Source organism: Hypomesus nipponensis, chromosome 19 (genome assembly GCF_054491055.1).
Source record: "Hypomesus nipponensis isolate SF chromosome 19, ASM5449105v1, whole genome shotgun sequence".
Classification (NCBI taxonomy): domain Eukaryota; kingdom Metazoa; phylum Chordata; class Actinopteri; order Osmeriformes; family Osmeridae; genus Hypomesus; species Hypomesus nipponensis.
In genome coordinates, this window is record NC_140379.1 from 8,764,666 (window position 1) to 8,825,613 (window position 60,948).

At 45.0% G+C, this 60,948-nt stretch overlaps 6 protein-coding genes across 9 annotated transcripts; 1 reads left to right on the forward strand and 5 right to left on the reverse strand.

The window, feature by feature from the left end:
- Positions 1-9,626: 9,626 nt before the first annotated feature.
- On the reverse strand, positions 9,627-14,330 carry nae1 (nedd8 activating enzyme E1 subunit 1). Of its 2 annotated transcripts, none has more exons than XM_084682972.1 (20): positions 14,196-14,330; positions 13,495-13,598; positions 13,215-13,275; positions 13,105-13,135; positions 12,856-12,927; positions 12,682-12,761; positions 12,400-12,509; positions 12,193-12,302; positions 12,038-12,100; positions 11,878-11,941; positions 11,695-11,786; positions 11,499-11,558; positions 11,238-11,371; positions 10,881-10,956; positions 10,763-10,802; positions 10,583-10,669; positions 10,417-10,509; positions 10,204-10,318; positions 10,035-10,084; positions 9,627-9,905 (listed from the first exon to the last, which is right to left on the reverse strand). In XM_084682972.1, exons 1-20 carry the CDS (start codon positions 14,243-14,245, stop codon positions 9,796-9,798), a joined length of 1,602 nt encoding a protein of 533 aa, XP_084539098.1. In that variant the 5' UTR covers positions 14,246-14,330; the 3' UTR covers positions 9,627-9,795. The 2 variants fall into 2 exon arrangements, with proteins under 2 accessions (XP_084539098.1, XP_084539099.1); XM_084682973.1 differs by having other exon boundaries at positions 13,495-13,661; positions 14,196-14,289.
- A 1,990-nt stretch (positions 14,331-16,320) lies between these two features.
- On the forward strand, positions 16,321-21,564 carry ca7 (carbonic anhydrase VII). 2 transcript variants are annotated; one of them, XM_084682983.1, is made up of 7 exons: positions 16,321-16,357; positions 17,359-17,556; positions 19,570-19,688; positions 19,873-19,974; positions 20,144-20,206; positions 20,316-20,471; positions 21,442-21,564. In XM_084682983.1, the coding sequence occupies exons 1-7, from the start codon at positions 16,321-16,323 to the stop codon at positions 21,562-21,564; spliced, it is 798 nt and encodes a 265-aa protein (XP_084539109.1). The 2 variants fall into 2 exon arrangements, with proteins under 2 accessions (XP_084539109.1, XP_084539110.1); XM_084682984.1 differs by having other exon boundaries at positions 19,873-19,968.
- A 9,620-nt stretch (positions 21,565-31,184) lies between these two features.
- Positions 31,185-48,204, reverse strand: cdh16 (cadherin 16, KSP-cadherin). The gene is given in 19 exon segments (XM_084682990.1): positions 31,185-31,681; positions 31,758-31,874; positions 32,205-32,237; positions 32,240-32,320; positions 33,617-33,856; positions 34,138-34,268; positions 34,380-34,621; positions 36,853-37,044; positions 38,102-38,178; positions 38,625-38,837; positions 39,329-39,479; positions 40,502-40,627; positions 42,714-42,910; positions 43,153-43,311; positions 43,553-43,682; positions 43,814-43,948; positions 47,160-47,258; positions 47,401-47,448; positions 48,103-48,204. Coding segments are annotated over 18 exon segments (2,457 nt in total). The 5' UTR covers positions 47,434-47,448; positions 48,103-48,204; the 3' UTR covers positions 31,185-31,580.
- Positions 48,205-48,511: 307 nt separating this feature from the next.
- On the reverse strand, positions 48,512-52,241 carry rrad (Ras-related associated with diabetes). The gene is made up of 5 exons (XM_084682978.1): positions 51,575-52,241; positions 50,898-51,278; positions 50,388-50,461; positions 49,863-50,067; positions 48,512-49,691 (listed from the first exon to the last, which is right to left on the reverse strand). The coding sequence occupies exons 2-5, from the start codon at positions 51,262-51,264 to the stop codon at positions 49,414-49,416; spliced, it is 924 nt and encodes a 307-aa protein (XP_084539104.1). The 5' UTR covers positions 51,265-51,278; positions 51,575-52,241; the 3' UTR covers positions 48,512-49,413.
- An 823-nt stretch (positions 52,242-53,064) lies between these two features.
- On the reverse strand, positions 53,065-55,291 carry LOC146246823 (tubulin beta-4B chain). The gene is made up of 4 exons (XM_084682976.1): positions 55,107-55,291; positions 54,687-54,795; positions 54,335-54,445; positions 53,065-54,243 (listed from the first exon to the last, which is right to left on the reverse strand). The coding sequence occupies exons 1-4, from the start codon at positions 55,161-55,163 to the stop codon at positions 53,183-53,185; spliced, it is 1,338 nt and encodes a 445-aa protein (XP_084539102.1). The 5' UTR covers positions 55,164-55,291; the 3' UTR covers positions 53,065-53,182.
- A 1,335-nt stretch (positions 55,292-56,626) lies between these two features.
- On the reverse strand, positions 56,627-58,197 carry ciao2b (cytosolic iron-sulfur assembly component 2B). Of its 2 annotated transcripts, none has more exons than XM_084682988.1 (5): positions 57,930-58,197; positions 57,736-57,801; positions 57,479-57,604; positions 57,287-57,332; positions 56,627-57,124 (listed from the first exon to the last, which is right to left on the reverse strand). In XM_084682988.1, exons 1-5 carry the CDS (start codon positions 58,056-58,058, stop codon positions 57,024-57,026), a joined length of 468 nt encoding a protein of 155 aa, XP_084539114.1. In that variant the 5' UTR covers positions 58,059-58,197; the 3' UTR covers positions 56,627-57,023. The 2 variants fall into 2 exon arrangements, with proteins under 2 accessions (XP_084539114.1, XP_084539113.1); XM_084682987.1 differs by having other exon boundaries at positions 57,724-57,801; positions 57,930-58,194.
- Positions 58,198-60,948: the final 2,751 nt, after the last annotated feature.

Here is a 60,948-nt window from a genome sequence, read left to right on the forward strand (position 1 = left end):
AGAGAGAGAGAGAGAGAGAGAGAGAGAGAGAGAGATAGATAGATAGATAGATAGACAAAAAGAGAGACAAAAACTGAGAAATAAACCAAAAGTAAGAGAGGAAAAAAGGAAGTTGAGTAAACCAACATCCTCAATGAAACCTAAAACCCTGCAGTCCCCCCACCCCATACCAATTGCTCCCCCTCCCACCCTGATATGTTGACCACCTTCTACAGAAAATCTGAAATATTTTGCTACTTAACAGCACACACTGTGTCTCTGTCTCCTCCCTGTCTCCGCCCCCTATCCCTACTTCTCCATCTGAACCTCTGTCCTCCTGCTGTGTCTGTGTGTGGAAAGCAGACCATTAGGAGGAGAGGTGAGGGTGGGTGGGTGGGGAGAAGGGGAGGAGTGTGGGTGAAAAAGAGGGTGAAGGGGTGAAGGAGGAGGGTGGGTGGACAAAGGGAGGAGAGGAGCGGAGAGGGGAGGAGTGGGGGTGGAGAAGGAAGGAGATGGGTGTGGGGTATTGATCCAAGAGGGTAGCCTAATGGCTACTGAGCGCACGAGATCCCCTCTCTTTAATCATGACTTCCTACACACAATCTCTTTCACTATCTCTCTATTTCTCTATCTGACTTTCTCTTTCCATCTCCCTTTATCTCTTTTCTTGTTGTAATACACACCTCTGCTGCTCTATCCTTTCTCTCCCTCACTCCTCTCCTCTCTTTTCCTTTATTCTCTCTAGACACCCCACCCCCACCCCTGACTGTGCTGCGCTGAGCATGCACTTTGAAGCAGACCAGACCAGTGTGTACAGGGAAGCAGGGTTGTGTGTGTGTGCATGTACATGCATGTATGTGTGTGTGTGTGTGTGTGTGTGGGTGTGTGGTGTGTGGGTGTGTGCATGTTTAAGTGTGTGGTTCCTCTTTAGAGTGCTGATCACAGGAGTCTGAATGGACAATGAGGATCCAGCCTTTGTCAGACTGCCCAACCCCCTCTCTCCTTCAGCACAGGAGAGAGAGAGGGAGAGAGAGAGGGATAGAGAGAGAGGGAGAGAGATAGTATTGCATGATCTGACACTCAATCATTCCAGGCCATTAAGTTAAGAAAGAACAGAAGCCACAGCTCTCTTGAAATGTGTTTAGTAGTAAATGCATTGTTTTAATCCTTTAATTCGGAGTAGGGTTAATTTTGAGTTACGTCTGAAGGCACTGCACAAATGAACAGGGACTGGAAAGCGTTTGTGCGTGTGTGTGTTTTTGATTAAAGATTAAAAATATGCAGTCACCTTCATCCTAGCAGGTGACCGTAGAGCTCCAAAACACCCAGCCACCAGGCTCTCAGTCTCCCAGCTTTTCAATAACTTGTTCCTTCCATCCTCTCTTTCACCCTCTTTCACTCTCTCTCTCTCTTTCACGGCCTCTCTCTCTCTTTTCACCCTCACCCTCTTTCTTTAACCCTCTCTGTCTCTCTCTTTCTCTCCCTCCCTGACTATGCGCCCATCAGCATTTCTTTCAGTTTTCAATGAACCACGAGAGATATCATTGGATCCAGCTATAACATGTGTCTCATCATAAGTTTGAGGTCCCAAAACAGCCATGCCAGACATGCCAACAGCATGATTAAACAGAAAGCATGTGGTCATACACAGTCATCAGGATTCATCAGAATGCAGCTCAGCTCCTAACCAATTTTATGAGGCTTGAGCTTAGTAAATGAACTCATTGACTGCTTGACAGGGTGCATTCTTGACTGGTTGACTGGTTGACTGATTGACCGGCTGAATGAATAGTTGGTTTGATATACTGTATGGTTGGCCTGGCTGGTTGACTGGTGGCTTGGTTGGATGGATGTTTGACTGTCTGGATGATTTGCTGGCTAGCTGGCCTGCTTGCTAGCTGAGTGACTCGCTGTCTAGATTTTGACTGACTGGCTGGTGACTTAGCAGAATCCCAGCTCCTGTGACTGTGAAGCCTGAGTGCCTGGTGAATTATTCATAATGGAGAAGACCACTACACCGAGGGGAAGGGGAGACAGAGAGAGACAGAAAAAGAGAGAGAGAGAGCGTGAGAGAGAGAGTGAGTGAGAGAGTGAGAACGTGAGAGAGAGAGAGAGAGAGAGAGAGAGGGAGAGAGAGAGAGAGAGGGAGAGAGGGAGAGAGGGAGAAAGAGAGTGAGAGAGGGAGAGAGAATAATATAAAGAGAGAGACTGCCCTCTCTGTCCTTGGGTAGGTAGGCTGTATATCAATTGTGTATCAAGGTCTTTCCTGTCAACTGCCTGGAGTCTTTTCTACAGTTATAGTGTGTGTGTGTGTGTTTGTGTGTGTGTGTTTGTGTGTGTGTAGATGGATGTGTGCGTGTGCCTGTGCGTGCACACACCCGTGTGTTGCAGTGTACATTAAAGAGGTAGAACAGGTCATTCCTGAGAACAAAACAACCTTTCACTTTGAGCAACAGCACAGCCCCTTCAGTTGCACAATACACACACACACACAGAAATCCACATTCAAATAGACAAACACACATACACACGGAAATACACACACCGAGTTCCCCAGCTCCTGCCTGACCCACCCCCACGCAGCAGACTGTGTGTAAATGGAAAGCTGATAACAGCCATGACAGCTTTCAGGGGAGACATTCCATGTCTTTATCATTCTCTCCATCACTCCTCCCCCTCCCTCTACTACCTTCCCTCCCTCCCTCCCTCCCTCCCTCCCTCCCTCCCTCCCTCCCTCCCTCCCTCCCTCCCTCCCTCCCTCCCTCCCTCCCTCCCTCCCTCCCTCCCTCCCTCCCTCCCTCCCTCCCATCCCTCCCTCCCTCCCTCCCTCCCTCCCTTCCCCAGCCTGGTTGAAAGAGAGACAGCAGACCCCTTCCCCCTCCATCCAGGTTTACTGCCAAGTCCTGGAGGAGAGTGGGGAGAGCTGGGGGAGGGAAATATAGGGGGAGAGTGGAAAAGACAGGCAGGGGGATAGAAAGGGATGAGGAGAAGCGGAAAGAAGGTGGAAGGAAGAGTTAGAAGGAATAGTGAGGGGGAAGGGAGTGACAGAGGGTCCAAGAAGAGAGGCTGGGTATAGAGGGTGTGTGAGTTCCATGAGACTACCCTGCAGTGATATGATGACTGGATTAGTGTTGATGATTACACAGCGATTCCTACACCATTGGTCATTTGACCAATCAACACCAGCAATTTTTTTTCTCGTAGCTTGTTCGTTGTTCACCACTGAATGATTTTCTGCTATAAGCTTAACAAAGAGAGTGAACCAAGGTTGTGGCCAGTAACAGATGCTCTAGGTGAGTGGCTGGACATGATCAAACTCCTCCCCTCCAGCCCTCCAGCCCTCCAGCCCTCCAGCCCTCCAGCCCTCCAGCCCTCCAGCCCTCCAGCCCTCCAGCCCTCCAGCCCTCCAGCCCTTCCTCCCCTGCCACAAGCTCCCATGAGATCAGTATTGTGGGACCCACCCCCAGGCGTCAGGCCCATCCCCTAGTTCACCACATCCTTCCTAGATCATCACTAATGGAGGACAAAGCCTCTGTCACACAGCCATGACTTCACTGACCAGACACTAGGTATGGATAAATATAATACAATTACATATTTCAGACACACATTCATACACTGCACATTTTTGCCTGGCAGCAGACGGTGGGTCTATGAACAGAATTCCATCTCTAACTTCTATGCTGATTAACGTATTAGTAACTGCATGAAATAAGACTGACAGCCTCTGTCCAGCCATCACCGCTGTCTTCACATGACACCAGGCATCTGGCGTTCTTGTCGGACACAATGAACCTGTTTACACATAAACATGGCATCAGGCTGAAAGAACAACATTCAGTGTTGTCTTTGCTACAGTTTCCAAGGGACAAGGAGCCTTCTCCTTTTTCTCTCTTGCTACTGCTCATATTGCACTTCTTACTCTGTTTTATTCTCTTTCACTCCCATTTCCCCCCTTTCAGTTTAACACTCATCCTCTCTTCTTCACTGTTTTTGATTAGGTGATTAAGCCCCTGGTGTGTGTGTGTGTGTTGAGGGGGGGGAGACTTTCCCCTCCAATTACTCCTCTGTGTGCTTGATTAAGTCCCATAACCCTGTCTCTGAAAACACACACACACAAACACAGTCAGACGCTCAAACACATGCACACAACACACAGTCACACAAACACACACACACTCTCCCAGCACCCTAGGCAGGACCATATGCCTGCCACACAGGGCCTGGCAGACACTCAGACTCCCAGCCACTAACCCTAACCCTCAGAATAGAATCCCTCACTTTGGTGTACTGTTGTATTGCAGGGAGCTGTGCAATCATTGAGTAAGTCTTGTATTGGTGTTGTGTGTTTAGCTGTGGTATGCTGTTCTGTGTGGGGTAGTTTTGTTACGTTGCTTCACGTCTTTTGCGTTGTTGTTTCTTTCAATGTCAGTTTTATGGCCTTATGGAGATCAATGGCATGGTGCCATGTTGCCATGGTGATAAGAATAAATTATCATGTCGACAACCATCTTGTCATTCTGTAGAGGTTAACATCATATCTCTTTTCTCTCTCTCTTTTTTTCTCTCTTACTTTCATTATCCCTCCCTCCCTCCCTCCCCCCTTTCTTTCTTTTCAATACAGTAAGTTCATGAGGGCCCAGAGTGTGTGTGTGTGTGTGTGTGTTTGTGGGGGGGGGGGGGGGGGGATAGTGAGATGGGGGGCCTGAGGAGAGGGTGGGGGGGGGCTGAAGGTGGGGGGTGCCTTGGGGGATAGTGAGAGGGAGGGCTGGAGGTAGGGGGTGGAGGGAGGGCTGGAGGTAGGGGGTGCATTGGGGGAGAGTGAGATGGGGGGCCTGAGGAGAGGGGGGGACAGGGGGCACTGGACGGTCAAAAGCCTAATAAAGTGTTTCACAACAATAACAGGACTGATCCCTTCCAAGCTCTGCAGACCAACAAGACCCCTGGACTGCCTGACTTGAGAGCAGAGCAGAGGAAAGGAGAGGAGATGAGAGGAGAGGAGAGGAGAGGAGAGGAGGGATGAGAGGAGAGGAGAGGAGGAGAGACATGAAGAGAGCAGAGCAGAGGAGAGGACAGATGAGAGGAGATACGGTAAAATGGCTTGTGTTCCTGTTCTAAACTCGACTCGACCACATTCTTCAGCTCTGTTTGGCGAACGCAGCCTGAGACATGGAATGCAACACACACAGCAGTGATGAGACATGCTGTGTTGTTCTTCAAAGGGCCCCCGAATGAGGGAGATGGAGGGGGAAGATGGAGGGATGGAGGGAGAGGGGGGGATGGAGAGAGAGAGAGAGAGAGAGAGAGAGAGAGAGAGAGAGCGCTGCTGCATAAACAGGGTAACTGTTGCATCAGCAAGTCACAGTGTCTGCTCTCTGTGTGTGTATGTGTACATGCCTTCATACATTTGGGTGTCTATGCTCATGATGGAGCAGAATGTTTTCCTGTCTGAGAATCTCTCTCAGGTGCATGAAATAGTGTGTGTGTGTGTCTGCGTGTGTGTGTGTGTGTAGATGTGTGTGTGTGTGTATTAGTATGGTCCAGGACAGTTCTCTCAATGCACCACACTCCCCCTGCTGGGCAGTTTAGATCAAGTCCTCAAACATGTTTTCTCTCTCCTCCTCTCCCCGTCTCTCTTATTACAACCTCTCTGAGGTTATATTTTATTCTGATAGAGGTTATATAGTTGTAGGGGGTTATCCGGTTCTGAGGGAGGTTATTTGGTTCTAATGGAGGTTATTTCTGGTTCTGTTGGAGGTCATCTCTAATTCTGTTGGGGGGTTTCTTATTCTCTTGGGAGGTTATCTGTTTCTGATGAATGATTATTTAGTTCTGATGGAGGTCATCAGGTCCTCATGGGGGTTATCTACAGTTCTGATGCACACTACTTTCCTCTTTGTCAGAGAAGTGCCGTGTTGATTTCGGCATGGCGGCATATTTCCAGTCAGGTATGAGAGGAATGCTGTGATCTGAGACCTACCTGATATTGCCTGTGAGTGTGTGTTTGTGTGTGTGCTTTCCAACCTCACTAGCCACATATCTGTGGAATTCATCAAGGCCCCTAGCACCCTCCTGTCCCCCCCTGACCAAACCTCTTTGTGGAGCAGGAAGGGCAGGGTTAGAAGGCGTTAATAAGAAGGGAGAGGTTGGATGATGGGGCTGGAGGGGTGAGGGTGGCCAGGTGTTTGTTAGGAGGGATGAGGTGGGCAGGGCCACCCTGATACCCACGTTCTGAGTGTCTTCCCTACCCAGACACATCCTCGTCCCCAATACATTTGTCATAAAAAATCTTGTTTCTTGTCCCAGTGTCAGCCAAAGCAAAGCTCCTCAGCTATGTCTCCTCTCCCCTCCCCTCCCATCCCCCCCCCCCCCCCCCCTGCCTTCAAACCCCTCCGGACATTCCACACATGGCTGACATTGGAGAGATATCTGTTGGTGTCCCTCTGCCCTGCTCCATGGCTTCTGTGTCTGAACGTACAGGTGACACATGACATGATGAAAGACCTGTTTGTGCTGTTTAAGGTAGAGGAAGAGAGGCAATGCACGAGGCAATGTTCATATTTGTGTGTGGGTGTGTATGTGTGACAGCAGACTGTAACACTTATAAGACTCTCTGTTCAGAAACACAGGGGGGAAGGTAGGGGAAGAGGAGGAAAAGGAGATGAGGGGGAGCACAGAAGAGGTGGTGGATAAAAAAGGTGTGGGAGGAGGAGCAAGGGACACCACACGCACACACACACAAGCAAACACCTCTGACAATGTACACATTTTTCATCCAACTGATTTGTCATGGGAGGAGGAGCCAGCGGAGGAAGAAGGAGAGGAGGAAGAGGAGGAGGAAGAGGAGGGAGAGGAGGAGGATAAAAAGAGGAAGATGGAGGAGGGAGAAGAGGAGGAAGAGGAGGAGGAAGGACAGAATGTGAGGGGGCTGGCAGCCGATCAGTGGTGTTAGAGGAAGACAATGTCAGAGATAAGACTGAACTCTGGAGAATGTGTAAGGAGCATGTCCCTACATTTTAACTGAGTTAATGATATACTAGGTATGGACAGCACACGTGCACATACATGTGCTGTATAGACAAACATACTTGTACACACACATACACTTACCTGAGGGCCTGCAGTCATATGTAGAGGGATGCATTTGTTTTCCAGCACCACGATTATGCACTCAGACATACAAAACATACACATACCATATGTCTACACTTAACAGGTGAGGCCAGAACTGTATGTGCTATGCTGTATTTGCTGTGCTTTGGGTTCCATAATGTGGCATGTATACATTACACCCTGAGGATCTGGGCCTGTTCCTGCATGTATACATGTACACACACACACACACACACACACACAGAGCAAACCAAAACAGGTCAGTTGACGAGACTGTTAGAAGCCTGTTCACAGGCAACATGGCCAGGGCGAGAAAGAAAAAGATAGAATGAGTTACCCTCAACCCTGTGGATCACTGACAGGCTGGGACAGGGAAACCATAGAAAGTGAATTGGAACAGTCTGGCTGTGTCTGAGAGCGTCTCTCTTCCTCCCAACATTGGTGCGTTGTTCAATGCAGCTCCATAAGCAAATTACATCTAACCAAAGTCATGTGGATTATCATCCTGTACCAGGACCTCAGTGTGAGTGAGTGTGTGTGTGTGTGTGTGTGTGGGAGAGAGAAAAAGAAAGACAGGAACAGCGTGTGTATTTGTGTGTGTGTGAGTGTGTGTGTACAGTAACATGACACCCTCCTCATGCCCTGTGGAGGTGACCCAGAGGTCTAAGGCCCAGAGCCTGTCTGGAGGCCCTTGGAGGGGGATGGATGAAGCAGAGACCTCCAGCTGGACACACACTCTCTCACAAGGGATTTGTATATTTACCAGGGAAATACACTAGAAGTGCATATCTAGTATTCTCCCCATGCAGTACCTAAGTATTCACCTCAGTAAACAGCCTTATGTCCAGTGTAAGGAACACACAGACCTGCTTCATGGCTGGATGAAGAATGCTGCATAGAGCCCCTCCCTTGACCCCCCTCACCAGTTCCCTCCCCCTCTCTCGGCTCACTCATTTCCCTCCCTCCCTCAGCCAACCCCCCTTCCTGCCTCACCCCACTCTCCCCCCTCCCTCCCTCAATCTGTCAATAGTTGCAAATGATTCATCATGTTATGACCACGCAGTCATTTTGCAGCCTCTGGGGTTCTTATGCATTTTTGCAGTAATGCTCTTAACAATAATTATACTCTACACACACACACACACACACAAACACGAGCACACACTCAGTAAACATGAAAGTGACCCAACATGTTCTACAACATATCATATGTGACATAGTCTCACAAGAAAAGTGTGTGTTGTGTGTTGTCACCCTTATCAGCAGTGTGTGTTGTAGCGACAGAGAGACTGGCAGGCCCTGATAGAAGCGGACAAAGGCAGCATCCATGAGTAAAAGCCATGTTTGAGGGTTTAAAACGTCTCGACATGCAGGCGTGTTGACACAGCTGAACATAGAACACACACACTACAGATGGGGATGGTGAAATCAGGTAATGTGTAGCTGTCTGTCTTTCTATCCCAACATTTCTATAGTTCTGTGCAGGATCTATATTAAGTTGACACACACACCAGGTCAGGTTTAAGACCAGGGAGACAAGTAGATCAGAACCCAGCAAATCAGAACCCAGCTCAGTAAATCTGTCAGTCAAGACAATATGGTGCTTTTGAGTCGAAATGTTAACAAGGCCATCCTTCTGCTCTGGTCCCAGCATGCTAGTCTCTGTGTGTGTATACACGTGTGAGATGGAAGTGGGGGTCTGAAAAGGGGAAAACTGAGCTCAGGGCGTGTTTCAACCCCTAACTCACCAACAGAGCTGAAAGCTTTCCACGACACTCAACACTCACTGCTCACATTCACAACCTAACCATAATTACGCAACAACAGCCTTCAGTTCACATTCAAGAAACATGCCTGTCACACAATACACATTAGATTTGTGTAACTAGCCTGGGTGCTTAGGTGTGTATTTTGTGCGTTCCTAAGTGGTGCTGGTTTGTGTGCGTGTTCCTGGGATAAAGGATGTTGGGACACAGTCCTGTGGTAACTCATCACAATGCCTGGTTTAGACAGGCTGCACATTAACAGCCTAACACAACTAATGATACCCACTCTTCTCAGAACCTGTCAAAGACAACAGTCAGGGGTTGCCAGGCCCTGAACATAGGCTGTGATGCCCTCTACTGGTGATCAGAAGAGCACACTTAAAGAAGAAGAAACATTTACTGATCATGCAATATGACAAACAAGCATGCAGGAAGCAGCGACACCATCACACATCCTCGAGTGTCCACCCATGAAAATGGCCTTCCTCTGAGGACAGCCAGGAGCGCTGATCAGCCATGTGAAGGTGACCGGGGGCTCAGTCCAGGAGCTTGGGCAGGAGAGCCATCTATTCGACATGTTTGGATGATTTCCTGGCAGAGGAAACCGACGTGACTATTAGAACATGCAAACTCCACACAAAAAGAAGTGGGAGACAGACCACTTGATCACTAAACAGTCCCCAAAGAGGAAATTGAAACCCTAACCCTTGAAACCAGGGCTTTCTTGCTGTGAGCTGACAGTGCAAGTACACTCAGTCAGACAAAGAGTTCAGGACGTATTTAAAGAATTTATTGAGTTAAGAATCACACATACATTTTGGATTACATAAGGTTGTGAGAAGAGACCAGGATTGGTGCTGGTCCTGACCTTCATTTGAAAACGCTGTGTTTGAGGGTATTGGCAGTTCGGTTGGAGTGTGTGTGTGTGTGTGTGTATTCAGAGCTGGAAGGTGGCAGAAGTCTGTGACATGGCATTGTAAATGAAAGTGTTGTTGAATGGAACAAACTGGCGGGTGATGATCTTGATGGCCTCTTGGGCAGCCGAACCTGCACACACGCAGAGGTAACATTAAACCCATGCCAGTCAGATATCACTACCACTCCACCGCGCGCTCTCGCTCTCTCTTGGTCTCTCTCGCTCTCTCTCTAACACGGTGTGTGGGAAAGCAGACTCACCTCCCAAGAACGAGGCCACTGTGTGAGGCTCCGCAGCTCCGTAGCGACAACTACAGGACAAAAAAAGCACAGGGCAAGATATAAGGCTATGGAGGGACAGAAAAAGAGAGAAGGGGGGGGGGGGGAGAGAGAGAGAGTGAGAGAGACAGAGGTAGAGACAGACACGTACAACTCGTGGACGTATTCGTCCTTGATATTGACGTTGAGGCAGTACTCCTGGAGCAGAGAGTTGACACACAACTTCAACCTGCTGATGTCATCCTCTACCTGGTAGTTGGACACACCTGGGGACACAGACTGTAGTTACACACAGACACACAGGCAGTAGAGAAACTTTTCAGCAGTACGCACAGGCTCGGGCGTGTGTTTTTGTGTATGTTACCAGGGTAACGGGAGTGTTGCTGGTAGAATCGGTCTACAGAACGCAGCATGAGGTAGAGGACCATCTCACTGTCTGAGCTGTCCATACACGAGGCTGGAGAGGACAACAGCATTCGTTGTGTTGTAGAGTTAAGGTTAGATTTAGAACCATGTGATACACTACTTACTGATCTCATCTTTGTTGACAGACTCCACACTGTACTCCTCAGCCAAGGACCTGCAGCGCACCACCCTGAGAAAGGCTGCGTTCTTAGCTGGAGACCAAAACAAATGCAACCAGGGTCAAGCCAACTCCACATGCACAAGCGATGGTGTAGCTAAGTAAAAGACTGCAAGTAAAGACTTACAGAACAGTTTAATGTCTTGTTCAGAGATGCTCTCTGGAGGCTGTGAAAAAGAGAGAAAAAGAAATTGTGAGACGTAGAGAGAGCATGTGGGAGAGACAGAAAAAAAATTAGGTCCTACCTTCCCCACGTTTTGCAGCAAAGTCTCTACATGCTTGGCCACTACAGACGCATCTTGCAGAGCCTTCTCCCTGTAACTACACACACAAACCCTTAATGCAAGCCACTACACCATTTATATACACCAACAACATTAATAACAGCAGACCAAAAGCCCAGGTCAGTGCTTCAGTAACAAGGTGGTCATATGTTCTGGTAAATGCTACTCCATCATGTCTGGAATGATCCTGTTACTCCTTATGGAATAATTGAATTCCTATCCTTCTCCTTGTTTCCAATGTCCTGGCCTCTTTCTCCTAACTTCTGAGACCTGGCTCCTTGTGTGTGTGTGTGTGTGTGTGTGCGCGTGCGTGCTTACACATTCTGCAGGTTGATGAACTTCTGAGAGTCGGCGATCATGTCTGGGATGGATCCTCTGACAGGAAGATGGCCACCGCCCTCCTGCTGCACAAACTCCTTCAGACCCCGCACCAGCACCCAGAACGCAGGGCTCTGGACACACACACACACACACAAATGCAAATAGAAGGAACATTTTAATTCATTTCGCAAAGCATCAGGTGACCTCTAACTGACCCTGGATGGTCCAACGTCAGAGGTTAAAGACTGTGGCCCTCACCTGTGTCGTGATGTTGTTGCACTGCTCCCCATTGAAGAAGTCCTCAATTGCACTGGGCACCTTCATGTAGGAACAGAATGGGAAGCGGGATGGATGGGGAAGAGGGAAAAGATGGAGAGGGAGGGGGTCAGAGCAGAGCCACAGTGGAGCACACAGCATTGTATACATACCCATACAGGTGTGTCTGATTTGTCACCTTGGTCGGGTTGAGAGCCGTGTTGACGTTCTTGATGGCTTCCTCAAAGTTCTCCTCGTCCTCTGGAACGCCGTTCTCCTTTTTCAGGATCCCTGGAGAGCACAAGGCAATGAGAGAATGAGCCTGGGTAGAAATACGTGTAGAACTGCTGGGCTCGGCCTCAGAAAGACCAGACTGGGCCACCTTGTCGTACGAGCTGCCTGAAGGCCTCCTTCTCCTGGTAGTTCTTCGGTAGTTGCTGGTTGTGCTGTGAAATCAAAGAATACAAATACAGTTACCGATAGACCCTCACCTAGTGATCTCTACAGAACCTCGTTCAGCCAAGTCATGTCTATAGCCCTACCTCGTTCAGCCATGTCTCCAGGTACTTAGCCACGATGATGATCCAGGGTGTGTGACTGTGATCCTGCATTGAGGGAATAGAGAAGCACAAGGTGCAATGTGAGAAAACTGAAGCAGTGCCATGCCTCAATGTCTGAGATGCACACTCACACACACCTTTTTGTCCATGGTGTGGAGGTTGTAGGACTGGATGTGGTGGCTGAGCTCAGGAAAGGGCTGGTCCAACCTCAGGTCCTCCAGAGCGTTGTCTGGGTGGGACTCCACCACTGGAAAGAAAGGGTCAGGAGTCACCCGCTTAACGACATGACTGGATCTGTGTCTGTCAATGTAGGCAGGTGAGTGTGTGTGGTAGAGCTGCTTTACCTGTGTGCTCCTTCACTACCAGTCTCATGTAACCAATGAGCCCGTAAGTACGACACAGGATGAAGGGGACGTTGGCGCTCCATAGTACCGCTCCCAGCCTCAGACTGGTGCTGGGGAAAAAACATCAAGAAAAGACGTGTAAATCCATCCAATTTGAATCAATGTGCACACTGAGCCTCCTTTATGGCTGTACTATGAATAGTCAACGGCTATGTAGTTACTGTATTGTGAGACATTTGCATGTAGGCTAGCATGGTTAGCTAGCTAGCTGTAGCAGCCCACCTCTCTGGAAGCTGCACGGCCACAACTAGGTTAAAACGGTGAAAGAACTCAGGGTCATTGTCCAGCAGTTTATCAGGACTCTACAGAGACAGAAAACACACACACACACGATATAAACCAGGTGTCCAGGGAGAAGCAGATATATGAATGTTTGAGCTTCCCTTCTAGACAAACCTCTTCTACAAAGTTCCCAGATACATCGCTGTTCAGCTCCTGCAGCAGCTCTGTAGCAGCCTGGGCCCTGTTCTGAAACACACACACATGCCATCATCAGCTTGACCCTACATCCATGTCAGACAGACATAGGCTGACTTAGCAGAGATGTGTGTGTGTGTGTGTGTGTGTGTGTGTGTGTGTGTGTGTGTGTGTGTGTGTGTGTGTGTGTGTGTGTGGAGCTGGATAAGGAGAGAAGGTATATAGTACCTTTCCGATGTTGTTGTTGCTGAGAAAAAAGCTGTGAAGAAAGATAATCATAATGAGTTGTAAAGCACACGCAAACAATAGCACAGTCATTTTATAAACCTCTGTCTTACTTGTTTCCAACATCTTCTCCAGACACTTTGTTCCCATCTACAATTGTGAAAGCCCCAATACCTGTGACAGAAAATAGCATTTCTGGCTGTTAGAGAAAGTGGTTGACCTCTACTTTATAGTAAACTAGCTTTGGGCCAAGATCATGTCCAGGTACAATAGGTACGGGTTATGTAAACTGTCAGGGGACTATGTGTAAGAGCAGAGAACTATGGTTTAGGTTATGAGTCTCTCAAAGCACTACAAATTCACCATAGCCTGGATTAAAATAACTGTCTTTACCTGGCAGCACAAGGTTCTTCAGTATTTCTGTCCCAGAGGCTGTGGCGTTTATGAGGCAGACGTGGGCATTCTCCAGGGCCTCCTGACCATGATCACCCCACAGTCTGAGAGAACACCGCACCATCAGTTAAGTTAACGACACTTATCCTGGCTGAGTTGAGTCTTGGCTAGTAATGAAAAACAACACTCAAACCAAACCCAAAACATTTAGATACTTTTAGCTAGACATAGCTGATTACATTACATTTAGCAGACGCTCTTATCCAGAGCGACTTACAGTAAGTACAGGGACATTCCCCCTGAGGCAAGTAGGGCGAATTGCCTTGCCGAAGGCCACAACATAATTTGGCACGGCCGGGAATCGAACCAGTGACCTTCTGATTACTAGCCCGATTCCCTAACCGCTTAGTCATCTGACTCCAGTAGAAAGTCATTTTTGATATTATCGGCTGATGGATATTTCAAAATGCTTAACAGATTAGCTAGTCTATCTGGCTCGGCGAGCCTGCCATCAATGCGCCATACACACTTGGGAAAAAATATAGTAATAGTACCTGCTAGCTAGTTAGCTATGGCGATGCTAATGTTTCTAATTTCTAGAGCTAACCTAGTAATGTTAAGCTAAATTACCTAGCCATAACCATACATTTTCTATAAATGTGTGAATTGCGATAAATGTCCCCTTTCTGTCCGTTTCATACCTCAATTGTCTATCATATTTCTGTTCTTTTGAAGTATTGGTAGCTGTCATGGTGCGCTTACTGCAGGAGCCCACTGTTACAACACTTAGCCATCTAGTGCTAGCTAAATTGCTAGCTTTCTTATTCGGGTTGCCAGAGAGATGGTTGCCAGGTTGTCTTCTCCTATCCCCCGGTCCTCTGGTCTGTTTTATTTTATTTTGATTTTCACTTTGATTTTCCAAGAAAACAACCTTTCCCTTTGACAATATTTTTTTAAATGCTCAATATCTTATGCTTTTGTTGTTGTTGTTGTTTTTTTATGTCAATGAAGTGTGGAGCAAACCCTATCCACAAGAGGGAGATATTGAAGGGTAGTCTAATTGCTCAAAGCCAATCTGTGTCTCTGCCTCCGAAAAGCCTGTTACATACAATTGAAAAAAATTATATAGGCCTACATAGTAACACATATAATAATATTCGTATAATTAAAGTAACAGGTGGGTATAATATACAAAATATATTTAAAAATATATATATATACAAAGTATTTTACAGGACACTTTCAATTAAACAAATACATTTTCCAGTAAGAGAGACGTTTTTATGGATTTCTGGTTACATGTCTTCTTCTTACAATTATACAGTGTTATTAACAAACAAAAGAATCAAAATAAGGGTTTAGTGTATGTTGCCTTTGCTTTGTGTAGCCTAAATGAAAATGTCACAAATAAAATTAAGAGCTTTGATGTGTCATACAAAGCGAAAGAGACAGAATGTGCATACATATCAGAAATAAGAAGAAGTAGTCATCTATTACAATGTGCGATCGCCATAGCACAATGGAAAGTGCGATGAATTAAATGTTATTACAAAGGTCTCTAGAATGAACAGACTGCTCCAGAGTTTATAAAAAATGAGTTGCATGGGAACATCTGTGTTACACTTTAACATGGATTTATTTCATTTTTTTGTGAAGTAAAAAGATAGAAGTTAACTTCCGACCAAGTCTTATGCATAAGTGAGAACTTTCAGGGAAGGGGGAAATCATTTTATGAAGTTTATCCGGATATGGAAATTGTTACACTTTTTGTTACGTAAGAAGACTTGCATTCATATCCAGACAAAATAAAGAAAAATAGAAAGAGATGCAAATTTACTGAAACGACACTGGCCCTCAAAATAAATGTTGTCAGTATATATTTGAAATGCTCCAAGTTCATAGCGTAACACAGTATGTCACAAACAGTGAAAAGTGCTCAAACAAGTAGGAAATCTCACGCTAGCACAAGTGCAGAATTGTAAAGATTGCGGGTGTTTTTGCCCCAAGTTACTTTTCAAATGTAGCGATGGGAATGTGGCGAGCACATTTCAGCACCGCGTGCTGTCCACTTCTCTTTGGGCGTGTGAGAGCTGGTATTCTCTGGAGCACTTTGGAGGCCAACTATTGTGGCTGCATGGAAACTTTCTTTACTTTGCATAAGCCTCTCTTACCACAGTCATCTCCATGAGACTCCGAAACAGTTGCTGATATTGTAGCGAACTACAGGATGCAGACTCAAAATTGCAATACATATATACTGTAGCTTTATTGAAGTCCTCTTCGCCATTCGCCGTCCGCCGCTGGTCCCCAGCTCCGCGTCCCCAGGCTTCACACACTTCTGGCTCCTGCTGACGTCCACGTCTAGCTCAGGTCGACCCGGTTCCATCCACGTCTGGTCTCGTCCCGCACAATCCGGTAGCCAAAGTGCTGCCCACAATCGACTTCCTCTCCCCGCGACCACCACACAGTCATCCTTTCCTCCCTCTCACTCCCTCCTCACCCAAATCACCCTTAAGTGTGCCAATCATTCCTCAATCATCTCTGTGCCGACTAGGTTGATAGACTCCGTTCATCACAATATCCTACTACAATAAAAGCGCTGCAGGGAATTGACAAGTGGGCGTGTCACTGGGGGATCATTATTGTCACCCCGCTGCGCGCCACCTGATCACTCCAAGAACTTAACACAGGTTGAAGAGTACTCAGCAGTGCTTGTTTTTTTGCTTACCGTTCTGCCCAGGCTGCTCAGGCAAGGCTGCTGCATTCAAGGTTTTGTACGGGACAAAGTTTGCGTGTTGGTTAGATATTTGAGGAAAGTCATACGCAATGACCGGGCATCATTGGGGATACGGAGAGGAAGATGGTAAGATCATAGCCTACTTGTGGGAGCATTTATTTGGTTGAATCGGTTCACCCACCTTTAGGGTTGTTGTGTAAAAGCAGTAGGCCTATTATCCCCTAACTTTCGATTTGTAAAATGACTAATAGTTGGTAATAACATTTTTATTATTATTAGTGTTTTCCAGTTGGCTTGTGGCATGGATTGAGTGGACTTTATCCCTATAGAGACATGCCTGAAAGTGACTGCGTTAACCACACAGACAGGGATCCTGTGCGTGACATTCTTAGCCGAGCCCAAGTTAATGCGAGATTAGCCTTATTATCCCATGGGATGACTGAAAGTATGTATTCATGTTTACTCCGGCAAGCTCAGGAAGGCGACCGGAGAAATGTTGGTTTAAAGATCTGGAAGGTGATTCAGGCAACTAGTGATTTTTTCTTTGTTATAACCATTTGGATGTGAACGTTAAGTAGCCTTTTAGACTAGTGAACCCAGGTAGGCTACAGTAGGCAGTAGCTTTTCCGACACGCTACAAATTTCGTTCATGCAGACTTCGTAAAGACAATTTCACAGAAAGTTCAGAATATTATACAACTACCTTACATCCAAACCAACAATTGATGGAACAGGCGCTAGGATGCATAGATTGCCTTTCAACTTTCAATATTTCATTATAATAACATTTTAAAAAACGATTCATAGAGCCATTTTTTTTCTTCTTTCAAATAAGATTTTTTTCCCCACATTTTTAATTGGTTGGAGGGCAATCCAAACCGCTGACTTTTCGAAGCCAGTGACCGTTTGTCATGTCACCAATAGAGTTGTAACTGGAGAGAGTAGGTGAGGTGGGTAAATATAATAAATAATTGAAAATATAAAATAAGTATTTGCCCAATGAACACATCTAATTGCCCATCATGTCATGGAAGTTTAAAACCTAATTCGGTTTCACATTTATGATAGTGTTTTCAAATGTAATGATGCCAGGTCCATGTTAACTCCACAAAATGTGATCCCTGCAGGTCCCTCTGCCTGGCACAAAGCCTACCCCCTCGCAGAGGGCGACCGTCAGTCTCCCATCAACATTGTGCCGGCAGATGCAGAGTTTGACCCCAGCTTACCACCGCTCTTCCTGTCTTACGACCCTGGCTCCTCTGTCAGCATCTCTAACAACGGGCACTCTGTAGTGGTGGAGTTTGATGATTCAGACAACAGGACTGGTGAGTACAGTATAGTGTATAGGTCGAGTCAAGGCCCTATCATAATATATATTGGGGGGGGACATCCCCCAATATTCAAATCTGGTCAAAATGTCCCCCCAATATATTGATATAAAATATTTAAAAATATATGTCCTACGCTACGACAGGCATCCACGCACGCTGTCCGAAATTATCATAAAAAATGTAATTCGTCCCCCCCAATGTTTACTCCATGGCTACGGCCTTGAGTCGAGTAGTTATAAAACAAAGTAAAGCAAAGTAGAATACAGAGATTGAAAGTCCTGAAACTACCAGCTGTCATTGTTAATTTGTATGACTTGAGTTTAAGGTTGATAAAGATTTGTGTTTCTATATGATAGTCTACATATGACAATATGATGGGTCCAGGAGGCCTGTGATCATGTGATCACTTTTTACATAGACCACAGATTTCATTAAGGTACGCACATACATCTGAAGTTGCCAGCAGTTTTGTAATGAGTGTGATCTTACCTGCTGTTAAAGTCCCGATCACAGTATAAGAAAAAGCTGCCTTTGGTCAACATAATGATCATAATCATCATCTGACTTTACAGCAAGGGATGAAGGGAGTACTTAGCAAAGGGAGTGCCTGTCTGTCTGTATTTTTGTGATTTAAATGGATCGTAGCACCTATACCCATGGTCATCATGTCAACACTGGGTGGGTCTGTGTTTGTGGTGGCATGATTGACTGTTTACTACAGCCGGTTGTACACAAAACAATGTGACTGTGCAACTATTTTAAGAACATGACAGCTATCTTGTGGAAAACAACCTGTTAAGTAATATGTACACAACAGACAAACTAGCTTGTTTGTACAAGGTAAAGTGGACGTCAACATGTAAACACAAACACATCAGAGAAGCTCCATCATGCCTGTCTAGCCGATGGCGTGTCTCTTTGTGTGTGTGTATGCATTGGTTGCTGCATCTGCCACATTCCGACTTTTGATCATATATGACCAACAAAAGGCTTTTCTTTTTCATACTTGTACATTGACATTTAGTTTCTAGGAATTAATGACTGAACACAATACGTTTCAATGAACTATTTCACAGTCTGTGTTACCTCAGATGCATAGGAATTGACACACCTTTGTGTATTTGGGAGTGTGTGTATCTTTGGATGTGTGTCTGAAAGAAATAGCTGCCCTGCCTGGCGTGGCTCCAGGTATTACATTGATTTGTTACTTACTGACCTGGATTTTCTAGGAACCATCTGGAATGACTGATGATCAAGCCTCCGCTTACTTTCCCTGCTCCTCCTTCTCTCCTTCCTACATTTTCTCTCTGTCACCTACATTGACACTGACTCAGTCTCTCACTCTGTGTGTATAAGGCTGTTGTCTCTCCCAGGGATGTCCTACTGATCTCCTGGCCAATCAGATTAAACTGACTGACAGACAAATCCACAGGATCAACCTGAGCCTCTGCTGCTGAGGCAGAGCTATATTACACTGACATTGAGACAGACTGACTCTTAGGACAGAACTAAAATACTACAATGCACTGAATCTGAGGCAGCAAAACTGCAGCCCTTGTGGCCGAGTTACACCAGACTGTCTCTGGAGCAACATGGCAACAGTATATTCCCAGAGATACTTGGATATAAAGTGTCCATTAAAAATTGAGGGCCGCTGTTTAAGAATGAAACAGTGAATAGTAAGTGTGTGTACTGTCTGAGTGGCTCTGAATAAAGTCTCTGGTACATCAAACACAAACCAGACGGCAGCTGAGACGTAAACTATCTGTGTGTTGAAGACAGCAGCTCTACAGCTCTGGTGTACTGAACAATTGCACAGTACATGAAGAGTGAGTCTCTTAGTGGTATGTCATTAAACTAACGTTGCAGGTTTGCTGATAGCCTAACAAGTTTGTCAGGATGTTAGCTGTTTCAGCTTAGATTGATGTGTATAATGAACTGTCTGTGTGTATGTGTTTGTGTGTGTTTAGCCCTGGTTGACTGGCATCTGCCCTGTCTTCTCTCTAGTGATGAGGGGGGGTCCACTTGACAATGCCTACCGCCTTAAACAGTTTCATTTCCACTGGGGGGGCAAGGGTTGTCATGGCAGCGAACACACTGTAGAGGGCAAGACCTACGCGTCTGAGGTGAGACAGATAGGTAGAAAGTTAGTGAGTGAGTGAGTGAGTGAAAGAGAAAGAAAAGTGAAGACTAAAATGTTATGTATGAGAGACAGAGTGTGTGTGAGAGACAAAGTGTGAGAACATGTCTAAGGCTGGATTGGCTCTAGAGGGGCAGGGTAAATGATCTCCTCTCTTCTCTTCTCCTCAGCTGCACCTGGTCCACTGGAATGCAGCAAAGTACCAGACTTTTGGGGAGGCTGCCCAAAAACCAGACGGCTTGGCTGTCCTCGGCATCTTCCTGGAGGTTGAAGTCTCTGCACTACACTTTCTTTGTCCCTACCTCCACTTCCTGTCTTCTCTGTCCCTCCATTTCCTCTGTCTCTACCTCCTTGTCTTTACCTCTACTTCCTGCCTCTTCCATTTCCTCCATCTCTACCTCCACCGCTTGACCCAGTGTTTTTGTTGTCATTATCTTGTAGTCAGGAGACGACCACAGAGGGCTTCATCAGGTTACAGATGCACTCTACATGGTCAAGTTCAAAGTGAGGCTGTGTACAATTTGAATTTGAAGCTGGAAAATGTGTTGATCTTTTAACAAGTGAATAAATTATATAGTTAAACTAATATATAATGTCTGTGTGTGCCTCTCAGGGCAGTGTGGCTGATTTCAAAGGCTTCAGTCCCAGGTTTTTATTACCCAGCAGCCTTCACTTTTGGACCTACCTTGGCTCCCTGACCACGCCCCCTCTGCACGAGAGTGTCATCTGGATTGTGCTGAAAGAGCCAATTAAAGTGTCAGAGAAACAGGTATGCATGGGGATTTTCTGGGGCTGTATTCAGCTGTGTTGAACAGGGTTGAGTTTAGATGTATACCACAGAGCTGTGGTCAACAAGGCTGAGCTGTGTACTGTAGGCTGAGAGCACTGTTAGTTGTTGATGGTGAACAGGAAGTGGTGGCCTAGGCTGTCTTGGTGGTTGAGCATAAACCTGAGGACTATGGTTAGACACCTGTTCTTCCTCTGGGTCTCACCTCATGGAAAACTGTTTTCTTATGGAAATATGGGTGATAACAAGGGGGAACAGAGTGCAAACCACACATTAGTTAGGGAAATGCATTGTGCCTGGCTTCCTGCCAACGTGTGTGTATTTGTTTTGACAAGAGTTGACTCATAATAAGCAGATGATAAGCAGAGGTACTAAACATCGACAGATTTACTAAGTAAAGTGGAGCCTACAGTCCTGATTAAAACACCCTTACTAGGATTACAGTTGAATGACTTGAATGAATGAATATTTTATTTTTGTTTTATGCAACTTTGTGGCCCATCCCATATGGAATTCCGTGACACATCAATCATCAAAAAAAATAAACATAGGTAGGACTCGAACCGATTCAAGGTCACAGTTTTAAGGTCCCTTCAACCAGTGTGTGTGTCTCAACCCACTGACCTTGGGCACTCCACTGAAATGGGGGAGTGTCTTGATATAGCGCAGTCAAGGATTTGAAGGGTCTGCATACCTAGGGGACCATATGTGAGGTTGTTCTCTGTGCTGCACTCCAGCCAAAAGCCTTTGATCCTTCCAACTGATTATCTCGGGGGAGGGAGGGTTGGAAAGAGGGAGGAATGGAGAGACATAGCAAGACTCCAGTGTTTAATTGAGAAAAATGTATTGGCTACTCAGCTTGGAAAAGCCCTGTTATGTAATAGATGTGGAATTGTTTTGCGTGTGCTCACGTCACATGGTAGCAACACCTGTCTCTCTGGCTCTCTATTAGATGGGGAAGTTTCGAATGCTCCTCACCAGTGGCGAAGAAGAGGAAAACAGGAAACGCATGGAGAACAACTTCCGCCCTCCGCAGCCATTGAAAGGCAGGAAAGTTCGATCCTCCTTCCAGTGACCTGAGTTGTAGAGCCTGAGTGAATGACTGTCCATGAAGGAGGAGTTGGTGAAGGTGGAGTGGGAGGAAATGGGAAACAGGGAAGAACAGGATGGGAAGATGATGAACGCAGGTTCTTGTCTCCTATTTATGGGTTGGTCTGATCTCAACATAATTCTGAAGGGAATGTAGCGGTACAAACTAGGAGTGTGGATAGTAAGAAAAGCGACATATTAAAAATGTATTCATGTTTTATTTATTTGGCCAACATACAAATAGTCCATGTAGCAAGTACAGCAGATGTCTACATATCGGAATGCACAGTTCTAACAGTATAACTGTGTGCTGACGCTGTCACTGTGTGCATACCAGGTGCTGTTATTGTACTTGTCTACTCTCCGTCTGGCTGTGTATCCCTCTGTCTGTGTGCCTCCTAGCCCAGGAGGCTCTCTGTCTGCTGGGGAAAGATGACACCATGATCTGTAAGTCATGTGACTCACTGTGGTCCAATTTGTGCGTGGTTCCATAGCTCCTCTGCACTGAGCCTGGTTGATCCAGAGTTAGACAGGCAATTTCACACTTGCACACCCTCACACCCAGACGACAGACACAGTAGTGGGGGACTAGACCACAGACACAGTTGTAAGAGACCAGAGACAGTTAGGGCCTGGACCATAAACACCGGTGCCGGAAAGTCTATATTTCCTCATGACAGGGAAAATATGCTAATAGCTTAAAGATTTTGGTTTTACTAAGTTTATCTATGGGGCTGCATTTGAATGCCTTTGAATAGTCTTTGAATTGTTTATGCATGAATCACTGACTGAAGTACTGTTTTATAACTGTTGGATATAAAAAAGAATGTTAACATAATTTATTTTGAAATTAAAGTTTGAGTGAAAGATCAAATTATCGTGTTTTTATTACGGCATTAAGGCATGTTTATTTATTTTTTAAGGTGCATGCGTGTGTGAACAGACTTTAAAAAAGAACAAAAACGCAGCTTCTAATAGTGAATAGTGGTTGAAAGGAAGTTTAAAGTGATTTTAGTCTTGTTTCTCTACAATTGATAAACTACCTAACTGACTTCCGGATAGGTATACTGAAATGCCTTCTGAATATAGTGAACTGACTTCCCGATATACTGAAATGCCTTCTGGATATAGTGAAAATGTTTTCACACATTCTCAAAGCTTCTTACTCGTCCTTATAAGACTTGAGCATTTCATAAATGAGTGTGTGAATGTGTTTCGCATGCGTCCATGCGAGCATGTATGTGTCTGTAAAGTAGTGTGAATGTGTGTAAACATTTCACATGCAAATGCATTTCATGTGGCAATGCAAACATTTGACATATGTGGATGTGAGTTTTTAGTAGTATGAATGTGTGTGAACGTTTCACATGTGAATGTAGATATGTTTCATATGTGTTTGTGTGAGGACAGTCTGAATTATTTCCTAAACGGCCCCACATATACTATAAAGACTCCCTGACTGTCTCTCACATCTAAAACCACACACTCCCTCTGTCTCACCTGCCTTACTTCAGGCCATTTGTGTTGTTATGGTCAGGATTATTTAAAGGGACTGTTCACCAACATCACTCTTATCTTAGCCCATCTGCAAGCATGTGTTACTTACCTCCACTAGAGGGCTGCAGTGACTGCAAAAAATTAGAAACCATGTCCCAATCAGAGTAATCCTGCCACATTAAGGACATTTTTAGGTCAATTCCATTCTTATACTTCACATAAGGGCGCTGTAACATGTCCAATGTAATTTTAATTACATGAGTGTAGTTTATTTCGAAACAGTTGTGATGTTGTTAGGATATAAAACCATATCACATTGTTGAGCCTGAATACAGGATACAGACGTACACAATACTGCATAGGCACAGTGACACTAGAAACCTAGAAATGTGGTTATTGCAATAACTATTCCTTTCAAGAATTTCCTCTCCATGAAGGATAACACTGGCCGCAAACCGGACAGTGTTGACATTTGTAGGTGACATTTGAACAACAAATACCACAAAGATGTACACTTTATTTTTTGTATTGTATGTGTAATTAATGTTTGAGGAAATCTCAGCAACTTTAACAAAATGTTAACCTGGGGTATGTCTTCAAATTGACCTTTCCTAACCCAAGGTCACCAATCTCAGAGGAGGTCAGATTTCCCCAGACTGCGTTCGCTGAGAAAAACAATATCAGATTAGTGCTGCGTTATAAAAAGTAATACAGACATTCTGATGCCGCTTTGCGTCCCAGGGGGCGTGTGCCTTTCCCGCCGTTGTCATCCAAACTGTCGAGTATGCTGTTTAGAGCTTCATGAATGATGCATGAAGGGGACTGAGGTGTAGGATATATTTAACCTGCAGTGAAATCACAGTGCCTAAGATAGTTGGCTGACAATTGTATCCAGACGCAGGACACCTGAGCTAGCACATCAGTCAGGAAGGAGTAGGCCTCAAATCAATGCGCTGTGTAACCAGACACAGCTCCAAAGCTCAGAAATAGAAACAGCCAGAAATACAGTCATCCAGAAATAGAAACAGTCAGAAATATACAATCGGACAGAAATAGATTCATATCTCAAGTTTATTGAGTTTTGGGATTAAAATATTTTTTAACAATCAGTTTCTGCTTTTGTTTCTACTGTTTCTACTGCCCATATGCAGTTTTTCAGTCCGTGTGTGTGTATCTGTGTGTGTATCAACTATCTGACTTTAAGGTCATGACAGTCCACACACACTCACACACACAAGCAGACTGAGGTCTGATCATGTGCACACCTAACCCTTAGATGGACACAGTGTTTACACACCAACTCTAATGTTTTTTCAGAAGCACACGCCCCTAGTGGAAAATCAGTCTTTGCTTCTAAATCATGTTAGTCACAATGCACTCACCCTGCAGTGAGACCATCTCTAAAGACCAGCGTCTCTTGCTCACTATCTGCACTGCATCAGCTGACATGCCACTGTTGCCGTGGATACAAACAACACAACACCGCTCACGGCATTCAATGTCCCCTCTTGTCTCCTGGACAGGCCATCGCCCGTCACTCGGCCAAAAAATAAACCCGGCCATCCCCAAAATATCCCTCTCTCTTTTCCAGAAATGTACCCTGACACAGTTTATTTCTGATGTTGGGTTTATATGTTAAAACCCAACATCAGAAATGGAGCTTATCCATAGCAGGCTGTACAAAATGTGTGTTTGTATCTGTAAGACTGTACAGTTTGTGTGAAAGCGTTTGATGGCTGTACTGTGTAATCTCAAAAATGGAGGTGGGAATGTCTCCTGCTAAGGGCTTTCCCCCTCTCGTCCTCCTCCTCTTTTCACTTGTTCTCCACTCTACTCTTCCTCTCCTGTTATTGCTTCATCTGCTTCTCTTGCTTCTCTCTCGCTCTCTCTCTCTCTCTCTCTCTCTCTCTCTCTCTCCTGCTCTTCTCTTCTGCTCTTTCCCTGTCCTCTCCTTCTTTCCATCCTCGTAAGACTCCAGCCTCTCTTTATCTTTCCTCTCTGAGTGTGTCATAGAGCTGTGTGTTCTACAATCATGTTCTGTTCCAGATTCATATAAGCTCAGGATCCCTCCAGAACGTGCCAACGCTTTGACCCCTGACCCCCAACATCAACACTCCCACCGCCTTCTCTGACAGGGTTGCATAACACCACCGCTGGCCTGATGTATAGCTCTCCCTCCCTCCCCTTTGATCTTTTAGTCTGTCTACTTTCTCTCGCTATCTCTCACTCCCTTTGTGTTTCTCTTTCTCTCTCACACACACACACACTCTCTTCTCCTCCCTACACCCCTTCACAGACACACCTCCCCCTTACTCCAACACTATCTTCTCTGGCCCGCCACCCTCAGGTCAGCCATGCCTCATAAAGACCAGTCCCTAGTTTCCAAGACCTGGGTGTCTAAAATAGTCCCCCCCCCACCCCACACAACCCTCCTTGCCCGTTATAACAGGGAGTATGTATTTGTAGCCTGGCTGACCAGAAGGCTCCTATCTTTAGCTGTATTTATGTCCTGCTGATGACAGATCCACTCCGGGGCCTCCTAAACACCACTCACTAGGTCACGTGTCTGAAGGTGCCCTGGCTTTGCCGTTACTGGAAAGCAACATCAAAGTAAAACAGAGATAGAGATAATCAGCCAGTCAGCCAATAAACCAGCAAGCTAGTAAATTAAGTAAGTTAGTCAATCAGTCAGACATCAGTTGGCCAGACTGGCTAGCCAGACTTTAAACTGTCCAGTTTGCCCTTCAGTTAGTCAGTCAACTATCTAGCTAGCCATCCAGCCGCCAGCCCCCCACTCACCCTGCCACCCTCTATTAAACTCCATTAAAGTCCACTAAGAGCTGTGCTCTGGGGGCGGTAGTGATCTGCTCCCAGATTCTTTCCATGGTCTCAGCATTTATGGCTCTCCCTTGTGGGTCAGGAGCAGATGGACTAGCCCAGCAGCTCCAGGGAAGGCAGAGGACCTGCCCTCACCATAGACCAAAATACTACAACATAAATACAATCAAATTATTACTATATAATTACAACTACTGTTATCATAAATTCAACACAAGAATAACTAATAAAAACAGACTCATGTAAAGATGGGTCAAGGCCCAGCTTTAGGTCAAGGCTGCAGTTGTTAGTGAACAAACTAACAAGCAGTAACAACCTCCAGGCATGCATCTAAGGCAGCCATGCTGGGCGTGGATGTGAGTGATGACGACCAGATCCTTCTGTTACACGTATAGCCTCGAAGCCAGCAAAGCGGTAAAAGTATCCAGCAAGCGTAGCTCTAAACACCATGGGTATTATAGGATCTGTTGTGTTGATGCTTCATCTCCATGGTAACAGTCTGACAGGTCAACTGACCTGTGTGTGTGTGTGTGTTTTTGCATTTGCTTTAAGTGTGAGTGTGTGTGAGCTGGTCAAAAAACCCACTAGATGTTGGACACTGTGAGAACAACTTTGCAAAGATGTTTGTGATTGGCTAACATCTCAGGATTCCCAGACAACCTCTGTATGGCTAATGTCATACACATTGTGACTGCAAATGCGTGTATATGCACACTACCTGTGAATGTGTGTGTGTGTGGGTGTACGTGTGTGTGTGTGTGTGTGTGTGTGTGTGTATATATATATATATATATATATATATATATATATATATATAAGGAGATTCTGGCACGGTCAATGGAGAAGAAAGAAGGATTTGCTGGAGTTTGGAAGGCAGCTGCTGACATTCATCAAACACTCAGATAAACCTCTTTGCTAGCCACGCTAGGCTGAAGCTAACATGCTAGACTTAGGCTAACATGCTAGTCCAACTGTCTGGTAAAAAAATATGATACCTGTTGCGGTGTTGCGGTATTGCGGTATTGAGTCATGAAAATTAAATAACTGATATTGCAAATCCTTTCATCTCTCTTTCAGTAAACTACTTCACAGCCTGTGTTACTCAAAGTAAAGAGAGTTTCCTGTTGCCTTCCAGTTGAACAGGGGTCAGGGGGAGACACCATTAAAGAAAAGGCAGTGTAGAAATGGAAAAAGTGAGTCAAGGCCATTTGTTGTGTGTCACATAAAACGACGGTGTCTTTCCTCCTCTCACTCTCTCTCTCCTGTATCTATCTCTTTCTGTTGCTATGCGCCTCTACCAGTGCATGTATGAGCTTGTGACTGTAGTGTTGCCTAGGTAGCATGAGATGTTACTCTACTTTCACAGTTAATCAGTCAGTGTGTGTGTGTGTGTGTAGGTGGCCATGTTGAGGAGAATGAATAACTGTTGCTCTTCTCAATTCAGAGAACGGCATGAAGGAGTGAGAGAGGAATGAAAGAAGGAGGTGAGCCAGTTTGGCGATAGTACTCACAGATATTTTAAAAGACACATCCTGTTTTCAGCTAAACCCATTGTAGTTGTGGATACTTTAATGAAAATCATATCCTTCTACCACTGACAACTATCATTGCTCTCTCTTTCTCAATCTCTCTCTCTCTCTCAGTTCAGTTCAGAATGCTTTATTGGCATGACAGTTGGGTTGAGCAGGATTTCCAAAGCAGTCCACATTGAAGGGACATTTTAACAAATAAAAATTAACATATAACAAGGAGTCTAACAATGATAATATAACAAAATAGCAATAGCATACAGAGTTGAACACTGAAGAAAAGTAACTCTCTCTTTCTCTTTCTATCTCTGTTACCATAGGAACTAATAGAGGAGGATAGAAGCCAGAAGACTATCAGAACAATTACTGTATTGACTCTTAAAAAATAATTTTGACACACTATATCTCCCACTTTGAGTGTATGTGTCATCATTTTGAAACAAGCAGCGAGTGTTATGTTTGTTTGAGTTTGTCTTTCTGTTCTTCTATTGATTGTGACAGTGTAAAGTCACATCTGGTTTTGGATTGTCCCGGATTCTGTTGTTCTCTTGGAGAAAGCTGCCTAGCAGCCTGATGGAGCTGCTTGATTGGATGGATCCATTGTCTATGACCCTACCTCGTCTGAGTGGTGCTGATTCACTCTTCTGAAAAGACCTGCCACCCCATCATGCCGCCCCTACCCACAGGGTGTAACACATGAACATAATAATGTTACTCATGTTCTCTCTGTGGTCCACTAGTGGATAATTGTTTTAATGTTGGTTTACGTCATCGGCAGCTGGAAATAAATACAATATGAGACCTGTAAATAATAAATGTCAGTTTCTACTAGCCCCAATTGCTTTAAATATTCAAAGACAATAATTCAAACAGCTTTTGTGACTAAGAATAAGCCTAGTTAAAAATGATGGTCTAGGTTAAGGTGGAGAAGCTAGGCTTTAGGTTTAGCCGATTTCTCAGCAGGATTTACTCATGCAAGACAAATAATTTGCCTTTACAAATGACACATTTATTAGATGCAAGAAAAGCCAGGGACTTTGTGTTTTGTGCTTACTTGCTGGCATTTGTGTATGTATGTGTATGCTTGACCGAGTGTGCATGTGTGTGAGTTCTATTAACTGGCACATTTACCTATCTTTCAGTAAATCTGTTATAATGTCGGATGTGTCTGTAGCCATGGTGATTTAAATCAAACAGCATTCTCCTCAACACTACAAATAGCATGTGAGTGACGCAAAGGTACAACGTACAATGCCAAAAGCACACAAAAAATCCTTGCTCTGTACAGTAGGTGTTCTGTTCTGGTCCTAATGTGGACAAAGAGAAGAAAAGGAAAGTAATTAAGCCAGAGAATACAGACAACCTAAAGATAGACCCCAACTTTTTAAAGGGCCACACTGAATGTATAAACATTCTGTTATGTATGAAGCCTGGGTTCTCTGCAAAATACTATAAAGTCATCCAGCTGTGTCTCTCTGTGCTACAGAAGTCCTCAAGCTGATTCCCTGTAGATTGGAAGACATTGCAGCTGTGGAACGAGGTTAGGACACCAACACATGAAAAGCCCAGGGAATTGAAAAATAAAAGGGCACGGTATAAGACAGTAAAATACGTTTCTATAGATTTAGAAATGAAACATTAAAGAAATAATAAACAAATAAAAATGAACATAAAGACATTATGGAGAGATTTTTCGTACTGTTAAATACTGTAATATTTCTTTGTCACACCAGGAGCTGATGTGAAGATCAGAAATTTAATAATTGTGCCACAGTATTTCTGTGGCATTGGAAATTGTTCCAACCAATACCTATTATCTCAGGAGGTTGGGATAGCGGTAAGATAGCTACTCCGTTACTCTACGGAAACAGGAAAGATATTAAATATGCATCAGATTGGACCCTGATAGGATTCCTGGTAGAGAGAAGCCACTTCCTGCAATGTCACTTGACCTTCAATCTCAATCCTGTAGTCTTGGAGGGGATTCAGGGGACAACAGAGGAGGTGTAGAGGGGATAAGTGGCCATGGCTGTATCCAACTAATCAAGCCACTGGAGGAAAACGTTTCTCTCGTTAAGTGTTTAGAACTAGTGCCCAGCGGGTGGAGGAGGAGGTGGCAGGCTGAATTCCTTCCAAGTGTGAGTATTACTATTCTATGTGGTGGGTGTTGTTAGATCTGCTGATGCAGGGGGTGGTAATACTCAATGCAACCAAACACAACTGAAGCTCTGCTGGGAGGTCAAGAGGTGCTCTAATCAGGGCTGAGCCTTGTAGATATGAAGGGTCTTCTGCTAATGATTATCTCCTCCCTCTCTTTGGGAAAGCCCCTTAGAGACAAACTGACCTAGGAATATTTAAGGGACCTTGACTGGACTGAAACAGAATTATTTTACACAGTACACTATTATGACCCTGTCAACTTTTTGTTACCAGAACCTCTAGGGTTAACTCCACATGTAGGGGTTTGAATAGTGTGAGGCCATGTTATTTGTAGTGTCAGTGTGTTTGTTTTTAGAGTAATTCGACAGTTCAGAAATATGAGGTTGAGGGAGCATTTTCCAACGTCTATATTTGGACTGCAGTCTAAATCCGGATCTGTCTAGATAACCCTAATGCTTCTTGTTCCCTTGTTGTTCTGATACAGTACATGCCTTCTAAAGCATTAGCAGGCCTGAGCCCATGCGATGACGATGTGATGATTTATGCTCAGCTACACAACCAGCTCAGCTTGGAAGATTAGCGTCCCATCTGGTAACATGCCCAAAGTTACGCTAGGATACCCCAGGCTAGGATACACCAGGCAAGGATGTGCTATGCTAGGATGTGTTAGCCAGTATATGCCAGAATATAATACTCTAGAATACAATTGGAAACACTAGGCTAGAATATACGAATATTTTATTTGTTTTTAAAAATACAAATAAAAAGAAGCCCATTACAAGCTCTCAATTTTGTTGACAGCTTTTTAGGACTGGTTTGTCCAAGCCCAGTGTATTCCTGGCTTGGGAGTGTATGGTAGGCCCGAGGGAGGGACTTGAGCTTGATAATGCATCAACTTAACATCTCAATAGAAATTATAAAAGGGGTTTGGTTGTTGCTGAGTGCCATTAAAATAGCAGGCATTTGAGATTTGGTTTATTTATAGCCTGAAACCATGTCTATTTATAAATTGCATATCTTGCTCCAGCGAGGTGGTTTGGGTAAAGAGGTCGTCACAGCAGCCAGGTCACCTATTCTGCTGTTGATGGAGCTCCTCCTTTCCTTAATAACCTTGATCCTCAGCGCTCCCAATAACCCTGAATATGTATCTCTACGGCTATCATTCCTATATGGTATATAATATGTTTTCTCCTTCACACACTCCTCCCCCAGTCTGGTTAAAATACAGACCTTATTTTGGCACCAACCCCAGAAATACTGTGCCCTTTTTGTCCTTGGTTATCTGCTTTATTAACTACAGTACATGCACTATTTGTATGTTGCTTTGAGGAAAATCACCTCTAAAATGTGTATGGATATGCCTATAGGATTGTCCTACCAGATAAAGTTTAAAAGCACACCTGCGGAAGGTCACACCATCTTCTGAGACTCCATGGAAGCCTCAGCTTGATAACAAAATCACCTGCTGGCTAATCTACTAACAACTGATTTACTACAGTGTGATCCTATAACGACAATAGATCATTTACGGAGGAACAACATTACAGGCTTTTAACATCCATATTTATTTACAGAAGATACATTTTATTATTTTAATTAGATTTAATGAGTGAATTAACAATTATATTGTTTAATGAATGCTACAAGAAATAAATAACATGGAACGCAAAATCCTTAGGAGAGTACAATGAAGCTAAAAGTCTACAGCAGGTGAAAGCTCTGGCTACCGATATTACAAATTCTGCAGCCTAGTTGTGTAATAAAATATGTATATATTACTACAAAGAACTGGAGGAGGCTAAATTGACTTTTGTTCATCTACTGTAGTTAATCTAGTACATCTGCAGAATGTAAAACGTTTATTATTACCTCTCTATCCAATTGGCTGCTCTTCTTAGCAACATGGTCTTAGACTACTTCACCTCAACACAGGAGGACAGCAGAGCTGTTCTCTCCCCTGGCCCCTCCACACGCGCTGCTACAGGGAGATCCTAAGGGGAACCCTTTCCTGATTAGTCGTGCTGGGAGGTTTGGGGTTCTGGTATGACAGCCGCACAAAAACGACAGTCAAGATTGTTCCTGGAATTCAACAAAAGGAATTGGTTAGATCACGTTGATTGTCTCCAGGTATAACCTGTGATGCTTAGATCTTTACCTATGACCCCCAGGGTGCCCAGCAGGATCCCCACGGTGGACTGGATGGTGGGCATACCCTGCAGCTGCTTGGTGGCCATCTTGCAGTTCCCTCTGACATTGCAAGGACACACTGTCACTATAGAGACAGAGACACACTGTTACTATGGAGACCGTAGCACAAGGTCAATAATCACGAGTCAGTTCTCAACTCACTCGTGCCGGTGTGTGTGAGTGTGTCTTGTGTATAACTTTGTGAATTAGACTATGTTTGTGTGTGTCTATGTGTGTGTGTGTGTGTGTGTGAGTGTGTGTGTGTGTGTGTGTGTGTGTGTGTGTGTGTGTGTGTGTGTGTGTGTGTGTGTGTGTGTGAGGGATAAGCCACACCTGTGGCCCACCCTGTCTGGCGTTGTGTCATACTGTTGAGATCAGACTGCATAAGGTGTGAGTAACAATGTGTGTGTGTTACCTGGCAGGTTAATGAAGGTGCTCCTAGGGGGGAGCTACTGTCTGAGATGGTGAAGGGGACGGTGTAGATCTCCGGAGACAAGTATGGAGTGTTTAAGGAAAGGTTGGTGTGTGTATCTAAACAGGGGACATGAACACACAGTAACTCGTCACATTCCACAAGCAGAACACATAGCGTTGGTGGCCTCTTCACCTCTATGTTGCAGAGAGAAGGAGAGGTAACTCAGATACACAGGTCAGTGTGTGATGGTGTTCTCAAAGACTCGTTAAAATGACTGTAACTGATTGATTCGCCAGTCTGGCGTGTCTTGGCGCAAGCAAATAAGAAGGGAGACACGCAGAACAAACACAGAGTGTGCACGCAAACACGTGCTCTCTGACACACATACAGACTCATCCATCCAGAGGGTAAAGGAGGTGGGCGGAGAGGGGGTGCACCTTGGGAGGTCTATAACTGCAGCTATTACTGCCAGTACCCTTACAGCTGCAATACAATGCATGCTGGGAGCTATCCTTTTTTAGATCCTCTACCGGTGAGGACCCAGCTGGTGACATCACACCAATTAGAGGGGAAATATAATTACAGTGGACGCCACGGTTGCCAATAATAACAGCAACGCTGGGAGAGGAGATGAGGAGGAAGAGGAGAAAGAGAAGGTAAAAGGGTTTGTCTTAGATAAACAGCATTGATGCAGTTTCAGTCACTCAAAGGAGTCTCAATCTGACCCATTACTGTCACTTAGAGAGGCAGGAAGAGAACTATTACCACAATTACAGCCTAAACACATGCACAAGAAGGAGAGAAGAGGAGAGGAGGGGAGAGGAGGGGAGAGGAGGGGACGAAAGGAGAGGAGAGGAGGGGAGGGGTGTGGATGGAGAGGAGAGGAGGAGAAGAGGAAGGAAAGGAGGGGTGAGTTCTTTATGTCAGTCTGTCTGAGCTCTTTTGCCTGATATTATACTATGTTAGTCACAAGTGGGCTTTTAGAGGAACAGAACAGCCCATTCAAAAGAGATCTTCTGATATGAAAAACATATTGGATTCATTTCTACTCTTAGCTCTTGATTTCCTTGGTCTTTGTCAGTATTTGTTTATCCTGTCTGGTGACATCACTGCACTTTGAAGTCTGACAGCATCACTGCCTCTCCTCCAATCGTACGAATGGTATAACTGGATGCTGACGTTGTGAGTGACCAGGTTGGTGTTGACATGTGCATCTACTTAAACTAATGGACGTGACTCAGCCAATTGTCTGCCTTGATAAAAAATAGACTTCCTGTGAGGTCAAAATGAGCGTCACCTGTTTCTATGGCTATAATGTGTGCTAGTGTTTGGTCACCGTGTCTTTCTCTGGCTGCAATACATTTCCTATATTCCTTCACTGACAGATCTGGCCCTGTTCTCCCTTTACTCACCGTTGATGGGCGTGAGCTTCCAGTTGCGCCTGACAGTGGCATCGCTTCGGAGTGAGAAGTTGAGTCGGCCGCCATGCTGTGGCGTGTCACTGTCCCTTGATGCCAGAACCAGGGCCTGCTCCTCCCAGCGTGGCGTGCACAGGTACTTCCAGGAGTAATCGCCCACCAGGACCGGGCTGTTGTCATTTACATCCAGGATCTGGACCGTGACCAAGGTAGAGGCAGAGAGGGACGAGTTACCTGGAGGGAGTGGGAAGGTTTTTGGTTCAGTCACCACTTCCATAAAAAATCAATCAAAATTATATTTTCACTGTATCACAACTATTCACAAAGCCAGTTAATAATCAAACTCACTTTGTAAATACTGATGCACAAACTAGGTTTTGTTTGTTTGTGCATCACTTTCTTTTAAGGCCACCACATATCATATTGTTTTCAATCTATATATGAACATGCTTGGAAGGCAGGGATCTGTTTGGTCTATGCTGTATGAGACTGTAACATCTGTAACATTGTCTTACGTCCATCCTCAGCAATGATCTCCATAGTGTAGGTGCTGTTCTCCTCTCGGTCCAGAGCCTGGACAGTCTTCAGCTCCCCAGAGTACTTTCCAATGGAGAAATAACGCTTAGTATCCCCTCTCAGGGAGTACCTGGACACACACACAATGCATACATTCACTGATCAGCTCATATTCAAATACAGAACATTTCTTAAAAGAATGGGAGGCTAATAGAGGAGGAAAACTCGGTACCAGCCTCACCTGATTGGATGAGAATCAGGGTCATACCCTCTGATGGTGGCGATGACCCGTCCTGGCTCCTCCCCCTCCCGGACATTGACCTCATAGTGGCTCTGCGACAGGATTGGTCCCTCATTCACGTCATCCACATAAATGGAGACTGTTGCCGTGGAGGCGGGCCCATAGCGACCACGAACCAGAGCAACAGGGTTCTGAGCACTGATGACCAGAATGTATTCACTTTCCCGCTCAAAGTCCAGCACCTACACACACATACACACACATCACTATAGAAACAGTGTTATTATAAAGGCCCCGAAGGCTCAAGCCTAGTGTGGGCAGAGCTGTGTAGTGACCACTGTACTGGTGTCAGCTCAGAGCCTTTGTTGCACTGTGGAAATCATGTGGAGGTCAGTGAGTGGAGCTTATTCTGGATCGGAGCCTAGAGAAGCTCTGGAGACCCAGGGTGACTCTGGGGGTGCAGCTTGAGCACTGCTGAGATGCACAGGAACCATCGCTATGGAAATATCTCATCAAGGAGCATGATCATCACTTCCCAGAAACTTTCAAACCTATTTCTGTTCTCACACACATGCACACACACGCACATCCAACTCTTTCAGTCCCTACTGGACTGAAAAGCCACCAGAGAAAAGAACACCGGCTTTACCGGAAAACTTTTTCTTACAACTGCCGTTCTAACTTGTCACAGCCAGGAAGAAACAACAAGTCCCCTGATGTGTTTCCAGACGGTAGGGTGATGACAGTTGACTGTTACTATGTCTACACAGCCACCTGTCGCACCAGCTGGGTTTTAAGACTGTTCAGCCAGGATGAGGTCCTGTGTGCTGGGAATTGGAGAGCCAGTCTGAGGTCTCGACAAGAGTCCTGTGGAGGGGGTGGTAGGTAAAGGGGTGGTTGTGTTGTTAGGGGGCGGCAGTGGGAGGTATAGCGGTGACTGTGTTGTTAGGGGGCGGGGGTGGTTTGCTGTTGGTGCATCTGTGTTGAGGGGGGTGTGGAGTGGAGTGTGAGGGTGTTTATGTTCTTCGGGGTGAGGGTGAGGGTGGGGGTGACAGACACTGTCCTGCTGCTGCTGGGAAGTAAGAGCAGAGCTGGCAGGTAGCGTGAGTAATGGAGATGGCTGACTGGAAGTTACAAAACCAACAGAACAGAACTATGGGAAGCTAAATTTAATTTGATAACTGTAAGTGAAGACCTTGTCGTAAGGGTGGTGGTGGGAAACCAGGTGGTGATTTAAAAAACTGACTGTAAATGAGGAGCAGGTTTATTTCCAGAAACTAGAAGAGGACACATCCCTTGATGCATTAGCTGGATTAATGATCGACCACTGGACAACTATGTTCAACGAAACCAAACACCTTGTTTGTGTGGTCTCACTTTCCTCCAGCCTTGATTGTTTCCATACCACATGTGACCTGCTGGCATAGCCTGGGGACTAGAGGCTGGTGGCTCAGAAACAGAACGCGCTGTCCAGCAGGATCATAAACCCAAACAGTGTGTGTTTGTGTGTGTGTGCAAATGCCTGTGAGCGTGTATGTATTTATTCCCGCTGTTCAGCAGGCTTATCTTGGGGGGAGAGTCAGAGGGGACACCTGGCTCCGAGCACGAGGCCGGCCGTTCTGTAAAGCTGTGCACCAGGCCCTGGCATGTGCCAGCACAGCATGGGCTCAAACCTCGCTCAAACCCTAACATCATCTTCCATCAACCATTCTCAAAGCTAAGTTTATTGTACAATCAGCTCTGATACCTGTAATAAAAATACATGAATGAATTAATACATGGATGGATGGATGGATGTCTTTATCTGATTGGTCCACACATCCAGCATCTTCAGGATATATGAACATGCACAACAAGGTTTCTATGGACTGATGTTGCTGTGTTAGTTGGTCAGCCAACCTCAGCCCAACCTCTCTGTCCCAGCCTCTCTGCCACACCCCCAGCCTCCCTGCCCCAGCATCTAGCCACTCTGACTTGCCCTCTGCCTCAACCCCAACCTTTCTGCCCTGAACTCTCTGCCCCAGCTTCTCCTCCCTAGCTTCTCTACAACAGCCTCTCTGCCCCAGCTCCAGCTGTCCCACTTTCAGGGACACGCCCACCCTCCCTCCATTCCATTCCAGCATGAGTCAGATGAGGTGTCTGTGTGTTTGTGAGGGAGGGGGCTGGATTAGGGGAAGTAAAGGGCAAAACGCCCTGGAGATAGACTAGATTATTTCAGACAAAAATGTTCTATTGTCATAGCTTATTTTTTAGACACATGCAGTTGAAATATCGTAATAGTGTGTGAGAGTCAGAGGGTAGATGGCGATCTGGGATCTACCAGGGAATAAACCATCTGGTGGTTCATCTTTTTAAATTGCCATCTATTACATATGTGTCCTGACTAAAACTGTATAATATAATCCTGAGAGGAGAGGGGAGGAGGAGAGGGTATTGCAGGGTAGGGGAAGGGATGGGAGCAGAGAGGAGATACCTTGGAGAGGATGAGAGAGACCTCGTTGGTCTGTGTGTCTGTGAGGAGAGAGAAGACGTCCTCCTCGTTACCAGACTCCAGTCGGTAGTCCACCTGCCAGCTGTCCCCACCACGTTCGTCTGCATCCCACGCCGACACCGCTGTTACCGTGGCACCCACAGGAGCATCCTCCGACATGTGGAAGGGGCCGTACTGAGAGTTGGGGGGGGGGGGGTCACATGCAGTCATGAGTTTTTATAAAGAATCTGTGTCTGTCAGTGTGTGCCAATATGAGTGTGTTTCAGTGATCTGTGTGCATCTTTGTGTGTGCGTATTTCTCAATGTCCCCTACATCCCAAGCTGTGTTTGGTCAAACACTCTCCTATCAGTGTGTTGGACAGCCTTGTAGTCATAGCCGAGCGACCTGGCCTCTGGTCACTCTCTCCCAGCTGTCGAAGGGACATGAGCTCTCTGTTCCCAGCCCTGTCACCAGTCAGCTGCACACATCAGCTACAGCCTCCTCTCCTCCCCCCTCCATCACCACCCCCCTCCCAGCGGCTCCATCCCACCACCTCTTCATCCATCAACGGAAAAAACTGACGCACTCTAACATGACCTACTCAAGAGGTTTTTCCACTTCAGTGTGTGTGTGATTGTGTGTGTGTGTGAGAGAGAGAGAGAGAGAGAGAGAGAGAGAGAGAGAGAGAGAGAGAGAGAGAGAGAGAGAGAGAGAGAGAGAGAGAGAGAGAGCGTGATGGGGATCTGGTTGAAAGATGGTGTTTGAGAGGAGTGCAAAGGGTCCAAAGGGTTGTTGGGTAGGAGTGAATACTGATAACACTGTTCTAGGTTACTGGATTCTAGAACCTGTCATTCTACAATGCTGTACACATGATTCTAGAAGGTTGTGTGTTCCTTGCAATTCAGCCAGAGGACAGCAGGACAGGTCCAGCTGTGTGCCTAGCCTGGCTTGAACTGGCCTGCCTGGCTTGCCCTCCTCATGGCTGATCCTTCCATGGGATATAAATTGAATTCTAAAATAAGTGCTCCAGGCCTGATCAGATTAACAAACAGCACTGTCCATTTTATTTGGAACACAAAGGCAGAGTACAAACTGAGATTAAGCTGTGATTGAAAAGAACCCCCCCCCCCCCTCAGAGCAGCTCAGAGAGATTCGTTACTCCACTCTCTCCTTCCGACTCCTCTCAAAGAATTTTGGTAATTTGTATGTGAGGTAAACGTGAGGTGTGTGTATGTGTGTGTTTGTGTATACCTCATGCTGAGAGAAAACAGGTGGATTGTTGTTCTCATCCTGCACCATCACGACAACCGTACAGGAACTGTTCAGACCTGGATATGACATCACCATAGGACGTGTGAGATGTAGCTGGGAAATCCTTCATGGAAGTATTTTGGAATTTCAGCAGTGCAGCTGTAAATCCCCGTAGGATGTGAACCTGTGACATCTGTGATGCTGCCCTAGACCAATCACTGCCCTCCAGAAATCCTCATCCGGTCAATATGACGCATTGCTGACCTCATCTGATTACCTGTCTCACTCTCTGACTCTTCTGTCTCTAGCTTTCTCATTCAATATCTCTATCTCTTTCCTCAAGGGGTGAGTGGGTGAGATGACAAATAAACAGAAAGAGTGCGTAGTGGTCCTGATATTTTGTCGTTATAACAAAAAGTCGCATATAGTTAGACTGGGTAAAGTTAGCCATTTGGTCGTAAAGCTAGCAGTGATTTTGTAATATAAATAGCCCTTTAATGGAATGGGTATAGTAAGTAGTCACCCTTGGCATCCTCAGCAGTGATGGTGAGTGTGTACTGGGGAGCGGTGCCCTCCATGCTGTCAGCCTGGACAGAGATGACCCCGGAGTCCCGGTCCACCCTGAAGAGAGCGCGGGGGCTCTCTGGGACCTGGCCCACCAGGCGGTAGAAGATCCTGACATTGTCCGTCTTTGGGTCGTCGTTGTCAGCCGCCTGAACCGTCATGATCTCCGTCCCTGGGAGCGAGGAAGGCAGAAGGGAGAGAGGGAAGGATGGGGAGAGAGAGGGTAGATGGAGAAATGAATTGGGGAGATTGAGAGGAAGGAAGTGACGAGGAAGGGGGAGAGTGATATTGCAGTCCTGACAGATTAGAGTGAGCCCTGAAAGATTAGAGTGGCTGTGTGGAAACATACAAACAACCATGTTTTTCTTCAGATCCTCATCTGGGAACCAGGAAGTCCTATTTCCTCCTTCTTCTTCTGGGAAAAAGCTATCCTCTGGGATCTAGACTGACATCCGGTAGTTGTAGTAACCCCATAAATTACATAATGTTGGAAAGTAGGAGCAGTATGAGGAGAGGACAGGCCAGGAGAGGACAGGAGAAAGGAAGAGAAGAGCAGGAGAAGAGGAGGGGAAGATGAGAGGATGAGGTAGAAAAGGAGAAAGAATGGAGAAGATCAAAATGCAGGTGCGAGAGAGGGTGAAAGGAAGAGAGGGTGACGTTTACCACGTGGGGCTAGCTCCTTGACCACGGTGTGGTACTGGGTCTGGGGAAAGGTGGGTCTGTTGTCGTTGGCGTCCCCCACCATGACCCGCAACTCCACTGGTTTGGCTATCTCCCGGCCGTCTGGTCGTTCCACCACAATACTGATCTGGAACTAAACAGGCACACACACATGCTCACACACACACATGTATTGCACAAGACAAACAAACATGCGCACACACACACATGACAGCATACATTTGAGCTAAAAACACAATCAATGAAACTCATTACCAGCACTAATTGATCCAGTTTTAGAACTGTCAATTTGGTCGGGAGAGGTAGCTGAGAGAGGCTATTCAGTCTTGCATTTAGGAGATGAAACTACAAACACTAGTCAGCAATATTACAGCTCGCTAACAACCGTCTAAAAACCATCTAAAAACCATCTTCCTCCCTCCTTTTCTTCCTCCATCCATCTCTCCCTCCCCTCATCCTTATTCCTCCTGTTGCAATCACGTCATCTCAGTTTGCTACATGATTTTGAAACATGAACCTGTTGCGAGTCAACATGGACCCATCCTGTGTGTGTGCGTGTAAGTGTGTGTGATGGGGGGGGGTCGACTCTTGGGAATCCATGCTACGTGACAGGCATATTACTGTAATTGACAGGCTTGACTACATGAGGTATGGGTGTGTGCGTGCGTGGGTATGTGTGTATGTCACAAGTGGGATTTTGTACTTTCATCTCAAACAGGTTACTTTCAGCTCAACAACACACTAGGGTGTCACCTAACACTCATCAATGAATGGGATGCTATGCCAGCCACCTCCAGTAAACAGAAACCAGACCATCTCAACCAGACAGACGTCCTCATTAGCGTTGAACTCATCCAGACCTACTCATAGTCTAACCCTTTGGCAGGAGTACAGAGGGAAGGTAAGACATCATGAGCTTAATCAGTCATCATCATCATCATCATTTCCTCTTTGCCCATGTCTGAAGTCAGATGCGACACTGAGGTCAACTAATACCTATTCACTGGATGTATCACTGGACAATCCTACTGTTACGGTTCTAAGACTTTAAACCTTTTGTTTGGAATCATACAGTACTATAGAGCATCAAGAAGCTGCAAAAAGCAGAAACATGTGAGCTCATGTCTGGCAGACAAGTGGGGTTGGAGGCCTTACCTGATCCTGGGTCTCTCTGTCCAGGGGAGCGTTGAGGAAGATCACCCCCTCTCTGCTGATGGTGAACAGCATCTCTGGAAACTCTCCCTCCAGGCTGTACTCTACAAGACTGCCACTCCACTTCACCTGCACACACACGCACACACACAAAAAAGTGTACAAAGAAGTGACCCGAGTTCAAAAAGACTTGGAAAGTGTTGGAAAGAAGTAGCTTCTGTTGAGCCAGACACACATACGCACACACATGCATATGCACACACATGCAGACACACACACGTGTACACACACACACGTGCATACAACACACCCACACTGTGAGGCCATGGAAGAGCAGGCAGCTGTTTGAGAAGCTGGGAAGTCCCGGAGCAGAGCACATGATGGATGAAGGAGCTAATGGGCCGGCTCTGATGTGGGCCAGACACCAGCCCTAACACACGCACACACATACACACACGCATACACACCCCCGGCAGTCTGAGGGGAGGGAGGGATTTTCCACTGGGAGAGAAAGGTCCTTAGCGACCAGCACCCAACAAGGAGAGGTCCCTGTCTCTCATCTCCCCTTTCCTCATTCTCTCCACTATTGAAAATATATGAATATATATATATACTATTATATATATATGAATATATATATGAATATATATACTATTATGCATAAATGAATATATTCATTCCTGTCCCTCTCCCCTGCTTTCCCCTCTCAGACACCAGGCTGTGTGTCTCCTCAATATGTCCATGTGTGCAAACACAGCTCCTCTAGAAAGAAACAACAATGATGTCATCCACAAAGTTCTCTGTCAGCAAAGGATGTATCTTACTGTCAGGTGGCATATGTGTGATTGTGTGTGTGTTTTTTTTGTTCACATGTTGCCCTGCCTGACCTGTTGGTGTCTGCCCTATCTTCCATGGTGTGCTGGAGCGAGACCACAGCCCTGCTACAGAGGTTGTGTGGAGGGGAAAGCTGCTCTGATCTCCATCCAGGGGTTAGAGGACAGGATGTCTATTATGACAGGAGACAGGCAGGACATGGAAATAGAACAACCGAGAGGGCTGAGGGTGACCTGCTCAGTACTTAAAATAATAACGCTTTCTGTTATCACAACACTGAGAGAGTGAATTACAGCTAGGGTGAAGTGATGGTTATATTATGGTTGTGATTAGGACTGCATTAAAAAACTACGACACAACCGATACAATACCACAACTACACTACAACAACAATACAATCACGAAACAACTTAAAAACAACAACTACACTAATTCAGTCCACTCCAATTCTACCACTATACTTCACTTCTTGAACTACCACACAACTACTACAATATTAAAACACTACACTGTAACATTTTCCTTGCTGCTAATTTCTTAAAAGGAACATTTTTATTTAAAATAATTCCTCCTAATCACACACAAGGGAAAGGCCGAAAGTCAAGAAGAGACAGATGGGGAGAAAAAGAGAGAACTGTTGAAGACAGAAAAAGAACATTAATTAATAGAATAGTCAGCTCCAAAACAAGCTGATGAGTCTTAGATGAAGTGAGTGTCATGGCGGACAGAAGAAACAGCCTCAGCCACGACCAGACAGAGATGTTAATAGAGATCTGGGAAAAAAATGGAAAGAAGATTTTATCTGCCCACATTCTGTGTCCACACATTTTTTGTGGGCGGATGGAGCAGGCGAGAGAAGGGAGGAGTGGAATGAGAGGAGGAGGATGAGAGGAGGACGGGGAGGAGGTAAAACGAGAGAGAATCCGACGAGTCATATTCAGAAGTGGTCAGTGAGAATCACTCCTTCACTCCCAGTTTGCAGTCTCTATTGTCCCTATAAAACTCTTGGTGTCACACACCAACATGCACACTACTGATGAATAACTCTCCCTCAGCCCACTCTCTTTCTCACTCTTTCTTCACATACTCCATCTCTCCTCTTTATCTTTTTCACCTCTCACTCTTTCTTTTCCAATCGCTGCGTCTGTCCCTTTGTCCCCATCTTTTTCTCACTCTTTCTTTTCCTTCTCTTTTTTTCCCTCTGGTGATGGAACAGTGGTCCCGTTTCTGTGGTTGTAAATGTTGAATATCAAGGTAAATGTCATAAACACACACAGACGGCCGACCTTAGTCAGCTTGCGTTGGTATTTACCCTCCATATATAATGCATAGCGAGGCAACACCAGGAAACACAGCAACAAGATACCGGGAGGATGGTTACCTTGGAGATGGGGATGGGGTAGGGTCCAGGGAGGTTCTCCTGCAGACGTACGGGGTCGGGCGATGCCCAGCTGTTTCCTGTCACCTCGACAGTGACCAGGCCAGAGGAGGAGAAGGCATTGGCCCGGCCCGCCATGTCCTTCACCGCGACGGACAGCTTGTAGCGGCCACACATTTCTGGGTCCAGCGTAGATGCTCCTACTCACAAACCAATAGATTCCTCAGGAACGTGAGTGTGCGGTTGATGTTTTTGTATGTGTGTGTGTGCATGTGTGTGTATGTGTATGTGTGTGTGTGTGTGTGTGTGTATGTATGTATGTGTGTGGGTATGTGTGTGTGTATGCGTGTGTGTGTGTGCGTGTGTGTGTATGTGTATGTGTGTGTGTGTGTGTGTGTGTGCGTGCGTGCGTGCGTGTGCGTGCGTGTGTGTGCGTGCTAACCATCCTCGGTGAGGGAGACCTCTCCAGAGACAGAGTCGATGAAGAACATGTGAGGGGAGGGGATCCTGGGGGTCTGGTCATTCAGACTGAACCTCAGCTCTGCGTGAGCCGTGTTCCTGTCGTCACGGTCTGACGCCCCAACCTGCATGAAGGGGATCCCTACACACACACAACAACATATCAATTGAATGATCAATAACAATTACATTGTGATGTTTCTATCCACAGACACACACACACATGTTCCTAACAGCTTCTAACAGATATATCCTGAGCAGAGTCTTTTATGCGAAAGCATTTTACACAGATATACAGTACAAGGTCACACGTCATCCTTGTGACGCCGAACATCCCCCACAGTAAACCACGCACACACACGCACGCACACACAGAACGTCACCTTTCAGAAGGCCGAGCTGCACGCTGCCTCTCATGCTCCCCTCGATGAATGAAGGGACGTTGTCGTTTTTATCGATCACACACACCTCCACGTTAAAGCTCTCAGGATGCACCGACGATGTGAAAGACACCTATAAGAGACGTACAGGCATACACACACACACACACACACTATGAGCTATGTTGTCTTTCAATAAATGACACATGGTAGTATTGAAACCACAGTTTTTCCTTGTTATGTTTCAGTGTTGGTGTTTCCCACCTGTAGAGAGTAGGATGGCTGCTTTTCTCTGTCCAGGGGTTTGAGAGCGTACAGGAAACCAGCCTCCACACCAAAGATGCTCTCGTCATCCCCCGACACCTGCAGATCGCTGTAGACTGCTGGCAGGTTGGGAAGCTGGGTACCAGTAGAGGAGGAGAGGTGGGTAACAGGGAAGGAAAGGACCAAAGGAGGAGAGGAAAGGAAAAGTCAAGAGGGGGAGACAAGTTAGGAGGAGGAGTGGAGTAGGTGGTAGAGGGACAAGGAAAGGAAGGAGAAGAGAGGGACAGAGAACAGGAAGAGAGTCAAGGAGAGGAGATCAAGCCTCATGCAGGTTATTGTAACCATAAACCCTATAACACCAAACCATGAAGAATTATTTATTGAATCAAAAATAAATAATGTCATTTTTAATCTTACTTCATTTATGAAGTGGGGAAATGTTGCTATCTTTTGACAGTTTCCAAAATGTGAATACTGACATTTTTCCCTGCCCAGATCTGGACCCCTGGGTATTTTGAAACGATGTGCTTTTAGTGACAGTTTTACTATGACATGAGTGTGTTCACTCTACAGAGTACAGCAGGTTAGTTAAAGAGAAACCTGCAGTTACTATGTGAGTTGCACAGTATTTTCTACCAGGTAGGCCTGTCCATGTGAACCTCTATCTGACGTAGGCCACTGTTTAGGTGTTAGGTCTGAGCTTGACTGAGGCTTGCCCATGAGGAGTGACCAGGTGGAATGCATGACAAACGACTCTCGTGTTGCGACTCCGCAGACAGCGTGATTTGTAGCCCATCGTCAGTCTACATCAGTGTTGGGAACGTTACTTTAAAAAAGTAATTAGTTATAGTTACTCACTACTTGTTCCAAAAAGTAACTGAGTTAGTAACTGAATTACTTTATTATAAAAGTAACTAATTACCAGGGAAAGTAACTATTTGCGTGTAAAAAAAAAGTTGCTGTATGTCAAAGAATTTGGATTTTCTGAGCGGTTTTCACAAGTCAGCTGAAATGAGTAGAACAGACAAGTACTTGAACATAACCTTCGATATTTATTGCACATACAAAAGTAAACAGTTAAACAATATAAAGTGTGTTTAACTATGTGCATATTAAATAAATCAAACTCTCACAACCTGAGACAACTGGTCAAGTAAACAACATGTACTTAAGTATTTTTTTCAATACAAGAGTAAGCATTTGAACAATATAAAGTGTGTTTAACTATGTGCATATTAAATAAATCTAAATCTTACAACCTGAGACAACTGGTCAAGTAAACAACATGTACTTAAGTATTTTTTTCAATACAAAAGTAAGCATTTGAAATTTAAATTTAAATTTGAGTTGCTAACAACGGATGTCGACAAAATCTTCCCTCCCGGACATAGTGTACACTTTACATGCACGTTCTTGCCTTTTTCCTCGATTAATTGGAAATAGTGCCTATATTTCCACCTTGTAAATGTCAATTTGTCATCGGATTGCTCCGAACTCGCCATCTCGGCTGCTGTTTGGTGTGTGTGGTGCAAGCAGCGCGTCGCGTGGCCTGGCTTGTGTGTGAAAACACTGGCTCCGATTGGCTACCATGATGACGTGACTCTGCTTGTAGCCAATCATAATCGCTAAAAACCATGCAGTCTCCTCACTAGCAGTTTGTGTAGAGCTAGGAGGAGTGCGTTCAGATTACACAGTTTATTCAATCAATTCACAGTAACGCACCGCATTTAACGTTCAGTAACGATAACGGCGTTGTAACGACGGAAAAAGTAATTAGTTAGATTACCCCGTTACTGAAAAAATAACGGCGTTACCTAACGCCGTTATTTTGAACGGCGTTATTCCCAACACTGGTCTACATAGCATGCCCTCGTCGGCAGACATGGCAGCACCTGTCTCCTCAGCCTCCGCCACCCCCCCAACACACACATACACACAGACCCCCTCACTTCTGGCTTAGGGTGGACGCTAGGGTTATTCTGGGTTTTGCTAAAGATTGCTTATGAACATGCCGGCAGGCTAACTTTAGCCCCCTCTGCCCTGAGATCTATATAGAGGCTGTGTGTGACAGGTCTATGTTGGTGGCTGACAAGGGGATAAGCCCTGGTGATGTGATGCCTCACTATGGACCACTACCTCTTGCAGGTGCTGACAGTTTAACCTGCTGTTTATTTACTCTCTAATCCGCAAGCATTACTCTTCCACATTCAGGAAAACACTGAAGGAAGATTGGCGTTGTGTGAATCAAGGGGCATATGAATACTGAACCAGGATCAAGTCTGTGCCTCATGTTATTTCTGTAATACAGAACAGAAAAGGTTCCTAATCACTATTCATATTACTCTGAGATGCTCTGTGAATCCAATGTCCCAAATTTGATACAAAAGTTTCCACATCAGTCAAACGGTGAAGCTGTGACAGGAAATCATAATGTGTCTGACTCACCACCCAGTCAGTAAAACTGTCCAACCCGTTCTGCGTCTGTGTGCAGGGGTAAATGGGTAATTATCCTTCCTACACCATTTCACTTCCACAAGTAGCGTTTGACGCCCAGCAATGGTGGTTGACGTAAAGCACGGTTCAGCGACTGAGGAGAGACGCATGTCTTCAAACAGGCCTCAAATTGCCTCAATTACGAGTCAAAGCCCCTCTGCTGTGGAAGCCGACTGCTGAGTGCAGAGTGAATAGCTGCCGTCACTTATACAGGCTTGACAAGCAGAGAGCAAGGTAGTCATTTTAGTCTAGTGATGAGAACAACTCGCCAGCTTCATAATTATAGTCAGCCCTGAATAATTTTATGTCATTTTAACAGCAGTATACCTGGTCACTCATCTAATCAGTCGACACATTCAACATTGCATCCTGGTACTTTTTTTTATATATATATATATACTATATATATATATATATATATATATATAGTATATATATATATATATATATATATATATATATATAGTATATATATATATTGGTTGCATAATCAAGTATGCAACCAAAATCAACGGCACCACACAACCCAAAACCAACTCTTAGACCTTTACTGTCATGTTGTAAAAAGAAAGGAAGATTCCATCAAGAAGGACCCTTTAAACCCCCCTCAGCACACATTAAGAGATACTGGGCTCCTGGGCACGGACACATAAAATACCATCAGGTAGACATTACTACCCACCTTCCCCTTTTTCCTCTTAGCCTCTCTCCTCACTCATACTACCATCTTTCCTTCTACTCTCTTCCTTCTACCCTCCTACCTTCTCTTTTCCTCCCCTCCCCCCATAATTGTAATGCCCTCTTTCCTGTGCTCCCTCCTTCTACTTTCCCCCCTCCTTCCTACCCTCCTTACCTTGGCCAGGTACCAAGGGAAGATTCCGTCGTAGTTCTCAGGGACTCCTATCTTGACGTTGGTAGCTGAACTTGGTGCAAGCACTTGGAGGAATGCCAACTATCCAATGACAAAGACAACACTATCTCAAACAACTAGCTTATTTACAGACACACAGCTCATGCTGACAATGTACAATGGCACAATATACAGTCCTGTTATGTTTGTATCCTGTGCTGGTGGTCTAATCAGGTTATCTTACAGTGAGTGCTGTGATAACTCCTCTCTCCTCCATGGCTCTGTAGCTGGCCTGTGACCACAACATGAGCATATTCAGTCACACAGATAGAGAGATATGTATATAGGTAGAGAGATATGTATATATATAGATAGATAGAGAGAGAGAGAGAGAGAGAGAGAGAGAGAGAGAGAGAGAGAGAGAGAGAGAGAGAGAGAGAGAGAGAGAGAGAGAGAATGCAAGTGTATAGCTTGCTAAATCAATCTAAATGTTAAGAGTGTTTAACTGAAATTTAAGAACTAATTTCAAGCTTTCAGAAAGTAGGCTACAGCAGCTCTCAAGGCAAAACATTTTAATTGTAGCTACTTGCTTCATTCAACCAAAGAAAAACATCAGGCCCCGCTGAACCCTTTTGGAGCTATGGCGCTTCCATTACATATCGGAGTAAAAGAAAATGTCAAAAGACTTCAAGGCTAATTTTAAATTACGGAAAGAATACACCAGCGTATTTCACTTTTTACTGTTTGACACTAGCCTTCGGACTACTCATGACAAAAGCTTATCTAATCAGTGGTACCTGACCATTATCTTTCTCCTAACCAAAAAGTCATACACAATAACGCACAACCCAAATCAATTAGCTTGATATCTCAAAATATCTTCTTCTATATCTATCTTCACAAAATCTGTTCTATAATGTTCTGATGTAGTTGTTTCCTCACTTACCTTCTCTTGACTGCGTGCGTTTCTTCACGAGGGTGGCAAAATGGTACGACTGGAGTGGAAACAATATGAGTGGTTGTACCATTTCGTCCGCTTAATGTTTAACATTTAAAAATTAACTCCCTGAAGCTGTTAACTACCGTGTTTCCTCCCTGTCCTGTTGCTGCAGTGTTGTGCCTCCGATGCTATCTGAAGCATGAATATTTATACACATGGACGCAAACAACATTCTGTGACTGTGCATCTATGTCTGGTAGAATATGGTCCAGCTTACAGCTATTATGCTTTTCAAGATACAGACGACCACGATGGTTGCATTTGAAGTTTTATTGCAAAAGTTCAACGGTAAACATTTAACAAAATCCTCATTAAATATTACATGTAAGTGCAAATCAACCGCAATCAATCAAAACACTGTTTAAATCAGGACAGGTATACTTTATTGCTTGTCTTAACACAGTAATAACTGGATTGATGAACGTGGGACGATACTTTTTATACTTTTTATGTGTCTTCTCCTGTCCCCCGCAATCCATTCCAACCTACCCCCCTAAATCCCCAGTACGAACCTGCGTACTCATGTTTCAAGTAAGTGTGACTCCAGATTCCTGGTGCTACTGACACCAGCTAGTTCTGGACTGTGGCTAAGTGGTCCTGTTGCCTCAGATAAAACCACTGATCAGGCTCACGAACCATAGAAATACAAGCTCAGACCAGTTGTACAGTATGAACCATACAAGATTAGACCGTTCCCACGGTATTAACCATAGAGATATGAGCCCAGACCAGGCCCAGAGTATGAACCATTGAGATACAAGCTTAGACCAGGCCTACTGTATAAACTATGATACAGCCTCTGATCAGTGCTGAAAGAAACAGTATTTTCCTGTCAGGAACCGTATAGAGATGCAGTATTCTTCCCTAAAACAGAAATACTTGAGAAGCAAAGGCTTCCGATACCAACGCCCTCTCACAATTCCTGTTTATAAAATAACAAGCCTCAGTGGGTTGAATATACGCAAAATGAAAAATGAACACACATTATCTATACATTTAAGGCGGTAAACAGCATAAAAATAATAAAACAGAATTTTCCAAAACAAAAGCGTCATGCATGTCAACAACTCCTTGTAATTATGTGGACTTTTCTACAGATCAGATTCCCCTCCTCAATTTTCTTAATTTTTTTTTACAAAATGAAAATATATTTCTGTACAGCTCTATGCTCAGTCCTTGGGGTTAGTGTTGAAACACACACAGCGTCTGGTCTTCACAGGCTTTTAGAGAACAATGTCATTCCCAGCTCTTGGTTGCTCAGAGGACTGACAGGTCATGACAAGATTTGGACTTCTGTCTGAAGGCCATCTTCTTGTTTTTGCGGGCCACCATGCGTCCGAGGAAACGTTTGGCTTTTTTGCCGATGCTCTCCCTGCGTTTGCAGCTGGCCATCCGCCGAGCGTTCTCCTCCTTACTGTCCTTCCTCAGCCTGATCTGACGCACAATGCCCTCAAACAAGTCCCGCACATTGTGATGCAGCGAGGCCGATGTCTCGATGAACTTACAGTCAAACACCACGGCACAGGCACTGCCCTCTGCAGGGGGAGAGGAGTCAGGAGAAGAGGGGGGAGATGGAAAGAGAGAAAGAGACACAGATGCTCAGGTTAGACGTTGACAAGACAGTGATTCTTGTCTTACATTGGGTTGGCCCCTTGATGTCTAATATCCCCATCTCACTTGAGGGAGAGATTGAATCAGTGACTCACCATCGACAGACACCTCTCTGGACCGCACTAGGTCACTCTTGTTGCCCACTAGGATGATGGGAATGTTCTCAGACTGACGAGCTCTGCGAAGCTGGATCCTGAGCTCAGACGCCTTCTCAAAGCTGGCCTTGTCTGTCACAGAGTACACTATGATGTAGGCGTCACCCAACTTCATGCACTGCTCCTTCAGCCATTGGCTGTTATCCTGGAGGGGAGAGGGACCAGATGGTTAGTGACACATCACAACCCCTCAGGAGCAGGTTCCCTGACTGAACATAGACATGGAAATGGTTGTCAGCTACAAACTGAAGTGTTTGATTCCTTAACATTTTAAATGTGTTCTGAAAATAATTTTGTCCTCAATATCTTTGTTAAAGACTGTTTTCAGGAATATTATTGTTGCAAAATGGTATACAAATACAAAAACTAGTCCTATAAGTATTTTTCCCATTACATCAGGCCATTGTTTTGGGATTACACCATTGTTCCTCTTTAATACTTTGAGTCAGATGAAAGCTCTCTCACCTGCTCCCAGATGTCATAGAGAAGAATGGAGGCCTCCTCCTCATCCACCTCGATGGACCTGTCATACGTGTTCCCTAGGAGGACAGAAAATGTGATCAATACTAATGCCAGCCTAATAGACCTATAGCCATGCTGATGCCATCCCTATTTCTTTCTTCCAATCCTCACTACAGACATGTAACAGTCACTGCAGGCTTACTCAGTCAGATTGGCTCTCCACACACTCACAGTGAGCCAGAATAGTGGTCTGTCTGAAGGTATGTCATCATTGTCCTGATTTCTCTCAATAGATAGCTTTCTTTGTTTCCCAGCTGACTGTGGTAGAGACATGGCAGACAGTGGATGAACTGTTGCCCTTTTAATTCAGTAGTTGCCTATGGCATTTACATTTCATCTCATCATCAGTCTTGTAAACCTCTAAACTGAGCCTCTATTAAAAATATTTGCCGTCGCAAACACCCAACATGATCATCATCACCATCATCATCACTGGGAATTCCCGTGACTCACCTGTTTCGTCGCAGTCGTGACCATCCTCCACTCCGCCGAAGATCCTGGCAAGACTGGACTTGCCAACGCCGTGTTCCCCCAAGAGTACCACCTTGTACACCTGACCCTCGGAGTCGCTGCCGGACGAGATGACGGAGTCGGACGAGTCGGACACGCAGCTGTCCCGGTGGGGCTCCCCGGGGGAATAAGATGTGCAGCGCATGAGGTTGGTCAGCTCACCCGTTTGACCTGGGGTCATCGAAGCGCGCATCTCGCGGTCATCAACGGGCATACTCCTCCGATGGATGTTCTGAAGATGCATAGGGAACGGCATGCTGCCTCTACGCTTGTCCATGTTGCGCAACTTGTCTCCTTTGTTCAAAGTCATGACGACTTAACTGTCTGTGAATAGAAGATATTCGTTAATTAGTAGGCTATAGGCTGTTCAGCTCAATGCTGACCAACCCGCACCACTTTCAAATACAAACACAATAAAACAATGTTAATAGTAATGAAACACAAAGAAACAATATAGGCTACTCAAATGCAGTTTATATTATCTTTTAAATATTCCGAGCGTATTTTGGGCACGATAGGCTTAAATAGGAAATTATAAATCATTTTACAATCTTGGTCAACACATTCAGAGCGATTGTTGTAGTAGAGAGTAATCCATGTCGTAAATAGCCTATACCCACGTTTGATGAGCGTCTGAAGTAGCCCTTCCGAAGCATAAAATCCAAAGGTGGTCCAAATCTGTTGCAGTAGGTCCTCTCGTTCCCGTTGTAGTTTTCAATGTAGAGAAGTTTCGGTTTGACTCGATGAACGGTGCGGATCCCCGTATTTATCTACCCATGGAGTTAGTGACGTCAGTGAAGAGTTCGCTCAGAGAACCACGTATCTGCTTATTATAGTAGCGCGTAACGGTAACATCATACAGGCAAGGGGAGGGTAGAGGAGTGTGCGACGAGGAAAGCGTGATTCCAGTGCAGCGTGGGAGGCCGAGGAATCTCCCTCTAGCTGGGGTTGGAGTGGGCGTATGTAGCTTTAAATTAAAAATACCTTGACAATAGCCTACTACCACAGTTTGACCAGAACACTGTCTTCACGTTTGTCTAGCGTGGCACGTCTATAGACACAGTATGATATAGGCCTAGGCTAGGCTAATAGAATAGGCGAGTGGTTAGCTGTAGTAACACTAACCTACTCGGTCGGTCGTATACTAGGCTTTAACGAAATTGGAGCACCTCGGCGCACAGGTAACCTTTTTGGCTCTAAAACCTGCCCAGACAGCTGTGATGATTCAAGGGTTGTAGTTTACGCATGAACATGCGTTATTGCTGCCATCTAGCGAAACTATGGGCGGAACAATGTTTGCCTACTTGCTTGTTTCCACCTGACTGCCGAGAGAGCACATAATTAAAGATCCCACGGACTTTCACAGGTGGTATTAAAGTACTTGAATCAAAATACATCAAACTACAAATCTAGCCCTTTGCGGACAATTTGTCTCATGAATAACACTAAACCACCCAGTGTGCTCCTGTCACAACTGTGAGATTAGCTCTTTGAAGCATAGATATATAGGCATAACATGACTAAACGTTGAAGACCCATCTCCATAAATGAGAAGCATTCTACTTCACTCTTCTGCATATTTGAATAAAATCAGGAATAAACAAAAGGGAGTTAGGCTCTGATTACATGCTGTAGTCTACAATGAATATATTCATTTGGCGTTCCTTTTATGTTGATTGGGCTCACAGATTTATGTTTAGCATTAGTTATTGTTAAGCCTTCTCACCTTACTCAACCCACAATCAAACAGTAGTTGAGTAGTTAGGAAGTCAATTGTGTAAATTGTGTGCAAGATATAGCACCAAATGTCACCTACTGATTGAGTTAATACCCAAACTCCTGAAACAAGCTTTCATCATAGAAAAAAAACATTTGATTATATAATGAAAGCAGTATGCTCAGTGTTCAGCTGAAAAAAGTTACATTTACCCCTCGTTACACTCCCATCTCTGTGTCAGTTTACTTCCATGCCAGCAACTCTGTAGAGCAGATGTGGCTGTTTGACTCTCAGGTCACTATCTAGTTAAAACCCAAAGATTGGAAAACTTTGGATTAACAATCTCTGAGGCTGCTTAGGTGTATTTAAAAAGAAAACATGCAAGACAAAAGATGGTATTGCTATCAAATGTATGCCTTTAATAAACCTTGAGAACAGACTTTGATAACTTTAATGCCAACAATAAAAATGGACAAACAGAATGGTAACGAGCGTCTCTGGGGCAGCCATTTTAAGCCAGCTCCTCATCTCCCTCCTCTTCAAATTCACCATCCTCCTCAGCGGTGGCATCCTGGTACTGCTGGTATTCAGACACAAGGTCGTTCATGTTGCTCTCTGCCTCTGTGAACTCCATCTCATCCATACCCTCGCCTGTGTACCAATGCAGAAAGGCCTTGCGGCGGAACATGGCGGTGAACTGCTCGGAAATGCGCTTGAACAGCTCCTGGATTGCTGTGCTGTTACCTATGAAGGTAGCAGCCATCTTGAGGCCACGGGGCGGAATGTCGCAGACAGCCGTTTTTACGTTGTTGGGGATCCATTCCACAAAGTAGCTGCTGTTTTTGTTCTGCACATTCAGCATCTGTTCATCCACTTCCTTCATGGACATGCGGCCACGGAAAATGGCTGCCACGGTCAGGTAGCGCCCATGACGGGGGTCGCAGGCTGCCATCATGTTCTTGGCGTCGAACATTTGCTGGGTGAGTTCAGGCACTGTCAGGGCACGGTATTGCTGGCTCCCCCTGCTGGTGAGAGGGGCAAAACCAGGCATGAAGAAGTGCAGGCGGGGGAAGGGTACCATGTTGACAGCCAACTTGCGGAGATCTGCGTTGAGCTGGCCGGGGAAACGCAGGCAGGTTGTGACTCCACTCATTGTGGCGGAGACGAGGTGGTTAAGGTCACCATAGGTGGGTGTGGTGAGTTTGAGCGTGCGGAAGCAGATGTCGTAGAGCGCCTCGTTGTCAATGCAGTAGGTCTCGTCTGTGTTCTCTACTAGCTGGTGCACAGACAGGGTGGCATTGTAGGGCTCCACAACAGTGTCTGACACCTTGGGGGAGGGCACCACACTGAAGGTGTTCATAATGCGGTCAGGGTACTCCTCGCGGATTTTGCTAATGAGCAGGGTGCCCATGCCTGAACCAGTGCCCCCACCCAGGGAGTGGGTGAGCTGAAAGCCCTGGAGGCAGTCACAGCTCTCAGCCTCCTTCCTCACCACATCCAGGACTGAGTCCACCAGCTCAGCCCCCTCTGTGTAGTGGCCCTTGGCCCAATTGTTACCTGCACCACTCTGACCTAAAAAAGGAGCATCAAGTTCTTAAACTCTTCACAAGGTAATTAATACATCACAAGCTCACTTTCTTAACTGTAAATGCATCATATTCACCAAAGACAAAGTTGTCTGGTCTGAAGATCTGGCCAAATGGACCAGATCTCACAGAGTCCATGGTGCCAGGCTCCAAGTCCACCAACACCGCACGGGGGACGTACTTGCCTCCTGGAAATATATATAAACAAATGAACACAGAATTAGGTTAGCGAATAAGCAAGATTATTCGTATTAGTTACGTACTCGACAAGAGATAACCATTTTTAAGTCTTTTCGTGTGAGCGGGTGTCTCGATCATTTAATCACCTGTTACACTCAGACGAACCGCGACCATCTGTCTCTCTTAATTGTGTCTTAGTTGAAGATTCAGCCTATTCCAATGGAAAAATTCAAGGTTTGTTCAACGCACCTGTTGCTTCATTGTAATACACGTTAATTCTCTCCAGTTGAAGGTCGCTGTCGCCGTGGTAGGTCCCAGTGGGGTCGATGCCATGTTCGTCGCTTATCACCTCCCAAAACTAGGGCGGGAGAAAATAATTTATATACTGTAACTAGTCCAAACCCAACAGGTCAGTGTCACTGAAATACTTGTGACAAGGTAGTCAACTTGCGTCACTAACAATAATGCACAGTACACCAACATTGTACATATAGACTACATGAACGATCTACTTCGTCGTGCCAGTCAACTTGAGGTAATTTAATGACAATGCAGCTGGTTAGCTATTAGCTAGCTCTAGATTGTTCGGTGGGCTAGACCTAGCCTAGCTCCAACTAGTTCGCTAGCTTGGTACTGTAGCTAATATTTACACAAATAAATATCCCAAACCTTTGCTCCAATTTGGTTTCCGCACTGCCCAGCCTGCAAATGCACAATTTCCCTCATTGTGATTGTTTTACGTACTAAGTTCAACGAACTGGTAATGAAAAACCACTGAAACTCAAATTATAACGGCGGCGAACTAAATGAAATGCGAAGACATGGGCATTAAATATAAACGATGGAGACTGAGATATTGAACCCAATTGGTTTTGAAATACGTCAATCAAAATATAAAGCTATCTCATTGGCTGATATTCTGTAAGCCTTAGTTGTGATTGGATGTTAGAATGCAATCAACGGTTGTCAATGGTAACAGAGAAGGAAACATTCGAATGTCAGTTGCCAGAGTCAGTTGCCAGATACTGTTACCTAGCACCAGCTGCAACATGTGAAGAGACAACACTGGGTCATCTTTCACATTCACCTATCATTCTAATCACACAGTTAAAATGGTCGTAGTTCTAATCTACTCATTTAATGCAAGCTGTTATTTTAAACCCTCACATCAATATTGAGGATTGTAAAATCAGATTACCAGAGAGATAAATACTTTGATCATTTCTAAGGGTTTAGCTAACTACTTACTGAACCATACAAAAGGCCGTACTAAAACAGTGCACAGTTCATTTTGACTTGAGTCCAGAATTAAGAGACACCCTTTAGGGGAATTTCATGGAAAAGTATTGTGTTACCGTATGGAAGGAAACTTATCGCGAATCAATTTTAATGCTAAACAAAAGCTGTAGCCTACTGTTTAATGGAGCTCCTCTAAAACCTGTTTCTGGTCGAACCACCAGTCTCCAGGTGGCAAACGATACAGCCTGCTGATACTCCCTATTCAGGTATCAAATGTATAGCTATCATGGAATGATAATCCTACACCCGCACACACACACAAACAAGAAGGCTTAGTTATGCGCAGTATAACATTTCAGACAGTGTAATGAAAATGGTGTTTTAAAACAATAAAAGGAGTGGAATGGACAGCATGTTCCCGAGGAGACCTGTAACAGTTCTGTCAGCTACAAACTGTAATATTTCCCTTTGTCCAGTAGTAGGTGGTAAAACCTCACAGGATTAACTGCGAGTTACTGATGCAATAGGAACATTAATTCATGGTTTTAAAACATAACATGTATAAAGTTGGTCTTATAAATTCAGATCCATTTGGTTGATTCTAAGTTACGTTAAGTTAAACATGCAAAACTCAAACTTTCTGCGGTCTTTCTAATCTATCATTATCACTACCATTGTCTATGATCCTGTGTTCAGAGAAAAGCTCTAGCAGAGGATGGTTTCGATCCATCGACCTCTGGGTTATGGGCCCAGCACGCTTCCGCTGCGCCACTCTGCTGTCGTAATAACTTGGATGGGATTCAGCAATAAAATGTCAGGTTGTTGACTCGACAATTCATGACTAATACTTTCAAGGGACAGGGGAGGGTAGTGGATGGAAGGAGGATTAAGTTGTTATTAGACACTAATCCTTCGCATAGCAAGCCTTTAGATAATAACACACATGGAGCTTCCATATTTTAAATTGATTTATTCACAATGCACAATTCATAAAATTAGCATTTAGTCAGCAAAATTATATGAAATATTGCAGCTAAAACTGCAATGCATACAAGTATGCATCAGCTGTAATTACAAATGTTCCATTTAAAAGACACAATCAGAATATACTCTGTGACTGACTAATTTACAAAGTAGACTGTATGACATTCTCAGGGCTACTTGCTGTCTACTAGATTAGTAGTACAAATCACTGGTAGAAAGTGCTTCAGAAAACAGTTCATAGAGATGTAAGATATTGTCTATCATTGCTCTGAGCAGATTGGTTCCTCAGGTCGTCGGGCAGCACTGGTGTACAAGGATTTGCTAAAATTACCAGGACCTTAAGCATTCAGTGGTGCATGGTTCTTAAAGGGTTCTGGTGGACAGACATTGGTTGACAACCTCCAGAAGCTGGGCATTTTCCAGAGCTGCAGCCACTCTCTCCTTATCTGCTAGTTGCTTGTTGACTGTAAAAAAGAGCATACTTGCAGACCTCTCTAATAACTTACTTAGGACTCATGCTCAGGACTTACGAGTAGGCCGACACATACTGTAATGTTCATGCACTATTAACCTAGAACTACGTGTGTATTACAGCCATTCAAATACTTAATTATACAGTGCTTTACCTGCTTCCTCTGAGGCGTGGGTCCCCGGAGTGATACAAACGTCAATCTGATGGGTTATGTATGAGATAGATAGATACATATATGAGTAATATATACAGGTTACAGTAGGATATTTAGAGTACCCTCAAACTAGCAGTGAGGTGTAAGTGTTTTTGAGGTTCTTGTTTCTGTAGCCAAGGGAACCTAACCCACCTTGAACCTTTCTGGTAGCGAGCGCAGCAGTTTAACTTTGATCGAGAGGCCAATAAGGGTTGCCATGCTGCAGTGTGGGATGGTGGGGGTAAACTCCACCCCGACGGTGTTCTCCTGGTCGTTTACCTGAAGAAAACAGCAAACTACTTTCATTAATCAGTCATCGTTAAGCTTCTAAATGACTTGAAGACTAAGTCAGTATAGAAAAGTACAAGCCAATCTTTCACATAATTGAGGTTACTCACGCGCACACGCACTTGTTCAACAACATTGAGCTCCTCGAGGGAAAGCGGGTGCTCGGGGTCGTTGATGGACCTTATGAGATGTAGCCCACCTTCGGTCAAGGTTCAATCGCTTGAATTAACACCTGGTAGGTTGGCATACAATCTAGAGACCCTATTACTTAAAATGTTAGCCAAATATTTCCCACAAATTACACTAATTAAAGGATATCAAAGATTTCCCTGTCGTCGATAGGGTCCACAACATCTTCGTCTTCGTCATTTGCTGTCAGAAGTCTCACGCCAGAGCGTTGGAATATCAAGGGATTTGCGTTCTCTAACCGAAGTCCCCCCGACATTTTATTTGCCGTTCTAAAATACTGATGATTATTTTCCACACTACCAAAGAGCTTCTACTCTTTGACTTCTTTTTTCCCCACAACCAGAGCCCGTCTACCACAACTAAGGAAAATACTTCCTGGAACAGTACGGAAAGCCATAGATTCAGAAACGGGTTTCCGGTTTAGTATGTATTTTAATTGTCCAGCAGGAGGCACAAAACTTTTAGTTATGAAAGAAGTGCAGTGCATATGTAGTTTATAGAGTGGTTCATGCAAGTCGCCCTTCTATTTATTTTATGCAGCTAAGGAAATTCTTGAACACTGAAATATTTTGTAGCTCTATGGCATGAAAAGTGAGCACTGATAGTATCTGCACAGATGATGAATAATCTACCAACCTATGTTGCTGTAGATTAATGCCCTACCTTTCGTCCATGTCCCTAACTTGCCAGAGGGGGGGCTCTCCAAAAACATGTCTCTCGTTCTCTCTCTTTCTCTGGACCGCCACTCTACTGCTTGCTTGGATTCCACTCTCGACCTGCGTACCCTGCCCCTGCTCCCCTGCTCCCCTTGCCTCGGTTCTTGTTTCCCTGCAACCCACCTGAGTTTACCCTGGCCTGCACCTCATCTTCCCCCAGCCTACCTTTTATAAATACCTTATTCCGGTTTTCTCATCTGAGTTTACACTTGGGTTGACCTGCTCCGCCCTCCGTAACAGTACCCTTTGACCACAGCAGTGTTCATTTGTTTCAAACAGGAAGTGCTTCAGATATTCTTTCTGTTGTGATACTTTGACGAGTGACACACACAGACACACCTGTTCAAAGTTCACTTAATTGTAATATGCATACAATTTAATTAATTATTTCTACACTATAATATAAATCCTTGGTATACTCATCATGAAAAGGTTGTAAACTTTGATGTGTTGCTATGTTATACATCCAGGTTTAATGAAAACATGACAGGGGTAATAACCAGGACTACTCTGTAAGAGTCGCTGTGTATTCTACCTCCTGACCTGTTCTGCGTCTCACTGATACTCCATTGTTCCTGCAGCATGAACTTGTCTCAACCTGAAATTCCTGTTCAGGAAGCCGCAGATAGCACACCTTCATCAAAGCATTAGCATGAGGGTTAGCAGAAAGACAACCATGGTTATTTAATCTAACTCCTCTACATACACTAGAAGATAATAGCAATTAAAAGTAAATATCAAATTCCTAATAAAACGATCAATAATTACAAATATTATTCATCTGCTGTCCTCAAAGTGCATCATTATATTTTTTGTACATGGCCATGTGAGAGTTTGACAGGTATGTCATAGAGCACGGGTTCCCAATCCTGGTCCTTGGGCCTCCCTGCCCTGCATGTTTTAGATGTTTCCTTGCTCCAACACACCGGATTCCAATGAATGGGTCGTTATCTAGTTATGCAGAAACCTGCTAACGACCATTCATTTGAATCAGGTGTGTTGGAACAAGGAAACATCTAAAACATGCAGGGCAGGAAGGCCCGAGGACCAGGATTGGGAACCTCTGTTATAGAGCTTTAACACATGAGGGGGTGGGGGTCAAAACACAGAAGTGTAATCTGGAACTTTTAAGTAGTCCAAATCCACTTCCTATGTAATACTATCCTTTCTCGGACTTCTCTCATCAACTCTGTCACCAAGATTAGTTCCAAAGAGCGCATAGTTTAAGGGCTGCAATTTAAAATGGCAGGCACACCCACATTGTGTGTCAACAATGATCGTTAGGTATAAAGGGCAGTGGCTGAGCTGGGTGTGGTTGGTTTGCTCTGGACTTCCCTCAGGGCCAAATAATAAATGGTGTTCACTGCTTGAGCCAGACCAGGGAAATCTCTTCCTAGGTATCTGAAAAAAAATGACTAAAATGACTAAATGTAAATGTATCTGCAACCAACTGTGGTTTATAAATTCAGGCCATTGGACCTGTTTACTGTCAACAGTGTGAGCAACTTCTGTGTGCCTGCTCTATATGTGATGATGACACACAGGAAAAGCCCAAACACACACACAGACAAGGACAGGATGTGTATTTAAATGCCTGCCACCTGTAACTCACCCAGGACAGGAATGTGGAGTCAGGTGACATGACTGAGGCATTTCAGTTTTATCAGAGTGAAACCCTAGCCCTCCCCACAGTAAACATAGACTCTCAGGGTGACTCTCACCACTGACATCACAACAGCGATGAGAAAGCCCCAGGGAGCCACACAGATGGCAGAAACCCCTGGTTAGTCTTTGGCCCTGGGCGCCACACAGAAACACTGAGAATGACTCCAAAGACAAGACTATGCGACTACAACACTCACACCCCACAGACAGAACTACACCAGGACTACAAAACTACAGGACCTCTGGACTCTGTTAGTGTCAGTGTTGAGAATATTTACTGTGTCTGACTGAGGCCGTGAGATGATCTGTGATCAGGGTGGCAGGCAAGTAACTAGGCAGGACACTTGTCTGAGCAGTTTCTGGAACTGATGCCCCAGAGCAAGGTGTGAAGTGTGGAGGAACACAGACCCCCTCTCCTGCCTGGGGGATGGGAGCTCTGATGAGGCTTTTCAGGAGACTGGAGGTGCCTCCTCACATTCCAGGAAAACAAAACCCCTAACAGCATCAACACAAGATGAGACTTGTCTCTCCCTCTCTCTTTCCCCATCTCTTGTCTCTCTGTGTAACTCAGTCATAACTCACAACAGATCCAAACATGTCTTAAAGTTCAGCTGGTAAATCTGATACGAGAAAGGCCTGGACAGACCGATGATGTCTTAACCTAATAAGACAGCATTGGTTATGCATGCATAAACATTTTATGGCATCTAAAAGCCCCACTCTGCTTTGCGTGATGGGCTTTTAGGTCTGCGGACGCTAAAAGAA

What these genes read in the sequence shown, in the direction of transcription:
- ca7 (XM_084682983.1), top strand. Translation starts at nt 16,321, where the DNA reads ATGACCGGGCATCATTGGGGATACGGAGAGGAAGATG. An exon ending in GCAAGACCTACGCGTCTGAG is followed by an intron (nt 19,689 to 19,872) that starts GTGAGACAGATA and finishes TCTTCTCCTCAG; the next exon opens with CTGCACCTGGTCCACTGGAA. An exon ending in GCATCTTCCTGGAGGTTGAA is followed by an intron (nt 19,975 to 20,143) that starts GTCTCTGCACTA and finishes ATTATCTTGTAG; the next exon opens with TCAGGAGACGACCACAGAGG.
- LOC146246823 (XM_084682976.1), bottom strand. Translation starts at nt 55,163, where the DNA reads ATGAGGGAAATTGTGCATTTGCAGGCTGGGCAGTGCGGAAACCAAATT. An exon ending in GAAACCAAATTGGAGCAAAG is followed by an intron (nt 54,796 to 55,106) that starts GTTTGGGATATT and finishes CTCCCGCCCTAG; the next exon opens with TTTTGGGAGGTGATAAGCGA. An exon ending in ACCAGACAACTTTGTCTTTG is followed by an intron (nt 54,244 to 54,334) that starts GTGAATATGATG and finishes CTCCTTTTTTAG; the next exon opens with GTCAGAGTGGTGCAGGTAAC.
- rrad (XM_084682978.1), bottom strand. Translation starts at nt 51,264, where the DNA reads ATGACTTTGAACAAAGGAGACAAGTTGCGCAACATGGACAAGCGTAGA. An exon ending in TCACGACTGCGACGAAACAG is followed by an intron (nt 50,462 to 50,897) that starts GTGAGTCACGGG and finishes CTGTCCTCCTAG; the next exon opens with GGAACACGTATGACAGGTCC. An exon ending in CAGAGAGGTGTCTGTCGATG is followed by an intron (nt 49,692 to 49,862) that starts GTGAGTCACTGA and finishes CTCCCCCTGCAG; the next exon opens with AGGGCAGTGCCTGTGCCGTG.
- nae1 (XM_084682972.1), bottom strand. Translation starts at nt 14,245, where the DNA reads ATGACAGCTACCAATACTTCAAAAGAACAGAAATATGATAGACAATTG. An exon ending in GCCGTGCAGCTTCCAGAGAG is followed by an intron (nt 12,510 to 12,681) that starts GTGGGCTGCTAC and finishes TTTTTTCCCCAG; the next exon opens with CACCAGTCTGAGGCTGGGAG. An exon ending in TCCACACCATGGACAAAAAG is followed by an intron (nt 12,101 to 12,192) that starts GTGTGTGTGAGT and finishes CCCTCAATGCAG; the next exon opens with GATCACAGTCACACACCCTG.
- ciao2b (XM_084682987.1), bottom strand. Translation starts at nt 58,058, where the DNA reads ATGTCGGGGGGACTTCGGTTAGAGAACGCAAATCCCTTGATATTCCAA. An exon ending in TTGAACAAGTGCGTGTGCGC is followed by an intron (nt 57,605 to 57,723) that starts GTGAGTAACCTC and finishes TGTTTTCTTCAG; the next exon opens with GTAAACGACCAGGAGAACAC. An exon ending in CGCTACCAGAAAGGTTCAAG is followed by an intron (nt 57,333 to 57,478) that starts GTGGGTTAGGTT and finishes ATAACCCATCAG; the next exon opens with ATTGACGTTTGTATCACTCC.